This window comes from Mesocricetus auratus, unplaced genomic scaffold (genome assembly GCF_017639785.1).
Source record: "Mesocricetus auratus isolate SY011 unplaced genomic scaffold, BCM_Maur_2.0 Super-Scaffold_100003, whole genome shotgun sequence".
NCBI classification, from domain to species: Eukaryota; Metazoa; Chordata; class Mammalia; order Rodentia; family Cricetidae; genus Mesocricetus; species Mesocricetus auratus.
In genome coordinates, this window is record NW_024429188.1 from 111,141,915 (window position 1) to 111,214,003 (window position 72,089).

The 72,089-nt window shown below is 36.9% G+C and overlaps 1 long non-coding RNA gene across 1 annotated transcript; it reads right to left on the reverse strand.

Moving 5' to 3' along the window:
• Nucleotides 1-12,692: 12,692 nt before the first annotated feature.
• LOC110339374 lies at nucleotides 12,693-49,345 on the reverse strand. The gene is made up of 5 exons (XR_002381505.1): nucleotides 49,235-49,345; nucleotides 49,057-49,104; nucleotides 41,410-41,473; nucleotides 34,497-34,594; nucleotides 12,693-12,819 (listed from the first exon to the last, which is right to left on the reverse strand). It is a non-coding gene; the product is annotated as an uncharacterized LOC110339374 (long non-coding RNA).
• Nucleotides 49,346-72,089: the final 22,744 nt, after the last annotated feature.

Sequence of the window (72,089 nt, forward strand, 5' to 3'; positions counted from 1 at the left end):
TTAATATCTATTCAGTACATTTTATCTCATAATCACTTTAGCGCATAGTTAACTATATGTTTACCTATTAAAATAGGGGCTGTTGAGATGTCTCAGAGGTTAAGAGCAATGGCTCCCATCCATACAGCTGACCATGGAGTAAGAAGGAAAGCAAGATATAGAAAATAAAGAGAGGTAAAAATTCCAGTGGAAAAGTGTAGTTAAGGGATAGCTTATGTTACAAAAATTGGATATAAATAAGTCAAGCTAGGGGTTTGGCATTCAAATGTAAGAATAAGCCCCCATGTATTTATTTGGGAACCTGAGTAGCAGGCCCCCAAAGAGTAAAAAAAAAAGCACACAACAGCAGATTATCTCATAACAGCTATGCCACTATTGCGCCAATGTGTACAACTTGCTTGGAAGGTTAACTCTGCAAGACCTACACAATACCAAGCCAACCACAGTTCTGACATATATGTGGTAGATGATTGCCAACACTCACCAAGGAATTATTGGGAATGAACACTTGACAGATGTCCTAGTGATTTTTTTTTTTTTGCCAACAAAAGGTGAAGTTATCAGGGAAGGAGAACCTCAGGTGAGAAAATGCCTCTACCAAATTACCTTCAAGCAAGTCTAAGGAAATTTTTGTAATTAATAATTGATATGAAAGGGCCCAGCCAACTTAGGGAGGTACCACCCTGGACACGTGGCCTGGGTAGCATAAGAAAGCAGGTTAAGTAATTCAGGGGGAGCAAGTCAGTAAGAATCACTCTGCGTCAGTTACTACCTCCAGGTTCCGCCTGTGACTTTCTTACGTGATAAACTATAAATCATGCACTTAAATGAAAATAAAACCAGTATTCAAATAGGGACAAAAGAACTTGCAATCAAAGCATATAGAACTAATAATAAAATACGGTGACATTGTAGGATACAGCATTCATAAAAAATAATATATTCAAACAGTATCAATTAACTATTTAAAATATAGAAACTAATTGCATTTATAATCATTGTAAAAATACTTAAACTAATTTTCTGCTTATTGTACTATATTTATTGGCTAGAAAAATGAATATGATAAGATTAAATGTACCCCTAATCAAAATTGAAAACTGATATTGTTCAAGACAATAGAAAAATCATGAAAAGCAAAAAAATGCAAAATGAATTAAATGACTAAATATGAAATGAAATCTGAAAAACCCATACTGGAAATATCATATGACCTTAATTTGAGGAAATCCTTTTATATAAAATCTCAAAAATAAAAGTAACAAAAATAGGCACAGACAAATCAGAGTGCAGGAAATGAAAACCTTCAACACTGCATATTAGGCAACCAACAAAATGAAATGAAAATCTATTGAACGGTAGAAAATATTTTTAGCCTCTACATATGATTTGGTGTCCGACAACTCTACAGCAAAACAAAAAACCATTTAGAATGTAGGTGAATCAATGATTTAAAACTGTCCAATAAGGACACAAGAAAAATGAAACCATAATAAGATTACCATTCACTTGGAGGAAGTGTTGGAGTGTATATTGAGAAAACAGAACATTTATACCCTGTGGGTGCAAATATTAATTAGCATAATCATCATGGAAAATTCACATCTTGGTGCCTAGAAAGGCAAAAATTAGATCTACTACATGGTCCATCTATAACACTCTTGGGCAAATAACTCCATTAATATATATCAAATCATTATGCATGTATTTGCATGCTCATATTTGTTGCATCATTATTCTTAATAGTCAACTTAAAGAATCAGCTTATCAACAGATAATTGGGTAAAGAAAATGGATACTTATACAATGCATTATCCTTCAACCACGAAGAAGAGTTTTCACTCAGCAACAAAGATAAATTCCAAGGATATTATAGCAAATGAAATATGTCAGAAGCTGTAAGATAAATATTGTATATTTAGACACATTTGTATCATTTAAGCAACTGAATTCATGAATCAGACAGTAGTATAGTAGTTAAGAGGACCTGGGTTTGAAAGGAATCTTAAAATTCTCATCAAATTGTTCATTTCATTTAGAAAAGTAAATTATGTAACATAAAAGGTAACTATTGTTAATATGACATATTTTTGAGTATTGGTAAGATAATAAATATAAATAAGTTTCATAATTTTGAGGTGATATATATGCTCCATAATTTCATTAAATATTATATATATACAAAAATATTTAGATCACATTTTATACTATAACTTTGTAAAATTATGTTTTATAGCATACTGTGTTGCTCATCCCCATGTAAAAGCAGAAACTGGTAGGTAATAACTGGAGTACAGATAAAGTCTATAAAAATGATAGGCAAAAAGATTCAATGCTGAAACAACACATTGACTCATAGCCTGGATTCTGATTTTTATTTTTGTTTAACCACAGATTGATTGTGGGTAGTGATAATTTTATATTTTCTTTTTTTTCCTTTGATTCTCTTTTTTTTTTTATTTTCCAGTTTAAATTTAGATAAGAAACGAGGTTGCTTCACAAGTCAGTTCCAGGTCCCTCTCCCATTCCCTCCCCTCCTCCCGCGCCCTACCCCCAACCCCCCCCATTATCCCCTCATTCCCCCAGGGAGGGTGAGGCCCTCCATGGGGGTGTCCATAGTCTGTCATTTCATATAGGGCAGGGCCTAGACCCTTCCCCAAGAGTTCAGGGTGAGAGTGCACCTCACATTGTTCTATGGGAGTCCAAAGTCCATGTGTATACTTGGGGTGGGTACTGATCTGCTGTCCAAGGCTCAATAGATTCCCTAGGCCTCCTCACTGACACCCAGATTCAGGGGGTCTTGATCAGTCCCATGCTGGATTCCCAGGCATCAGTCTGGGATTCAAGAGCTAACCTTTGTCTGGTCAGCTGTTTCTGGGGGTTAAACCAGCCCAGTCTTAATCCCTTTGATCATCAGTCCTCCCTCTCTGTTACTGGCTTTCTTGAGTTCAGCTCAGTACTTAACCAAGGGAGTCTGCCTCTTCTTCGATCAGCCACTAAATGAAGTTTCTGTTTCCCAGACTCTCTGGCCATAGGATTGTAGGCTGGCACTCCCCAGATCTATGTCTAAAATCCATATATGAGAGAGTACATGCCATTTTTCTCTTTTTGTGACTGGGTTGCCTCACTCAGGATGGTTTCTTCTAGTGTCATCCATTTGCCTGCGAATCTCATGATTCCATTGTTTTTTTCTGCTGAATAGTACTCCATTGTGTAGATGTACCACATTTTCTCTATCCACTCTTCGGGTGAGGGACATCTGGGTTGCTTCCAAGTTCTGGCTATTACAAATAAAGCTGCTATGAACATAGTGGAACAGACATCTTTGTTGTATGAATGGGCATCTTTTGGATATATGCCTAAGAGTGGAGTTGCTGGGTCTTGTGGTAGGTTTATTCCCATTTTTCTGAGGAATCTCCATACTGATTTCCAAAGTAGCTGAAGCAGTTGCACTCCCACAAGCAATGGAGGAGTGTCCCCTCTCTCCACATCCTCTCCAGCATAAATTGTCATTAGTGTTTTTGATTTTAGCCATTCTTAGAGGAGTAAGATGGTATCTCAGAGTTGTTTTGATTTGCATTTCCCGGATGGCTAAGGATGTTGAGCACTTTCTCAAGTGCCTCTCAGCCATTTTAGACTCCTCTATTGAAAACTCTCTATTTAGTTCTGCAGCCCACTTTTTAATAGGGTCCTTTGGTGTTTTGGAGACTTGCTTCTTGAGTTCTTTGTAAATTTTGGAGATCAACCCTCTGTCAGATTTGGGATTAGTGAATATTTTTTCCCATTCTGTGGGCTGTCTTTTTGTCTTGCTGACTGTGTCCTTTGCCTTACAGAAGCTTCTCAGTTTCAGTAGGTCCCATTTATTAATTGTTGATCTCACTGTCTGTGCTACTGGTGTTATGCTCAGGAAGCTGTCTCCTGTACCAGTTCGTTCAAGGGTACCACCCACTTTCTCTTCTAAGAGACTCAGTGTGGCTGGATTTATGTTGAGGTCTTTGATCCATTTGGACTTAAGTTTTGTGCATGGCGATAAACATGGATCGATCCGCATTCTTCTACATGCCAGTCTCCAATTATGCCAGCACCATTTGTTGAAGATGCTTTCTTTATTCCATTGTATATTTTTAGCTTCTTTGTCAAAGATCAGATGTTCGTACGTGTGTGGGTTAATACCGGGTTTTCAATTCGATTCCATTGGTCTACCTGTCTATTTTTGTGCCAATACCAAGCTGTTTTCAGGACTATAGCTCTGTAATAGATCTTGAGGTCAGGGATGGTGATGCCTCCGGAGGTTGCCTTGTTGAACAGGGTTGTTTTGGCTATCCTGGGTCTTTTGTTTTTCCATACAAAATTGATTATTGTTCTTTCAAGGTCTGTGAAGAATTGTGCTGGGATGTTAATGGGGATTGTATTGAATCTGTAGATTGCTTTTGGCAGGATTGCCAGTTTTACTACATTGATCCTACCTATCCAAGAGCATGGGAGATCTTTCCATTTTCTGAGGGCTTCTTTAATTTCTTTCTTTAAAGATTCAAAGTTCTTATGATACAGGTATTTCACTTGTTTGGTTAGCGTTACCCCAAGGTATTTTATGTTGTTTGTGGCAATTTTAAAGGGTGATGTTTCTCTGATTTCTCTCTCAGCCCTTTTATCATCTGTATATAATAGGGCTACTGATTTTCTTGAGTTGATCTTGTAGCCTGCCACTTTGCTGAAAGTGTTAATCAGCTGTAAGAGTTCCCTGGTAGAGTTCTTTGGGTCATTGATGTAAACTATCATATCTTCTGCAAACAGTGAAAGTTTGACCTCTTCCTTCCCAATTTGTATCCCCTTGATCCCCCTTTGTTGTCGTATGGCAATAGCTAGAACTTCAAGTACCATGTTGAAAAGGTATGGAGAGAGTGGACAGCCTTGTTTTGTTCCTGATTTTAGAGGAATTGCGTTGAGTTTCTGTCCATTTAGTTTGATGTTGGCTGTTGGTTTACTGTATATAGCTTTTATTATGTTTAAGTATGTCCCTGTTATCCCAGATCTCTCCAAGACCTTTATCATGAAGGGGTGTTGGATTTTGTCAAAGGTTTTTTCAGCATCTAGTGAGATGATCATGTGATTTTTGTTTTTCAGCTTGTTTATATGGTGGATTACATTGATGGATTTTCGTATGTTGTACCATCCCTGCATCCCTGGGATGAAACCTACTTGATCGTGGTGAATGATTGTTTTGATGTGTTCTTGGATCCGATTTGCCAGTATTTTATTGAGTATTTTTGCATCAATGTTCATGAGGGATATTGCTCTGAAGTTCTCTTTCTTAGTTGTATCTTTGTGTGGCTTGGGGATCAAGGTTATTGAAGCCTCATAGAATGAGTTTGGCAAAGACCCTTCTGCTTCTATTGTGTGGAACACTTTGAGAAGAATTGGTATAAGCTGTTCTTTGAATTTCTGGTAGAATTCTGCACTGAGGCCTTCTGGACCTGGACTTTTTTTGGTTGGGAGACTTTTGATGACAGCTTCTATTTCCATAGGGGTTATAGGTCTATTTAAGTTGCTTATCTGTTCTTGATTTACTTTTGACAAATGATAGCTATCCAGGAAGTCATCCATTTCCTTTTAATTTTCGAATTTTGTTGAGTACGGGTTTTCAAAGTATGACCTAATGATTCTCTGGATTTCCTCAGAGTCTGTTGTTATGTCCCCCTTTTCCTTTCTGATTTTGTTAATTTGCGTGTTCACTCTCTGCTGTTTGGTAAGTTTGGACAAAGGTTTGTCCATCTTGTTGGTTTTCTCAAAGAACCAACTCTTCGTTGCATTGATTCTTTGTATTGTTTTCCTGGTTTCTACTTTGTTGATTTCAGCCCTCAATTTGATGATTTCCTGGCCTCTACTCCTCCTGGGGGAGTTTGCTTCTTTGTGTTCTAGAGCTTTCAGCTGTGATGTTAATTCTCTGGTATAACTGTTCTCCAGTTTCTTCATGTGAGCACCTAGTGCTATGAACTTCCCCCGTAGCACTGTTTTCAAAGTGTCCCATAGGTTTGGGTATGTTGTGTCTTCATTCTCATTGGATTCGAGGAAGTCTTTAATTTCTTTTTTTATTTCCTCTTTGACCCAGGGATGGTGCAGTTGAGCATTATTCAATTTCCATGAGTTTGTAGGTTTTCTGCAATTTGTGTTGTTGTTGAATTCTAATTTTAAAGCATGGTGGTCTGATAAGATGCATGGAGTTATTCCAATTTTTTTGTAGCTGCTGAGGTTTGATATGTTGCCAAGTATGTGGTCGATTTTTGAGAAGGTTCCATGTGTTGGTGAGAAGAAGATATATTCTGTTTTATGTGGATGAAATGATCTATAGATATCTGTTAATCCCAGTTGGGTCTTTACTTCTATTAGACCCTTTGCTTCTTTGTTGAGTTTCTGTCTGGTATTCCTGTCTAGTGGTGATTGTGGTGTGTTTAAATCTCCCACTATAACTGTGTGGGGCTTTAGATGAGATTTAAGTTCTAATAATGTTTCTTTAACGAATGTGGATGCCTTTGTATTTGGGGCATAGATGTTCAGGATAGATACTTCATCTTGGTGGGTTTCACCTGTGATGAGTATGTAATAACCTCCTTCATCTCTTTTGATTGATTTCATTTTAAAGTCTAGTTTGTTAGATATTAGGATTGCTACCCCTGCTTGTTTCTTGGGTCCATTTGATTGAAAAATTTTTTCCCAACCTTTAACTCTCAGGTAATGTCTGTCTTTGAGGGTGAGGTGTGTTTCTTGTATGCAGCAGAAGGAAGGGTTCTGTCTTCGAATCCATTCTGCTAGTCTGTGTCTTTTTATGGGTGAGTTAAGGCCAATAATATTGAGGGATATTAATGACCATTGATTGCTCATCCTTCTTCGATTTGCGATGGTTGTTGTTGGTGGAATTATGTGTGGAATTTCACCCCTTTGTTCTTTTGGCTGTTGGTAGAGAGGGATTCTCTAATGCTTATGTGTTTCTGGTTGTAGTTAGCTTCCTTGGGTTGGAGTTTTCCTTCCAAAATTTTCTGTAGGGCTGGGTTAGTGGACACATATTGCTTGAATCTAGTTTTGTCATGGAATATCTTGTTTTCTCCGTCTATAGTGATTGAGAGCTTTGCCGGGTATAGTAGTCTGGGCTGGCATCCATGGTCTCTTAGTGTAGGTAGAATATCTATCCAGGACCTTCTGGCTTTCAGAGTTTCCATGGAGAAATCAGGTGTAATTCTGATAGGTCTGCCTTTATATGCTACTTGACCTTTTTCCTTAGCTGCTCTTAATATTCTTTCTTTATTCTGTATGTTTGGGGTCTTGATTATTATGTGGCGAGGGGATTTTTTTTTGTTGTCCACTCTATTTGGTGTTCTGTAGGCTTCTTGTACCTTCATTGGCATGTCTTTCTTAAGGTTGGGAAAGTTTTCTTCTGTGATTTTGTTGAATATGCCTTCTGCCCCTTTGAGGTGAATTTCTTCTCCTTCTTCTATACCTATTATTCTTAGGTTTGGTCTTTTCATGGTGTCCCATATTTCCTGGATGTTTTGTGTTAAGGATTTGTTGGATTTAAGGTTTTCTTTGGTTGATAAATCCATTTCTCCTAGTGTATCTTCAACACTTGAGATTCTCTCTTCCATCTCTTCTATTCTGTTGGTAATGCTTGTATTGGTAGTGCCTGACTGTTTGTCCAGCTTTTCTATTTTCTGCCTTTCTTCAGATTGTGTTTTTTTTTAATGTCTCTATTTCAGTTTTCAACCCTTGCAGTGTTTGCATTGCTTCTTTTAATTTTCTGTTTATCTTTTCATCCGTTTGTTGCCTTTTATGAATTTTTTGGTTTGTTCTTTCTTCCATTTCTTGCATTTTTTGGTTTGCTTTTTGTTCCATTTCTCGCATTTTGTGCTTTGTTTCTTCTTCCATTTCCTGCCTTTTTTGGTTTGTTTCTTCTTCCATTTTTTCATTTTTTGCTTTGTTTTTTCTACCATTTCTTGCATTTTTTGCTTTGTTTCTTCTTCCATTTCCTACCGTTTTTGGTATGTTTCTTCTTCCAATTCTTGCATTTTTGCTTTGTTTTTTCTTCCATTTCTTGCATTTTTTGTTTCATTTCTTCTTCCATTTCCTGCCTTTTTTGGTTTGTTTTTTCTTCCAATTCTTGCATTTTTTGGTTTGTTTTTTCTTCCATTTCTTGCATTTTTTGGTTTGTTTTTTCTTCCATTTCTTTGAGGGATTTTCCTATATCCTCTTTTAAGGCCTCTATCATTTTCATGAAAGTGCTTTTAAGGTCATTCTCTTCTGCTTCGTTCGCATTGGAATGTTGGGGTCTTGCTGGTGTGGAGTCTCTAGAATCTGGCTGTGTCATATTTGTTTTTCTGTTGCTGACTGTGTTTTTGTATTGTCTCTTTCCCGTCTCTTCTTCTAGTGGGTGCAGAAAGAGCCCCTTACTGGTCTGGGGACCAGAGTTCCCTTTTGGTGGGTGCTAGCAAGTCCAATAATCTGGTGGTTCTTCTATTCCTTTTCCAAATGCTGGTCCCGTGGGTGGAGAAGAAGAACAGGAATCTGGGGCGCTTAGCCTCCTACCTGGTCCCCTGGACCCTATGCTGGGTCCTGTTGTACCTGATCCGGAACAGCTACTCCCCTGGACTCCCAGCCTCCTCTCGTTTCCTGGTCTCGTTGGTGGGAGAGAAGATCTGGAGTCTGGGGTGCTTGGCTCCTGCCGGGATTGGGAGCTCTGTGCAGTTCCCAGGCGATCTGCAGGCACTGGAACACAGGCCAGGAAGCCGGCCTGTTTACCTGATGCTGCCGGAGGAACAGCTGCTTCCCTCTAATTTTGTATTTTCTAATAGCATGACTTTGTGTGTGTGTAATGATCCAGTCAATTTAAAGGAAGCTTGGTGTGTTGGAATCCTTTTAGGTTGTAATTATAAATTGCTTTGAAAGGTGAGTCTTAGTAGCAGCCAAAAATCAGGAATTAGAGGAAACACAGATTCAAATCAGTAAGAGAAAAGAAAATAAACAATACTTAGAATGGCCCAGCCAATAACACCAAATCGTGCTTTTATCATTTCATTCTCTTTTAATAAAATCATGTATGTATGTATCTTTATGAAGTAAACATTTGAATAGAGTGGTAACACAACCGTACATGGCTCAATAAGACAGAAAAGAGGATTACATGCTCTTCTATCAGTGTGAAGCAGAAGGGACTTTTATATCTAACCTTTATTTACCTATGAAATTAACCACATGGATGAGGAATATTCAAATTAATTTAGATTTCCTTCTAATGTTGTTATTTATTCTGCCTACTTAATTGAAAATTTTTATATCAAGTATAAATATTGATGCTTTCTAGAATAATATTATGTGTTTTGATCTGTTCTGTGTGTATATTCAAGCTGGATTTTAGCTACTAAAGCAGTTAACGTTTGAAAATATTCATAAATAAAAAATAATAAATTCAGAGACTTACTTTAGTGCCTGACTACGGAACTGAATACTAAGACTGTTAGCCAGCAAAAATAGTAAAATCGTAGTACCATACACATACATTGTCTTTGAAATTCAACAAAGGTAGCTCAATGTAATGCTTGACTTTTTACGTTACTTCAGAAAGCATACAGTGTTGAGAGAAGCTATTTCTTTTGCTAGCCGCTTTGGTTTATCCCCCGCCAGTCACCTGGGCTCTGCCACGCCAGCCTGGTTCTAGAGCCGCATCAGTCCCAAATAAACACACAGGAGGCTATATTCATTATGAAGCTGTTGGCCTTGTTTGTCCCTTACTGGCTAGCTCTGCCTTAAGTAATTACCCCATAATTGTTAATCTAAGTATGTCTCTTACCGGAGAGTAGTTCCCGGCTTCCTACCCCATGCGGTTACATCTCGAACCCTTGTCTTTCTCCTTCCCACAATCCTCCTGGACTCCTAGTCCCTCCTATCTAGATTCCCTATTGGCCAGACAGTCTTTATTGACAAATAACAGGCAAATAACAGCACTTCCCCAACATCTCCTCTTTTTTGTTTAAACAAAAAGAAAGGTCTTAACTTTAACATAGTCAAATTATATACAACAGAACAGTTATCAAGTAAGAATACAGTTACAATATTTTGTCTATCAACATTCAGCAAGATTTAAAGAAAATATCATCTATCTCATTCTTGTGAGTCCAAAGTCCTATATGTAGCTTATCTTTTATCATAACTAAGGAAAACTATAATTATAACTATCTGTCTTCAACTCCATCAAAGACCACAGAAGAATAATATAAAAACACTAGGATTGACAAAGATATCTTACTGCCTGGACAGTCACCCGAAGTTTCTCTGTAATGTTGGGGCATCCATCTTCAGCCCATAGGCCACAATGTGTCTGGAACACTTCTCAGCAAAGCAGGAAATTTCAAACTGTCCATCTGCGTTGGCAGTCTGTCAGTCATTTTTCTTTGTCCTGCAGAAAGTCTCGTAGACTCTTCATGAAGCAGGAACCCTGTAAGACTGAGTTCAGTAGTCACTTTCCTGTAGGTCCTGCATGTCCAGATGATACAACAACAGTCAAACAATCTAGGCAAGAGCAGTTTCTTGCCCAAATGGCTAATCTTGCCATGTTGAAAGCAAACTTTATAATGAGTTTCTTCGATGCCCATCTTCCTCTCAGACGTAATTGGTGCTGCCAGGAGCAGACATTGTCAAGAAAAACCCTAAACCATTTTAAATGCCATGTTCTGAAGGTCTTTGAGAGGTTTGAAGACTGTCCATCTCAAATATATTTCTGTATATCTAGAAAACCTAACTTATGTAACTATAAATTCTATTATAAGTAACTATCTATAGTCTGTATTCAATTATGCATTACGTTGTAAAAGATCAGTATAAGCACAATACTTAATCAAGAGGAGAAATATACACATCACAAAATTGACCTTGATTTTGTCTCAATAAATGAAAAACAATACCCATACCATAATTCCCCTTTTTACCATTAAAAAAGATTGGCTGTGATCACTAGCCAATTATAAACAATCCCATTTAAATGAAAACAAAGATTTATAACCAAGATGGGAATTGGGACGTCGCTCATTCCAAACTGCTTCCTGCTGGAAGGGGGCGCTGTTTATACCATGGGGATCATGACAAAACTCAGAAACCTGTATAAGTCCATATTTTCGGGGTCTGTAAGACTGCATCATCTTCGCTGTTTTGATTGTTGGAACACCTGGTCCACTGCTTCCGGGGGTCTTGGTTCGTCAAACCACAAAAGCCTGGAAGGAATCCTTAGCTTTTCATTTTCTGTAGAAACATAAATAAAAACTCCTTTTCCGAGTAACATATCCTTATGCTTAAATTTTGAAGTCAAGGTATTTTCAAAAGATATAAGTTGTATTAATTTAGCAGCATTTATAATCAAGTGTACTTTAGTAGCAGTTCCTTCCTGAGCAAGCAAAAAACTGAAAAACACAATAGCGTACAGTATCCAGACTCTCTGTGTATTTTCCATCTTTACGTGGCTTATTTATTTATCTATTATTACTTTATTTATTTTTCTTTGAGACAGGATTTCTCTTTGGAAATCTGCCTGCCTCTGCCTCTGGAGTAAATCCTACCGGCGTGCGCCACCACAACGCTGGCTTTTGTATTTATATACCACTTTGTCGTTTCATTTTCTCTCTCAATCTCACGTATATTTTTGAACACACTGTAAACCTTTAGAGGCTTTCCTTTATCCAAGTCTGACTTTACTGTAAATCTTTATGTTTTTCTGGCCACGTGTCTTATCTGTAAAACCGCGGCTGTTTTAAACTGCCGTTTCAAGATGGCGGGCGTAAGCGTGACTCCAGCTTACCGCCTCAGTCCATGCTGACCTCCAGCAAAAGCTGCCACTTCCAGCTGTACGTACACACCTTTCAATCGTTAGCAGAGTCTCTTAAAACAACCTTGCTGGTTTTTTTTCTTTTTCTTTTTCTTTTTATGCCGAGTCAGGAAGACTCCGGTAAGCGAGCCACGTGAATCTCGGCTTGTCACTAGCAAAACAGAGCCCACCTGAGAAAAATGCTGCTACCAAAATCTATGCTTCTCTCTGTTCTTCTGTTTCTAAAATTCCTTTAAAACTTTTGTTGTTTTGCGTGGAAATTCAATCCCACTTCTGACACCATTCTGTTAAGAGAAGCTATTTCTTTTGCTAGCCGCTTTGGTTTATCCCCCGCCAGTCACCTGGGCTCTGCCACGCCAGCCTGGTTCTAGAGCCGCATCAGTCTCAAATAAACACACAGGAGGCTATATTCATTATGAAGCTGTTGGCCTTGTTTGTCCCTTACTGGCTAGCTCTGCCTTACGTAATTACCCCATAATTGTTAATCTAAGTATGTCTCTTACCGGAGAGTAGTTCCCGGCTTCCTACCCCATGCGGTTACATCTCGAACCCTTGTCTTTCTCCTTCCCACAATCCTCCTGGACTCCTAGTCCCTCCTATCTAGATTCCCTATTGGCCAGACAGTCTTTATTGACAAATAACAGGCAAATAACAGCACTTCCCCAACAATACAGTAGTGGAAAAATAGGGGCTCTTTGGTTTTCATATATGTTTCATTAGTAGCTAAGAACAATTACATGACCCCTGCCTGCCTTAGTTTTTTCACAAGGAAAATGAGGGTAACAGTTACAACTACATAGTTATGCTGAAGTTTGGATCTAATGTATTTTAACATGCCTGGTAGAGTACTTTATACCATCTCCTTGTTGCTTATTTGAAAGTTCAGTCTTTAGGATGCATATCAACTCTTCAAGAAACATTCTTTTTTGTCTTCTTCCAATAATTCTGTACTAATCTTCCTGAAATGATATGAAACAATGGATATCTTCCTAATTTCACAAATAAATTTAAGAGCATGGTATATGAAAGTGGGAACACTATCCTCTGTACCTCTCTAAACAATTTTGAATTGTGCTTGATTTATCCTGTCCTTGAGTATGATATAGAACAAATTATTCTCAACATTCCTAATGCTATGAACCTACACTGTTGTTCATGCTTTGGTGACCCCTAACAATAAAATTATTTGTGTTGCTGCTTCATGACTGCAATTTTGCTGCTGTTTTGGATTATAATGTAAATACGTATGCTTTCTGATGATCTTAAATGATTCCTGTGAAAAGATAGTTTGAGAGTATCTACAAAGATTGCTATTGCTTTGTTTCTTTCTTCTAAATAACTTCACATTCATATTATCTGGTTTCTGTACTTACCAACTAGCTTTTGTTCTCTTTATGAAACTATTTTGAAATTTAGCAACACAGCTTGCCAATTGATCTTCTGATGATCCTTTTTACTAGATATTTACAAATAAATATCATTTATTATTGATGTCTTTGTCAAAATTTTGAAAGAGAAAATTGACTTATGAAAATATTTATATTAATATTAATGTATTGTATCATAGTGGATAAAACAGCTGGACAAGCTATTGTGTTGTTGAAAACTGTTACTGTCAAGAAATACATGTGTCTAAGGAGTAGAGAGATGGTTCAATGGTTAAGAGCATTTGCTGTTTTCCCATAGGAACCAGGTTTGACTGTCAGCATATGCATGGTGGTCCAAAATTATCTGTAATTCTATTGACTGAGTATCTGATGCTCACTTCTGGTCTCTGTGAGCACCAGGCATACATGTGATGTACAGACATATATGTGGGCAAAGACCCATGCAGGTAATTTTTATAAAAGAAATGTGTCTTGTAAATTGTGTTGGTCATCTTCTTTTACTCCTAAAACAATCTTTTATGTTTTTCTTTGTTTTTTTTTTGAGACAGGGTTTCTCTGCATTGTTTTGGAGTCTGTCCTGGAACTTGCTCTGTAGACCAGGCTGGCCTCGAATTCACAAAAGATCCACCTGCCTCTGTTTCTCGAGTGCTGGGATTAAAGGTGTGTGCCACCAACACCCGGCTTAAAAATCTTCTATGTTATTAGTAAATAATTGTATTTTCTTGTTCACTCTCTTAGTAAAAGTCTTATCAGTATATTTCTGGTTTTGTTCTTAGGTTGTATTTTAAAATCTTAAAATATGATTAGAAGATAACTGTATCAGTTTTCATTTGTTGTTTTTTATTTAGGCAAAAATATCCACAGATATAAAAAACTGGTATCTTTTATCACTCAATAGGAGGTAATGGTGTATTTAACTAAGAGCAGTCAGTGGAGGTAGATTATTTAGAACACTCTGCTTCCTGTGTGCCCTCTACCCAATACCTGTGTGTGGATAAAATGTCATTGCCAGTTTCCTGCTCCAGCCACCATGTTGTCTTTCCCACCAGGAGACTCTGTCTTTCTAGAATCATGAGCAAAATTAAACTCTTTTAAAGTTGCTTTGAGTCATGATAGTAATAAAAAATGACTAATACAAATATTAGCATTGAGAGTGGGGTTGTTGCTTTGATGAATGTGCCCATAAAATATTTTTTGTTTTTGTTTTTGTTTCTTTGTTTGCCTGCTTCTTTGTTTTTGTTAAGAGTGTGAGTCTTTGTTCCAAAGTGATTGAATGCTATAAGCATTTATTAATTGGAGCCTAAAAAACAGTAGTGATTAAAATAAAGCAGAGAGTAGAACTTTCCAAGGGGAACAATGATTTTATTAACAACTGGGCTAGAGGCCATTCCTGTGATGTTTGGGCAAGTAGTTTTGTTGCATTCTGCCCATATGCTGAGAACTTGCCTGAGGATGAATTAAAAACTAATGACGCAATTCTTGGGTGGAGAAAATTTTAAAACAGAATAAAGTCAAGTCAGTGACATGATTATTTCTGATTACTACATTATAGAAGTTTAAAATGGGAGATTTTTAAGATGCAAAGAGCACTAGGAAGCTTAATGTTGCAACCAAGATATGTACTAAAAAGGAGGCTACAATTGTTAAGGAGATGAATGCCATTAAAGAAAAGCCTTTGATTCTGTAATAGAAAGAAAGAAATGCGACTTCAGGGCAAGATACCACTCAGATAAAGCTGTAATTTTTAAAAGAAAGTAGCCTAAAGGGTTTCTTGTACCTAAAAAGGATCTTATAAACAAAAGCTGCTGCTAATGTGGTCCAAAGAAGTAAGGGTCTCATCTTAGCCTGGCAGCTAACCTTATAGTGTCATCTACATGGCAATACCTTTGAGAGTATGACAGATACAAGATTGGGGCAGCTTTAGGTTTTCCTGTGGTGGTTTAGGAAAGATGCTAAGGTCAAATAAAGCACAGTAGGGTCAGAATCCTAGGAAAGAGGATTTGAAAGGCCATCGTACAAAGCTGTATAGGTGAAGCCTATGTTGTGATAGAGACCCCAACATGTTGGAGATACCAGAGCCATGAAATGTTTGCCAGAAAGAGCTGTATACAGGCAGTGGAACAAGCACAGAGAAAGTTGTATGTTCCAGGCAGCAAAGAGTGATACCTGACATGGGATACCTGACATGGAACTATATCATTTACTGTTTGTCATTCTAGGTTTCAGTCTTCATTTGGCCCAGTATTTCCTTGCTGTGACCACATTCTTCCCTTTTCGACTGATAATGTAGATTCTATTCTGAAAGTGTGTATACAATTTGCATTTTATTTGTATGGGGAGTTTCATAAAATCTCAGAGAAGACTTTGGAATTATGAACACTGTTGAGAGTTCTAAAAACTATGAGAACTTTTGAAGTTGAACTGAGTACATTCTATGTCATGAGATGGTAGTTGGCATATGGGAACCATGGGGCTAAATGTGATGGTCTTAATGAGAAAGGTCCTTCAGAAGATCATGTATTTGAATACTTGTTACACAGTTAGTGGTATTGTTTTAAGTATTGTTGAGGAGGTGGTGCCTTGCTGGAGGCAGTATATAAATGAGGATCGGCTTTGAGGGTTTATAGCCTTACTTCACTTCCTGAAGTCTCATTTTCTCTTACCAGCATGTAAATATAATGTAATCTGTTCCACTTCCTGACATTGCTTCTATGTTATACATTATCTGACATGAAGACGCTAGCCCTCTGAAAATATAAATTAAAATAAATTCTTCTTAAGTTACTTTTTGCATGGTTTTATATCACAGCAATGGAAAAGTAAACAAGAAGACATTCTATCCAAAGACACACCTTTTTCTAATTATGCTAATAGTCATCCATTTAATTTCTCTCTTCCATTGTTCTGTTTACTACATGGCCTTTCTTTCAAATCTCAAAAAGGTTTCAACTGCAAGTATTATTTACTTTCCATGGAGACAATGTGGAAAAGGCTCAGTGACATCTTTATACTTGGGAAACTAATCTGTACTGAGTCAAAGAATGAAAACTAAATTCTTGCTACATCAAAAACATGATTTATCAGCACACTTTCGTGATCATTAAATTCACCTTCCAAAAATGTCTTTGGATCTATTGCTTCCTATATGTCCTTTATAAGGTAGCAGATGTTATCTTCATGGAACATCAAGCATTAAATTACAAATTATTAAATGTAGTTAAGTGTCCTCTAAAGTAACAGAGTCTGACTTTTCCCAAACTCATCTTTCTCTGACTCTCTTGGCTTCCTAGTTCTCTGGAACAGCCATAATTTTCTACTGAAGAAGAATCCGCACAGAGCCTGGATGACTCCATTTTTCAACCTGGTGAATTTATTCTCTCAATGAGCCAAAGAAATTAGACTGTTATAACTTTCAACCAGTGTAGAGTAGTAATAAAAGTCAAGAAACTTAGTATCGCTGAAATATGTTATCTCCGTGTACTTTGTAAATCATTAGTGATGATTTCAAGTATTCTGGCTCTCTCTTTTACTATGATATACTTTCTTGCCTGCTCTTAAATAAGAATTACCATGTGGTTTGCTTTGGCCAATGAAATGAATTGTTTGTGAAAATGAGACATGATAAAAAGTAATGTGCATGCATGTCAATTCCAGGTGGGAGCTCTGAAAATCAATGTGTAAGTTATTATTCTTTCACTCTTTTGCCTCAATGAAGTTGGGAACACATGCTTAGATAAAGCATAAATAACACTGGAAACATGAATGACTTCAAGTAGCAGAAGCCCCTGCTAAATGGTATCTTTGACATAGACTGAGTCTTTACAATCAAAGTTTTAATGTGGTAGGGCACTGGTTATTTCTGTTTGTTTGTTTTTTAACACACAATAACTTGCTTCTCTTAATAAGTTAATTTATTCATTCCTCAAAATATTTAAAATTTATGGGGAAGATCTCTTGGAAAGTGGGAGTTGTGTACATGATTATTCTAAGAAAAAGGAAGAGGAAGATAGATGAGAAGAGGACCTGAATGGTTTTAGAAGTAAAATGAGCACAATAGTTGAGAAAATATTTATCTGGCTGTCTCAATTTTTTAACAGTGTGTCATATCTAGTGGGGAGAAGCCCTAAACTAATACCAGGTTTTTTCTGAAAGCAAAATGTGTGTGTGTGTGTGTGTGTGTGTGTGTGTGCATTTTACAGGGAGTTCAAAGCTAAATTGGTATAAGTTTGGGTATGGATCTAACCTTTAAGAAGTTGATATATTAAAAAGTATGTGATAATACAAAGTTAAATATAAGAGTCACAAAAGAGTTATCTTTGTAACATGAAGACAAATCATTAGAAAGGAAAGTTCAGAATGACATTGAACTGAATCTATAAAGCATGATCTGAAGAAATAGAGAATGATGCTATAATGTGCAAAAATATCAAAACTAAAATCATAGATTTGAATATTTGAAGTGCATACAGGAATAGCAGATGGTTAAATGTACATAAAGCAGTAGATGTGGAAAATATAAGAGTAGAAAAGGTTGGTTTGGGTCAGATTATGAAAATCTAGTAGGCCTGTATACAGCCAAAGATTTCATTCTTTCATCAGTGCTAATCTACGTCAGGCAACTAAGCAGGCTCTTGGATTAGAACTGTGGGTTCAACATTACTCACAGTATTTTCTTCAATATGAAATATTTCAAAAATTAATATTTCAATATCAGGCTTAAAACTGGGATTGGCTAGATTATGATTACAGGACTCACTACGAAATACTCTACCACTGGAAGACACAACTGCTAAAAATTAGTATTTCCTCAACTTCACTAGCCAAAGAATTACCTAGTATACTGCTTTTTTTAAGAAAAATTTCTGGACAGCTCAAGGCCAATATGATAACCTATATTTTAAGCATTCTTTCTAGATGATTGCTATGATCAGGAAAGTTTAAGGAACACTGGTCTTACTGAATACAACACTGGTTGGATAAGAATATAAAATTTGACACTGTTCCAGGCCCCAAACCCCAGTGAGCCCAGCTTCAGGTGAGATTGGGTCTCCGGCAGGGACACCCCTCATCCCCTGCCCAACACCCATCCCCTCGATCTTCTGGGGCTGCTCCTGGCATCCAGAAGACCCGCCCACAAAGGAAAGACATCAGCCCTTCTAGGCCCCAACCTCCATCAACCCCAGCTTCAGCTTAAGCTTCAGTGTCAGCATCCCCAGCTTCAGCTTCAGGAAGGAAGGAGACCGGTGGAGACGGAAAGACCCCACCAGCACCCGCTGGAAGAAAAGATGGGAAGAAGACAGAATAAGAACTCACTCAGCAATAGAAAGACCAACATGACTCCACCAGAATCTAGAGAACCAACACCAGCAAGACCTGAAAAGTATTACACAGATGAAGCAGAGGTGACAGACCTTGAAAATTATTTTATGAAGATGATAGAGACCCTCAAAGAAGAAACGAGGAAATCCCTTAAAGAAATAGAAGAAAAAAAAAACAAAAAAATCCATTCAATGGGGGAAAAATTCAAGAAATAAACAAATCTCTCAAAGAATCTAAAGAGCACTAAGAAAAAACAACCAAACGAAGGAAACAACTCAAACAGTTGAAGGATTGAAAGCTGAAATAGAAACGATAAAGAAAACAAAGAACGAGGGGATGCTGGAAATAGAAAAGCTGGATAAATGATCAGGAACTGCAGATGCGAGTATCACCGATAGAATACAAGAGATAGAAGAGAGAATCTCAGATGTTGAAGACTCATTAGAGAACATAGAGTCGTCAATCAAAGAAAATCTCAAAACCAACAAATCCCTAACACAAAATTTCCAGGAAATATGGGACACCGTGAAGAAGCCAAACCTAAGAATAAGAGGTACAGAAGAAGGCGAAGAAATACAACTCAAAGGTACAGAAAACATACTCAACAAAATCATAGAAGAAAATTTCCCTAACCTAAAGAAAGATATGCCTATGAAAATACAAGACTCTTACAGAACACCAAATAGGCTGGACCAGAAAAAGAAGTCAACTCGCCATATAATAATCAAAACATCAAACCTACAGAAAAAAAGAGAAAATATTAAGAGCAGCTAAAGAAAAAGGCCAAGTAACATTACACCTGACTTCTCAGTGGAAACAATGAAAGCCAGAAGATCCTGGATAGATGTCCTACAAACGCTAAGGGAACAAGGATGCCAGCCCAGACTACTATATCCAGCAAAGCTTTTAATTACCATAGATGGAGAAAACAAAATATTCCATCACAAAGCCAGATTTAAACAATACGTATCCATGAATCCAGCTCTACAGAAAGTGCTAGAAGGAAAACCTATATCCAAGGAAGATAACTACACTCACAAAGACACAGGCAATATATATTCACTAACCCCACATCTGACAGATGGCTAATCTCCAAAATTTACAAAAAACTCAAGAAGCAAGTCTCCAAATCACCAAAGGATCCAATTAAAAGGTAGGGTATAGAACTAAATAGAAAATTCCCAATAGAGGAGGCCAAAATGGCCAAGAGACACTTAAGAAAGTGCTCAACATCCTTAGCCATCAGGCAAATGCAAATCAAAACAACTTTGAGATACCATCTTACTCCTGTCAGAATGGCTAAAATCAAAAACACTGAAGACAATTTACGCTTGAGAGGATGTGGAGAGAGGGGAACACTCCTCCACTGCTGGTGGGAGTGACAACTGGGACAGCCACTTTGGAAAGCAATATGGAGATTCCGCAGGAAAATGGGAATCAATCTACCACAAGACCCAGCAATTCCACTCTTAGGCATATATCCGAATGAGGCAAATTCATACAACAAGGATGTCTGCTCCACTATGTCAATAGCAGCATTATTTGTAATATCCAGAACCTGGAAGCAACCTAGATGCCCCTCAACTGAAGAGTGGATAGAGAAAATGTGGTACATTTACACAATGGAGTATTACTGAGCAGAAAAAACAATGGAATCTTGAAACCATCCTGAGTGAGGTAACCCAGTCGCAAAAAGACAAACACGGTATGTACTCACTCATATATGGATTTTAGACGTGGATCAGGATAGTGCCAGCCTGCACTTCCACTGATAGAGAGTCTGGGAAACAGGAAAGAACCTAAAGGATATGCATAGTACCCAAGAGAAGAGGAATGAGGCAAGATCCTCTGAACAGATGGGGAACATGGTGAAGGGTAGGGGGGGAGTGGGAGCTGGGAAGAAGAGAGGAGGATAAGAGGAAGAGAGAGTAGGTCATGGGGGAACAGGAAGGTTGAGTAGGGGGGGTAAGATAGGGGGAAGAGGGAATCATAGGTTAGAAGACAGATCAGGCACCATTGTGAGCTTTAGTGATCTAAAGGGATGACACCAATTGGTAAGCTAAGCAATAGTGGAGGGACCACCTCGAATGTCCATTCCTGATAATGAACTTGATGTCTATAACCATCAGGGAGCATTCATCCAGTGACTGATGGAAGCAGAGGCAAACACCCCCAGTTAAACACTGAACTGAACCCAAGGAACCCAGTGACCGAGAGAGAGGAGCAATGAGCAAATTGGCAAAGAATGGGCTGGCAAAACCAGCAGAGACAGCTGATCTGAACAGGGGAGAGCTCTTGGACCCCAGACCAACAGCGGGGAGGCCAGCATGGGACAGATCCGGACCCCCAAATGTGAGTGTCAGTGAGGAGGCCTGGGCAACCTATGGGGCCCTGAGCAGTGGATCAGTGTTTATCCCTGGAATACAAACAGATATTGTGTGCCCATAGCACATAGAGGGATGCTCTCTCAGCCTGGATTCTTAGGGGAGTGCCTGGACCCTACACTGAGTGAAATGACAGACTCTATATATCCTCTATGTGGAAGGAATTGGCAATAGGGTGGGAGGCTGAGGGGGGATGGAGGGTGCGGGAGGAGGGAAGGGAGAGGGAACTGGGATTGACATGTAAAACAAGCTATCTAAAATTAAAATAAAAATAAAAATATTTGGCACATATACATTTATTCTTTTATTAAAAATAAAATATCAATGGAATGTCTTCTGTGCCTGTCTTTGGGCTACACGAGTGTAGCAAGACAAAGGCACTGCTTTCCCGAAGCTTACTTCCTAAGAGAAAGTGAAATGAGGAATTATACAATCAATTCTTTACAATTATATGTAATGCTATAGAGAATTTTAATGTGCTATGAAGTTGCTTAATGTTGAGTGCTGACTTCCTTAGAATTGCCTTGAGGTCATATAAAGAGGTAAAATTTAAGCTGTATTTGAATAGATATGTTAGATTAAGAAAAAGTTAATTCTAAGAAAAGGAAAGATCATTGGCATCTGCCTAGAATGAGAGAGTGCAGAAAATTTTTCAAGAATCCCATTGAAACTTAGCTACAGAAAAGGAGTTAAACAGACCACATGAGCTATAGCTCACACTGGTGACACTCTGATATATGGCAAATCTAAGTATGTGCCAACAAGACAGGACTCAGCTTGGCAAAAGTCCCAGATTAGACTTCCGAGCTCTCTCAGCTTTGTGACCTTTCCCATGAAACTGATATGCCTCAATACCAGGAGAACAATATTCTATTATTTCCTCACATTTCTCACTGGAGCAGTGTAGCATAATGGAGAAATACACACTTTAAAGCCAAAGGACAAATTAAATCTAGCTCTATGATTCAGTAAATACATGGTTACAGTTATTTAATTTCTTTGAGCTTTAGTTTCTTTACCTGTGCGATGAATAAGAGTATGTAAATGATAGAATTGCTTGATGAGTCACTGAGATAATGCATGTGAGTTTCATAGACAAGAACTTAAATCTACACAGGACTGTATTTTAATCTTTTTTCCATAATTTATCTCTATCTGATATTGCGGGAGGATGATTTAATCTTCTGAGCTTCAATTTCTCAATCTGCAAAATAATAGCACATACAATTTAGAGATGATATGCACAATTTCATTCAGTTTTTGACATATGGATTCTATTTTATGAATGATAACTATGAATAGCAGTATCTATTGTTAATATAACATTCTGTCTCTGATATGTTCAGACAATTTTCGAGTATATTAGCCAAAAAGTCTGAGCCAAGAATAAGGAGTCCTTGAGCAAGTAATTTTCTTCTCAAAACTTATCTCTCATGAGTAATAATACTCGTTCAAACTATCTATAGTGACCATATTTCTATATTATTGATTACTGGACATTTGTCTTTCTTCCTTAAAGAACTATCTATTCTAGTTTTTGCCTATTTAAAAATATTTTTGTTATTTTATTATGTCATATCTATGGATGTTTTGTCTGCATGTGTGTCTGTTCAGCATCTTTGTGAAATGACCTCTGATGTCAAAAGAGTATCAGATCCCTTGGGACTGGAGTTGCAGATGGCTGTAAGCCTCTATGTGTGTAGTGAGGATCAAACCCAGGGTCTCTGGAAGGACAATAAGTGTTCTTAATCACTGAGTAACTGCTCCAGACCTAGGGTTTCCCAATTTTAAAACAGGTTGTGTTTTATTACTTGTCTGTTTGTTTTTGAGACAGAAACTCCAGTAGCACATGCTGGGAAAAAACTAACTATGTAGTTGGAGAGTATCTTGACTACCTGATCTTGCTCTATTCTCCACCTCCCACAATTTTTGATTACAAGAATACACACCATACCTAGGAAATCAGGATATGCTAATTGCAGTGGCATGGGAGTTTATGATAAAGAGTCAATATTTAACTATGTAGTTACAAGCATAATTTTTAATCACTATGGTTGCTTTCTCTCCTGTACTGCTTTTGGTCTGACTTGTATAATTTCACTTTTTTATCTGTGATTTTATGTCATGTCCAAAAAATTAAATGTCAAATACTGTATCCTGAAGATTTTACTGAAATTTAACTAAAATTCAGCATTTACATATTATAAATACTAATGAGTTGCCTATGATGTTTTGATACATATATACATATATAAATTCAATAATGTTTAAATTAAATTAAGTTTACCTCTCTTCATTTTATGGTGAAAAAGACCCAATCATCTTTTATGTAGCATTTTAAAATATGCAGTATTCAACTGTTATCTACACTCACTTTAGTGTGTATAAACACACCAGAACTTCTTGCTCTTATCTATCTTCTGTTAAGAATGTGTTATAGCTTCCAGTTCAGTATTTATGTCTTCAAACCATTTTCAGTCAATTATTAAAGTTGATACAAGATATGGGAAATCTTCAACTTTTTCTTTTGTTTTTACATGTTGATGTCTAATTGTTCTTACATTGTTTTTGAAAATACATGTCCTTTCCCCATTATGTAATTTTGACAATGTTGTGGAAGATCATTTCACTAAGATTAAACTGGAGCTATAGACTGCTTTGAGGAGTAGGTACATTCTAAAATTAATTCATCCAGTATATAAACACAGGAAGCTTTTGCATTCTGTTGAATCTTGTTTGGTTTCTATTAGTAATGTTTACTGGTTTTAAATGTCCATTTATATTTCTTCTTATATTTTGTTCTTTGAATAGGGACATATCTCAGTTTTCAAGCACTTGTTGTATAAGTAAGAATCTAAGTTAAACTCCTAAAATCCACATTAAAAAGCAGGTAATTGCAATCCCAGAACTGGGGAAGCATAAAGAGGAGTGTCTATGAGATTTGCTGGTCAGCCAGCCTGGCCTAATCAGTAAATTCCAATAAAAAAACTGTCTCCAGACAGTTGTGCACTGCCATGTGTGAGCTGAGAGCTGAACATAGGCCCTGTGGAAGAGCAGCCAATGCTCTTAACCACCCACTGCCATGTGTGAGCTGAGAGCTGAACATAGGCCCTGTGGAAGAGCAGCCAATGCTATTAACCACTGTGTCATAGGTTTAAAGAGAAATCTGGCACTAGGGAAATGTTCTGAGATCTACAAGGATTACCCCAGTGAAGCTTCTAAGCAATAGTAGAGAGACTGCCCTTCCTCTATAATGAGACTGATGACTACCTTATATGCCATACTGGAGCCTTCATCCAGTAGCTGATGGAAGCAGAAGCAAACACCCACAGCTAAACACTGAGCTAAATTCTGGAATCCAGTTGTAGAGAGGGAGAAGTGATGAGCAAAGGGGTCAAGACCATGCTGGGGAAATCCACAGAAGTAGCTGACCTGAACAAGGGGAGCTCGTGGACCCCAGACTGACAGCTAGGAAACCAGCATAGGGCCGAACTAGACCCCCTGAGTGTGGGTGTCAGTTGGGAGGCCTGGACAGTCTACGGGGCCTCTGGCAGTGGATCCAGTATTTATCCCTAGTGTGTGAATGGACTTTGGGAGCCCATTTCACATAGAAGGATACTCTCTCATCCTAGATACACTGGGCAGAGCCTAGGTCCTGCACCAAATGATGCGAAAAACTTTGATGACTCCTCATGGTAGGCCTCACCCTTACTATGGAACAGAAGAGAGATGGAATGGGGGTGGTGAGGTACCTGGGATGACAGGACGGAGAGGGAACTGGTATTGATATATAAAATAAGAGTGTTTCTAATTTAAATAAAGAAAAAACTGTCTCAAAAGACAAGGTGGATGGCTCTGTAGGAATGACCCCTGAGGTTGTGTTCTGACTTCCACATGCATGTGCACACACATGTAGGCTCAGTCACACACACAGAACATACCCATATGAACATATCTCACATATAATTTATCCTTTTAAAATTTTTTATTGTTGAGATTATAATTGTATAGTTTCTACCTTACCTTTTTTTTCCTCCAAAGCCTCCCAAATATATCTATTGCTCTTTTTCAATTTCATGGCCTCTAAATTGCTACACACATGTAACATGTAGTCTTCCTGCCAGATGCTTAGGTCCTGCTGCTGCTTTAGTCCCTAAATAACACACAGGACACTATATTAATTATGAAGCTGTCGGCCTTTTGCTTGGTTTCTTATCAGCTATTTCTAACTTAATTATTTAACCCATAATTATTAATATATATTTTTATCAGGACTTATCTTTATGAGGACCTGAGTGTCCGTTTCTCCCAGGAGATTGCATGGTGATGTCTCTCTTCACTACATTTCCCAGAATACTCCTAGACTCCTAGTATTACCTAACTTGCTTCCCTATTTGCCAACAATGCTTTATTTATACCAATCAAACATATACACAGAAGGACTTCCCCTATCAATGCATATGTATATAAATATATCCCCAATATATATTATACTATCCTAACATTATGCTATATTCGTAAATATGATGATTACTCTGTAATCTATTATAATTGGGATTTAAATTTTATTTTCATTTCATAATAGTCAATATACAGAAAAATGTAAGGAATTTTTCTATATTGAGTTTATATCTTAAAACATTATGGAAATCATTTCCCTATTTGTTGTGTGGGCAATAAGTTAGGTGTATCGTATGTGTGTGTGTGTGTGTGTGTGTGTGTGTGTGTTTGTATGTGTGTGCTGTAGATATATGGAGTTTGTATGTGTGTGGAATATATGTGAATATGAAGATACACGCATCCATTTGTAAGTGTATGGAACCTGGAGGAAGACAATGGTTTTCTTCTATCATTCCCACATTTTCCCTTGAACTGAAACCTTTCATTGAACTATGAGATTATTGCTTTAGTTAGGCTAAGATGCCAATGAGCCCCCAGAATCAAACTGCCTCTGCTTGTAGCAATGAGATTATAAGCATGCGCAACCATGCTAGATTTATACATGGGTACATAAAATTTAAATTCAGGGCTTTGTGCCTATATAATAAGCTCCCATACCCATGGGGCTATATCCTTAGTCCGTATACTTGTATTTTTGATAAAGAAGGAAAAATTCAGAGGCTAAAATATGAAAGAAGGAAGAAAATTTTATAACTTTCAAGTTATTTTGAACAATTTTAGAGTATGACTGATACTAAAGTCATATCTTACTTGAAAATAAATTTCAAAGCCATTTACAATGGTAAGTTCTCAGATATCTGTATATTATCTTTCAATAAGTTCACCCATCAAAGTTTCTTTACTTCTAATGTTAGAAATAAGAATGTTTGCCACAAACTGAGGGATTGCTGGAAATAGAAAAGCTGGGTAAATGATAACAAGCATAACCAACAGAATACAAGAGATGGAAGGAATCTCAGGAACTGAAGATAAACTAGAGGAAATGATTCATCAAAAAAAGAAAATCTTAAATCCAATAAAACCAAAACACAAAATATCCAAGAAATATGGGACACTGTAAAAAGACCAGACCTGAGAATAATAGGTATAGAAGAAGGCGAAGGATTCCAGCTCAAAAGCTCAGAAAACATATTCAACAAAATCATAGAAGAAAGCTTTCCCAACATGAAAAAGGTCATCCCTATGAAAGTACAAGAAGCTTACCAAACACCAAATAGACTGGACCAAAAAAGGGCCCTTGGCACATAATAATCAAAAAAAGAAACATGCAAAATAAAAAATAATATTAACAACATCATAGGAAATAGGCCAAGTAACATATAAAGGCACACCTATCAGAAATACACCTGATGTCTCCATGGAAACTCTGAAAGCCAGAAGGTCCAGGATAAATATTCTGCAAATGCTAAGAGACCACGAATGCCAGCCCAGACTACTATACACAGCAAAACTCTAAACCACTATAGATAAAGAAAACAAGATATTCCATGACAAAATCAGATTTACACAATACATATCCACAAATCCAGTCTTACAGAAAGATAGAAAATTACACTTTACCATAAGCCAAAAAAGGGGAAAAACTCACATACAATACCACCACCATAAACAAATCCAAAACAAACAAGAATCAACAATCAATGGTCACTAATATCCCTAAATATCAATGATCTTAACTCACCTATAAAAAAAACACAGGCTAACAGAATGGATACAAAGACAGGATCCATTCTTTTGCTGCATATAAGCAACACACCTCACCTTCAGAGACAGATGTTACCTCAGAGTGAAGGAATGTGAAAGGATTTTCCAATCAAATAGCCCTAAGAACAAGCTGGTGTAGCTATCCTAATATCTGACAAATTAGACTTCAAACTAAAATCAATTAAAAGAGATCAAGAAGGTCATTTCATATTCACCACGGAAAAAAAAATCCATCAAGAAAAGTCTCAATTCTCAACATCTATGCCCCAAATACAAAGGCAACCACATTCATTAAAGAAACATTACTAAAACTAAAATCACACATTAAACCCCACACATTTATAGTGGGAGACTTCAACACCACTTTCTCACCACTGAACAGGACTACAAGACAAAACCTTAACAAAGAAATAAAGAAACTAACAGAAGTTATGACCCAATTGGGTTTAACAAACACCTACAGAACATTCCATCCAAACACATGGAATCTTCTTTAACATCAGCCACATACTTGGCAATAAAGCAAACATCAACAGATTAAAGAAATTGAAATAACCCCCTGTATCTTATCAGACTACCACGGCATAAAATTAGAATTCAGCATCAAAAAAAGTTTCAGAAAACATACAAAATCATGGAAATTGAACAATGCTCAACTACATCACTTCTGGGTAAAGGAAGAAATAAATAAACAAATCAAATCCTTCCTAGAATTCAATAAAAATAAATGCACAACATAGCCAAACTTATGGGGCACTTTGAAAGGAGGGTTAGGGGGAAAGTTCATAGCACTAAGTACCCACATGAAAAAACTGGAGAATTAACACAGTACCTGAAAGCTCTAGAACAAAAATAAGCAAATTCAACCTGGAAGAGTAGACGCCAGGAAAAAAATCAAATTGACAGCTGAAATCAATAAAGTAGAAACAAAGAAAACAATATAAAGAATCAATGAAACAAAGAGTTGGTTCTTTGAAAAAATCAGCAAGATAGACAAAACTTCATCCAGCCTAACCAAAAGGCAGAGACAGAACATACAAATTAACAAAATCAGAAATGAAAAGAGGGGCATAACAACAGACACTGAGGAAATACGGAGAATCATCAGGTCATACTTTGAAAACCTGTACTCCACAAAATTCGAAAATTTAAAGGAAATGGACAATTTCCTAGATAGATATAACTTACCAAAATTAAATCAATGACAGATAAGCAATTTAAATAGACCTATAACCCCTAATGAAGTAGAGACAGTCATCAAAAGTCTCTCAACCAAAAAAAGCTCAGGACCAGATGGTTTCAGTGCAGAATTCTACCAGAAATTCAAAGAAGAGCTAATATCAATACTCCTCAAATTTTTCAACACAATAGAAACTGAAGTATCATCACAAAACTCTTTTTATGAGACTACAATTACCTTGGTACCCAAACCATACTAACACACAACTAAAATAGAGAACTACAAACTAATTTCCCTCATGAACATTGATGCAAAAATATTCAACAAAATACTGGCAAATCAAAACCAAGAACACATCAGAAAAATCTACCATGATTAAGTAGGCTTCATTCAAGGGATGCAGGGATGTTTTAACATATGAAAATCCATCAATGAAATCCACCACATAAATAATCTGAAAGAGAATAACCACATAATCTTATCACTAGATGCTGAAAAAGTCTTTGACAAAATTCAACACCTCTTCATGATAAAGGTCTTGGAGAGTTCAGGAATATCAGAAACATACCTAAATATAACAAAGCCAACATAGAGCAAACCGACAGCCAACATCAAAATAAATGGAGAGAAACTCAAGGTGATTCCTCTAAAATCAGGAACAAGACAAGGCTGTCAACTCTCTCCATATCTCTTCAATACTGTACTTGAAGTTCTTGCTAGAGCGATAAGATAATAAAAGGAGATCAAGGGGATACAAATTGGAAAGCAAGAAGTCAAACTGTCAGTATTTGCAGATGATATGTTAGCTTGCATGAGTGCCCTGTAAAACTCTACCTGAGAACTCCTTCAGCTGATAATCACCTTCAGCAAAGTGGTACAAATAAAAGATTAACCAAAAAAAAATAAACAGTAGTCCTACTATATACAGACAATAATGGGGCAGAGATAGAAATCAGAGAAACATCACCCTTTAAAATAGCCACAAACAACATAAAATATATTGGGGTACCTCTTGCCAAACAGGTGAAAGACCTGTATGACATGAACTTTGAGTCTTTAAAGACAGAAATTAAAGAAGTTACACAAAATGGAAAGATCCCCCATGCTCTTGGATAGGTAGGATCAACACAGTAAAAATGCCAATCTTACCAAAAGCAATCTACAGTTTCAAAGTAATTCCTATCAAAATCCCAGCACAATTCTTCACAGACAGTGAAAGGACAATATTCAACTTCATATGGAAAAACAAAAGACCTAAGATAGCATCACCACCCCTGACTTGATGCTGTACTACAGAGTTATAGTAATGAAAACAGACTGGTAGACCAATGGAATAAAATTGAAGACCCTGATATTAACCCACACATGTATGAACATCTGATCTCTGATAAAGAAGCTAAAATTATGCAGTGGAAAAATGAAAGAATTTTCAACATATGGTGCTGGCATAATAGGATACTGACATGTAGACTATTTCAGATAGATCAATATCTATCACCATGCACATACATGCTGTATGCAGCATTCTTAACTGTATCTTTGAAATGCTATCCTGTCATTCATATTTAAGTTTACATATGAAGCAAAATCTGTAATCAGCTAATTTAAAGTAGCCAATCAGTCATCCTACTTTATCTTTACCACATTTATTTATCAACATCTCCCACACTATAAATGGAAACTTGAAAAGGGAGTAAAAAGAAACACTTTCAAAGAGAGTATATTGAAGGAAATGCTAATTATGCCCAATTTTTACTAAAAAGTCTGAGGCATCTATTCTACTAGTGATTCTTAACCTCCAGCATACTTTAGAATCCCCTAGAGGGCTTGTTAAAAAGCACAGATGCTAAGTTTCAACCTCAGAGATTCTGGCTCAGTCATCCTAGGCTAAGGTTATGAATTTGCATTCCTCACTACTGCGCAAATAATGCTAGTTGTTTTTAAGGCCATTCTCTTCTGCTTCATTTGCATTTTTAATGTTGAAGTCTTGTTAGTGTGGGGTCTCTATAATCTGGTGGTGTCCTATTTGTTTTTCTTTTGCTGAGTGTGTTTTGTTTTTTCTCTTTCCCATCTCTTCTTCTAGTGGGTCCAGAAAGAGCCTTTTACTGTTTTCGTGGTTAGGAGACCAGAGTTCCTTTTCGGTAGGTGCAAGCAAGTCCAATACTCTGGTAGTTCTACTATTCCTCCTCCTTGTTCTTATCCCATGGGTGGAGAAGAAGCCCAGGAATCTGGGGCTCAGAGAGAACAAAGTAGGAACTCAAGAACCTGGTTCCTCGGGAGGTGTTACAAGTCCACTGCCTTCCCCCTCCCCTGCCCTTTCTTCCTCCTGTTTGCTTTCCTTCTCTCCCTCCCTCCTTCTCTCACCTTCTTGGCCAGTGGGAAGGAAGGATTTTTCTACTTGCCATGAGATACTGCTTCTTCCAAAGCCATGGCCCCAACCACACATTTTATTCTTTTAAGTTGACTATCACAGGTATTTTATCGTAGTCATAGAAAGGTAACAGGGTCAGCAAAGTCTTAGTTACAGTCTTGTACTCAAGATGCTTTGTTACATTTATCACATAATTGAGCTGCAAAAATCTCATAACTTTCACTCTCTAGTTGTTTTCTTCATATTACCTTATTTTATTTTCTTTGAGGTAACCAGAGTCTAATATCCCACTGGTTGCTTATTTCTTTTGTTGTCTAGCTTCTTCCCTGGAACATAGACCCTAGCGTCTGTGCATCTTGCAGAAATCATGGCACATGGCTTGTACTCAGTAAAAACACTAAATGTGTCTGCATAGATTCCTACATATACATAGGATCTCAAGTATTAGTAGCACTGGTAAACAAAATAAAAGTATCAGGCAGAATTAATCATCATCCTTGTGTTAGGCACATAAGCTAAGCATTTTCCACTAATGATCTAGTATAGTATTCTAGAACATTATAGAAATGTTTAATATGTACTCATAGTATACAAAAGAAGAATCAATGCTTTAAGTTCATAACCAGGTGATAGACTTTGGGTAACTTCACAGGCTCACAGCATATTACATCCATGATTCTCTGTTGAGTACTGAAGGATCAATGCTCCAAACGAACATCTCATGTGGCTCCAAAAGCATCCAGAGGTCAGAATCTCCAATGCTGAGGTGGTGCTGAAGACTTCTTTGGTGAATTGAATAAAAATAGGTTCATATGTTTGAATGATTTGTCCTAGTTGGTAGAATGATTTAAGAAGGATTAGGCCGGGCGGTGGTGGCGCACGCCTTTAATCCCAGCACTCGGGAGGCAGAGGCAGGCGGATCTCTGTGAGTTCGAGGCCAGTGTGGTTTACAAAGTGAGTTCCATCCCAGCCAGGGCTACACAGAGAAATTCTGTCTTGAAAAAAAAACAATCAAGCAAACAAACAAACAAAAATAACTGAGCTCAGAAAAAATAAACTCAACTCTTTCAGGAAATGATACTGTAAAATCAGGATGATGACAATTTATAGGAATTATCCTTAAAGAAAATGTGGTATTTGCTCATAAGAGCACAGTTGCTAGCAAACACCTCATGTATAAGAACTTAGGGGTCATCCTATAAAAAGAGTTGGTGAGATGTTGCACCCTGCAGATAGCCCTCCTCCCATACCCTAACTCACCTTGCCTAATACTAAATTAAAAACTGTTTTGCAAATGTGTAGGAGGAAGTCTGTATGCCGCCATTAACCATGTGACTTACTAGAGGCGCATACAGATGAGGTAATAAAAGAGCGGTTTACCACGCCGCTAACCACACCCACTTTAGGCATGACTAAAGACGTATACGGCCGGACGTAAAGACATATACGTACGTAGGCGGTGAACTACGTCACTAGCCAGGCCCACTTTTGGGCATGGCTAGGGAGCGTTATGGGGGAAGGCATAAAAGACAGCACACAGGAAGTCTCGCTCTCTTTTCCCGGAGTTCGGCTTCCGGTTCGGCAGCGGAAAACCTCTTGGCTCATCTGGGTTACTTGTTTGGTATCTTGTGAGTAATTTCTACAATAAATACTTAGTTTTACTTTCAGTAAGTGTGTGTCGCTTATCGTTACAGTGTCATTTGGAGCTACACAAATGATTTACTCTTCAAAGTGAAATGTTTGGATAACTGGTTCATCCTTACAATAGTAAAAACTTAAAAATAATTGCGTGGCTTCTTGTATAAAGGATATTCAGGAATTAAAGACATGGCTCAGTTAACATGGTGTTTTCCTATCAAGAATGAAGTACAATTTCTAGTAACACATAAACTAAGCATGGTGGAATATGCCTGTAATTCCAGTACTATGGAGGTGATGACAAGAGGATCAGATGTTTATGTCACTATGTAGCGAGTTGGAGGACAATTTGAAATATAGAGACATTGTCTTTAAAAGTAAAAATAATTTTAAAAGGATATTTAGGAATGCTCCAAACAATATTTGAATGCATACTTTGATAAAAAGATACCATTTTTATCTGTATTTTTCTCAGGTAGATGCCTATTAAAATGCTTTTAGAATAACATTATCATGTTTGAATTTCTACATGAAGCTACAACGACAGAGTTCAGCTACAGTTTTTGAAGAATGTAGGCAGTAAATAATCTATAGACTATATTTATTAGAATTATACAGAAAACTGCATTGATATGTTAGAATAAAGGTACATAATAAGTAGTAAATAAAATTTTTACATAATTTTTAACTAAGTAAAACATTTTCAAAATGTTCTGAATATGAGACAGGGGTAAATATGGGGGAGGTGGTGGGAGAAGCTGGGAGGAGTGGAGTGGAAGGGGCAAACTGTGGTTGGAGTGCATTGTATGAGAGAAGAATCTATTTTCAATAAAAATTTTAATTAAATAAAGCTGTTATTGACTCAAGTCTAATTTCTCTACTACTGTTATTAATATCTCAGTGAAAGGTGATGTTCTGATCAGATGACAGAAAAAATTACTTTGAATATAGACATTAACAAAAAGTGATAAGACATTACAGTGTTCTTCTGTAAAATGGGGGTAAAAGGTAATTCTACCAACGGGCACAACTTAGAGCAGTACATTTAGTAGGTAACTAAGTCTGGAAATAATATGTTAGTTAGAAAATTAAAAACATGGAAAATTTTGGAAGAGTTATGTAGCTGAATGTTTCTATAAAAGAAGTAGGAGGGCAAAGGGAAAGAGGAGGGGAGGAGAAGGACAGTGATGACAAAGATAAGAGGAAGATATTTGTATTGTCACCAAACACTGTGCTCTTAGCAGAGGAGGGTGTTAAAATTAATCGAACAAGATGGTTTGTTCTGTAGCTATCATTGAGAATTTTTTTCAGATACTTCTGTCTAGTGAACTAGTAAGTTCACAAATAAGAAGACTTTTGTGTGAGTTTGGAGAATAAAGGTACAGAAACAGTAATGGTATTACAAATGGGCTCAGAAACAGACTGCCACTCACCAAAGCTAACTTGACCATGGCCAATTCTAGGTGTCAATTCTTTTATTAGGAGAAGTCAATGCTGAATAATTTCTCAGGGTTCTCCATCAGTCATGTGGTATTAAGTTGGTGTATTTGAATTGCATATGGACCATAGACAGGCTAATGCTTTGTTCTTTCTGAAATAGACAAGTTACTCTGAAATTCAATTTGATGAAGACAATGAATTCTGTCCATCCTATCACCTTTGGACTTAATGAAATATTTTCATGCTTAAGTTTGAGTTATATTTAACTAAAGCAATTTTGTACACAAATGAGGTAAATGAATTATTAAGATTACCAGGGCTTTGTGATATACCAAGCATATTTTTGATACAAGATTCTGATTCCTTCTTACAGAGTATGGTATTAGCAGTCGACAGTGACTCAAGTTGGGCCAATTAGATTCAGTTTTACAGAAAGCAGTCTCTGGTGAATCTGGAATTGTCACATGTAACCTGTCATCTCATACTCTGAAAATGTTGAAATACTGATAGTGTTTTGAAAAATAAAACTGCTATACAGTAAAAGGTATGAAAGTGAGACACAAAAGGTAACTTTTCAGGAACAGAGATAACAAGCAAAAGACAAAATCTTACTGATATCTTGATTTCAGAATTCAGTCCCTCATTACCTGGAGACCTTGAGATATTTCATTTGCTGTATTTATCTTTCTATTGCTGTGACAAAACACCATGACAAAGAAAATTTATAAAAGGATATGTTAATTTAACTTACAGTTTCAGAGGAGTTGAGTCCATGACCACAGAGCAGAGGCATTGCAGCAGAAATAAGGGTTCACATTTCAAGCAAGCAAGACGCCAAAAGAAGGAACACTGAAAAAGGTTTGAGTCTTTTGAAATGTCAAAGTTCATCCCAGGGACATACCTCCTCCAACAAGGCTTCATCTCCTAATCTTTCTCAGATACTTCTACTAACTGGTGCCCAAGTATTCAAACATATGAGCCTAAGTGGGGTACTATGAAATCTACCACATTTGCTGTTTCACTTTTCTTTACTTGTTTTGTTTTGTTTCACCTGATTTGAACTTGGATTAGAGCTTTACGAAAGCAGCTCTCTACCATCATGCTATATCCCCAGTTGAATTTTCTTGTTTAAAGCTGTTTTGTTTTATTTAATTTTTATGAGACAAGATGACATTGAACTTCATCAGTTCCCAGCATCGACATGGTGGGTAACAACTGTCTGTATCTCCAGTTTAGTGGATTCAATGATCTCTTCTGATCTCTGAGTGCAACAGGCATGCACATAGTGCACACATATATAAACAAAACACAAAATAAATAAAGCCTAAAAACAAAAATATATGAGATTCTCCTGCCACAATCTCCTGAAATTACAGGCCTGAACAAACAGCTCTATCTGAAATTTTTAGATTAGTTATATTTCATTGCTTAAATAAGATAAAGATTTATTTTGATGATCAATCTCTTTAGAAAAGTCACCCATATTTTCCAAAAAATAATGAGACAGGTTTTATTATTATAACATAGCAGCATTTTGCTATGGCATTAATGCTTTAAGTCAATGTGTTTGTCACTCTTTTTTTTTCTTTATTATTTGAACATTGAGAATAAAAGTCATGGTGTTTCAGATTTGCTTCATAAAGTTATTTCCATATAGAAGAAAGAGGTAATTCCAGAGATTTATGACAGTAACTAGAAAAGCAGGGTATATGAACTTGGTTCTAATGTATCAGTAGGTGTTTGCCAAAAAGTAAAATGATTTGCTATTTTATTGAAGGAAAGAACGTGCTTTATGTTATCCTTTCAGACTCTCCATTAAGTTGGGTATTCTAATGTCTGACTTTTGTGTATGCTAAGAAAAAGGAAGGAGGACAAAACATATGTTCACTTATGTATATCATTCCTATTTCTCATTGTTGTCACAACCTTTTATAGCTAAAAAGAATACACAGGTCGAGGGTACTTGAATCAGATGTACTCAAACTTTTCAAAGAATTTAGAAAAAATGCATAGAAGTTAACATCTGAGCATGTCAACCTAAGGCATAGATATAGCTCTTGATATCCTGAGCACTGATGTTCCATTCACAAGCAAGATAGTAAATGATCTCTAAATAGCCCATGAACCATACTATAACCCCTTGGGGAAGCTTACAATCTTGTAAGCTTACAAGCTTACAATTGCTGACTTACAATCTTCTTGAATACATTTGTTCTGTCTTGTGGACCTCACTCATGGAAAGGTCATTTAAAGATGCTAGTTTGCAGGTGCTCCATTTTTAATAAGCAGGTCTATCTAACTAGTGAATTCCTGAAAAAACAGGCAGGCTTAAACAACTTTACCAGGAGTACTTTTACATTTCAGATTGCATCATTAAATTTTTTCTCTGTGTTTTCTGAAAACAAGGAAAAAGATACAGATATTACCTCAAATAGAAAAAGTCCTTTGCCTTACAGAAGCTTCTCAGTTTCAGGAGGGCCCATTTATTAATTGTTGATCTCACTGTCTGTGCTACTGGTGTTATGTTCAGGAAGCTGTCTCCTGTACCAGTTCGTTCAAAGGTACCACCCATTCTCTTCTAAGAGGTTCAGTGTGGCTGGATTTATGTTGAGGTCTTTGATCCATTTGGACTTAGTTTTGTGCATGGCGATAAACATGGATCGATCCGCATTCTTCTACATGCCAGCCTCCAGTTATGCCAGCACCATTTGTTGAAGATGCTTTCTTTATTCCATTGTATATTTTTAGCTTCTTTGTCAAAGATCAGATGTTCATATGTGTGTGGGTTAATACCAGGGTTTCAATTCAATTCCATTGGTCTACCTGTCTATTTTTGTGCCAATACCAAGCTGTTTTCAGGACTATAGCTCTATAATAGAGCTTGAGGTCAGGGATGGTGATGCCTCCGGACGTTGCCTTGTTGAACATGGTTGTTTTGGCTATCCTGGGTCTTTTATTTTTCCATACAAAATTGATTATTGTTCTTTCAAGGTCTGTGAAGAATTGTGCTGGGATTTTAATGGGGATTGCATTGAATCTGTAGATTGCTTTTGGAAGGATTGCCATTTTTACTACATTGATCCTACCTATCCAAGAGCATGGGAGATCTTTCCATTTTCTGAAGGCTTCTTTAATTTCTTTCTTTAGAGATTCAAAGTTCTTGCGATACCTGAGATTCGCAGGCAAATGGATGACACTAGAAGAAACCATCCTGAGTGAGGTAACCCAGACACAAAAAGAGAAACATAGCATAGTGTACTCTCTCATATATGGATTTTAGACATAGATCTGGGGAGTGCCAGCCTACAATCGCATGGCCAGAGAGTCTGGGAAACAGAAACTTCATTTAGTGGCTGATCGAAGAAGAGGCAGACTCCCTTGGTTAAGTACTGAGCTGAACTCAAGAAAGCCATTAACAGAGAGGGAGGACTGATGATCAAAGGGATTAAGACTGGGCTGGTTTAACCCCCAGAAACAGCTGACCTGACAAAGGTTAACTCTTGAATCCCAGGCATCAGCCTGGGAATCCAGCATGGGACTGATCAAGACCCCCTGAATGTGTCAGTGAGGAGGCCTAGGTGATCTATTGAGCCTTGGGCAGCAGATCAGTACCCATCCCGAGTATACACACGGACTTTGGACTCCCATCTAACAATGTGAGGTGCACTCTCACCCTGAACTCTTTGGGAAGGGTCTAGGCCCTGTACTATATGAAATGACAGACTATGGATACCCCCATGGAGGGCCTCACCCTCCCTGGGGAAATGAGGGGATAATGGGGGATTGGGGAGAGGGCACGGGAGGAGGGGAGGGAAAGGGAGAGGGACCTGGAACTGACTTGTGAAGCAACCTTTTTTCTTATCTAAATTTAAACTGAAAAATAAAAAAAAGAAAAAGAAATTTAAAAAAAGAAAAAAAAAGTCACAGTTTGATAGAAAATATTTTAGATACATTGATACCTACTCTAGTGTTATTATATTCATGAAAATGCCATGTATATAAAAATAAAAGAGTCACCACACTTATAAAAACTTAGACAAGATTTTCTTAAATATGCATTTTAACATTTACCTTTACCACAGATGCGACTATGCTGGTTATATATCTACATGCACTTCATTTGTTCAAATAGTGTGTAAAAGGATAGAGCTGAGACAAATTTCTCGAGTCATTCTAATCACCATTAGGGCCTGTAGTTATCAGTTTCATCCCGAAAATGAATGGTCTTCTCTCTCCTAATTAGACTGCAGTAGATTGTAGACTGACACATATTTGCACCAGAATGCAATATCAAAAGGATCTCACTGCAAAAAGCACATCCCTTTTTCACTGGAGGTGTAAGATCAGTTGCTGTCTAGATCTATTTTACCTCTATGTATTTACTCCAAAAGTATTCACCAGGTTACAATCATTGAGTTTCACTAATATTTGCTGTTCCCTGGGCAAACAAATAGAATACCACAACTAAAATAAACTCTCTTTTCCACAGAGACTACAATTCAAAAACACAGTAGGTGCTTACCACCTCAGATAGTAGCAAATCTTATGTATATATGTACCGGTGGGGTCATTTGTTTTGTTTTGTTTTGTTTATTTCAACCAGACATAAAATAAAGTTTTTGGGAAGAGGTAACCTCAACTAAAGAATCATCTCTACCATATTTGCTGTGAGGCATTTTCTTAATTAATGATTAAAATGTGAGGGCCCAGCTCACTGTGGGAAGTTCCACCCATGGGCAACTTCTTTGCATTGGAATATCTGAATTGTTGGATCACTATCCTTGTACTTTTGGACTAATATTGAATAAAATAAGGGACACCAGTACATCAACACTTTGATATTATGGCAAACAATCAACTGAAATGGATACTGAGTTACCAACAGGTGAGCATGTTACAAAATGTGTTTATGCTGACCAAGCGGATACTAGACCTTCCAGGTGGGATGGCTCTAGATAGCAAACGATTCTGTATATGACATAGGCAGTATATTATTTAGATTTCATTATTAACTGTCTATTTTTAGAATTTTCCATTTAAACTTCTTGGACTATGTTGTTAATACATAATTGGAATGAGGAGAAACTGAAACTTAAACTAATTAAGGGTGGTTACTGCACAGTGTTCAAATTACATGACATATTATTGGAATGTTAAAAGGTAGTACCTTAATCCTGACTTTGAGGTGGAGATAGTACTTTTATATAATAAATACAGATGCTAAACATCAACCTGGTAACATAGATATACTACCATAAATGAATCTATTAGTTATTTCACATTTAACATACTTTTATTAAGAAGCTTTCTATGTCATGCGCTTCATTAAGTTATAAAAATTACATGTGTGTTGGGGGTAGATATGATCAAAGTACATTGCATACATGTCCAAAATTCTCAAAGAGTAAGCAAGGAGTATTAAAATATACATAGTCCTGGAACATAGATACTTTGGAGAGAAGAATTAATGTGTCAATGATTGTATCAGACAACAGAACTAAAAGATACTAAAACATGTTAGAAATACACATCAGATTTTGAGAAAACATAGAATAAAGTGTCCTTAGTCCTCTCCAGGAGGAACAGGAGAGTTTAATAATGGAAGGGGGCTGGAGAGATGGCTCAGAGGTTAAGAGCACTGACTGCTCTTCCAGAGGTCTTGAGTTCAATTCCCAGCAACCACATGGTGGCTCACAACCATCTACAATTCAATCTGGTGTATATGTAATAAATAAATAAATCTTTAAAAAATGGAAGTAGCACATAACTGGAACCTGGACAATTATAATTTACAAACATTTTTATTTATGTTTATCCTAGGAAGAGAGAAAATATAGCAAATATATAGGAAATTTGCAGACCCTAGAATGTTAGTAGGGAAGCAATCATCTGGTAAATTTGGAGCATGCGTTACTAGGAAGAATTAAATAAAAGGTAAATATTAAGAAAAAGATGTAGGGGGCATGAATGGAGTTGGAAGAAGTAGATTTGGGACATGGGAGAGAAAAAGAGGAAGGGAGAAAGTGGTATAATTATATTTTACTTAAAATATATAAAACAGATATTCTCAGGAAGAAGATATTTTTAGATTATAATATCCTTGAATTATAAGATTCCAAATTTTACAAAAAGTATGTGTTTTAGGATAGTATAAGAGAGGAAGATATGAAGTGGTATAAAATCATGAGATCCAGCAAATTTGTCTCTATGTCTAAATTTTCTCTGCACTTGAAATAAGGACTACTGCTATTCTGATACTTAAATGGTATTTGTATGATTAATAATAAAGGTGGGCTATTTAAAATGTTATGTTTTAACTATTTAAATTATTTTAAACAATTTTCAGTTCATGATATCAGAATCTGAATAATTTGTAGAAGTATGAATGTGGTATTAAAGAAATGTGAAGACTAGTTAGGATGATATTGTTATAATTCAACTAGGAAATATTTAGACATGAAAAAGGAGTAGAAATAAAAATGATCCCCACTCTTGGACAGGAAGAAGCAAAGGAAGTATAAAGGTATACAAGACACCTGAAATATTTTTATGCACACTTAGGAGTGTTGCAAAAACCAAAACAAAAGGTGCAAACGGGTATTCTATGTTTGTCTGCACTTGAAAGAAATGTTGACATTGTCAGAAAATATGTAAATTCCTTTCCAAGCTTGTATTGTATAATATGCCATTAGCATGTTATTGGTTAGCTCTTGCTATCAGGTCCTCTTTACAACATGTAGCCTCACTTGATATACTTTCCCTTTTGTTTGTATTTACTTGAATCTTGCCAACAGAAGGTTGAGACCTTGTGAACAGATGGTTGAGTCTGGGACAAGGTAGTCACTTGGCTAGCTATCTGTCTCCTGATTAAACACACACCTATGCTAATCTACCTCTACTTGTTGAAGAAATGCTACCCTATCTTGTTACCATCTCAACCTGTAAATACTTTATATCCTGGGGAGTAGTTGGAAATAATTGCTGGAAATAATACATCATTTAATCACTTTCTATCTGAAGAAAAAAAATAACAGAGTTTTAAACACTGCTTATTCTCTACTGAAGACTAAATTCATTCATGCTAATACATATTTAGATTAAGATATAACAGAAAATAATGTGGTGATAATGAAACTAGATATAGACTAATCCACTAAAATATTCATAAATGCTAATTCTAGCTAACAGAACATCTATTTCTCTATTGTTTCTTTTGCTAGTTTTTTTCAGACTAAAGATTGCTAATAGATATGAAAATGAATACTCATCATTATAACCAATAGGAACTATGAACTTTATAAACACATAAATAATATTGAAAATGCTATCAAAAGCAGTAGAAAAAAACATCATTTCTGATTTTAGAGGAAAATTCAAATGATGCTTAACCTAGCAATACTTACATAATCAACACTTAATGAGCTGCAATATGCATCACTCCTCTTAATTTCCAGCAGGTATTAAAAGTTCATAAAATTATGTTATTTTAAGCAAGAAAAATCTCATAACTATTACAGAGAGGCAAAACTTACCATAATAAGATTTTCCCCCTTCCTGACATTCTAAATACCTATAATTTTAGTCACTGAGACCCTGTGTAAAGTTTTACTAGCATAAAGCTGAAGTGCCTTATTATCTTTGCTATTTATAGTGCACAGATTCACCTGATATCTGGGTCTCTGGCATCCTTGTTTTCAAAGCCAGTATCACGAGTGCAGGGACAACATCCTGTATAAACAGAATATATAATTGGCCTTTGATTAAGTAAAGAGCATAGCTAAATTTATTCATGTCAAAATCACTATTTTAAAGTTAAAGGGAAATTGATACACAATAGATAAATCAAACTTATAATGGAATTTCAAAATATATGGTTAGAATTTGTGTATACAAAGGTCTACACATTTTCATTTAATTCCTTCACTACATGTGACCCAAATGGGTCTTGGAATGCCTTGGCAAAAGCTGAACTTGGGGAAACAATATGTGTATTGATCTTGGTACCCCCAGCACCTAGTTAAATTCCTGCTTTATAGAGGAGGCTGAACAGATTTCAAAATGTGGAATACGTGTTTATATATTCTATGGTAAGTGCATCTACTTGTAAAAAATAAGAGTTTAAAGCTTTTGGGGATTGAAGATGCAGGTCTGTGGTAGAGTACTTGTACAAGACTGAAAGATAAATCCCCAGCACAACAAGTATACATTCTAAAGTGTATTTATTTTTACTCATTTCATAATAAAGTAAAAAGAGCATAACTCATGCTTCCCAGATGTAAATCATTCCTAGTTGACCTATTGGTTGTTTGCCACAATCTTTGTTAAACATTACTACCGAACTAACATCATTGCTGAATTATCCCTTAATTTTCATTTAAATGAATTTTGGCTCCTTTTGAAACATAATGTCCATGAAATTAGAAATATTATACTTTATATTTTATCACACATAAAAGTAATAACTTTAAAAATTAAAATGTTCTTGCATCTTATGTACCTAATATACATGTGCATTCATTCATATGTCCTTCAATTTGTTTTACCAGTGATTTAAATCTCATAGACCTTTCATTTTCTTGTTTAAATGTATACATAAATTATCTTGTTGTTCTTAGATGTGGAATTGTTTCTTCATTTCCAAAGCTAATTGTTAGAATGCAAAAAGTTAATTATTACTTTATTAATTAATTATAATTAGCCAGGAATGCTAATTATTTTCAAGTTTTATCACATACAAAATTAATTGAAAATGGATCAGACAACTAAAGTCACTGATCAAAATCGCTAAAAAACAGGTTGGCACATTGATGTATTTTCATGATACTTAAAGGAAACCAGTAATAATCTCATATGATAAAAAATTTTTCTACAAAAAAAGAAGAAAATCAACATCTAGTGAGATGGCCATGTGATTTTTGCTTTTCAGCTTGATTACATGGTAGATTAAATTGATGTATTTTCGTATGTTATACCATGCCTTCATCCCTGGGATAAAACCTACTTGATCATGGTGGATGATTTTTCTGATGTGTTCTTGGATCCAATTTGCCAGTATTTTACTGACTATTTCTGTAACAATGTTCATGAGGGATATTGGTCTGAAGTTCATTTTCTTAGTTGTGTCTTTTTTGTGGCTTGGGGATCAAGGTTATTGAAACCTCGTAAAAAGAATTTGACAATGACCCTTCTGCTTCTATTGTATGGAATATTTTGAGGAGAATTGGTATAAGTCATTCTTTGAATTTCTGTTAGAATTCTACACTGAGGCCATCTGGGCCTGGGCTTTTTTGGCTTGGGAGACTTTTGGTAACTGCCTCTATTTCCTTAAGAGTTATAGGTCTATTTCAATTGTTCATATGTTCTTAATTTAATTTTTGCAAGTGGTATCTATCCAGAAAATTGTCCATTTTCTTTAAATCTTTGAATTTTGTGGAGTACAGGTTTTCAAAATATGACCTGATGATTCTCTGGATTTCCTTGGAGTCCATTGTTATTCCCCCCTTTTCATTTCTGATTTTGTTAATTTGCATGTTCACACTCTGGCATTTGGTAAGTATGGATAAAGGTTTGATTATCTTGTTGATTTTCTCAAAGAACCAACTCTTTGTTACATTGATTCTTTGTATTGTTTTCCTAGTTTCTACTTGATTGATTTCAGCCATCAATTTGGTTTTTCCCTGGCATCTGCTCCTCTGAGATGAGTTTGCTTCTTTATGTTCTAGAGCTTTCAGTTGTACTGTTAATTATCTAGTGTAACCATTCTCCATTTTCTTCATGCTATGAGCTTTCCTCTTAGCACTGCTTTCAAAATGTCCCATAAGTTTGTGTACGTTATGTCTTCATTTTCATTGACTTCTAGGTAGGCTTTAATTTCTTTGACACAGGAATGGTGCAATTGGCCATTATTTAATTTCCATGATGTTGTAGGGTTTCTACAATTGGTGTTGATATTGAATTCTAACCTTAAATTATGGTGGGCAGATAAGATACATGGAGTTATTCCACTTTTAAAAAAAACCATTCATGACAAAGGTCTTGGAAAGATCTGGGATAACAGGAACATACCTAAACATAAAAAAGCTATATACAGCAAACCAACAGCCAACATCAAACTAAATGGAGAGAAACTCAACGCGATTCCTCTAAAATCAGGAACAAGATGAGGCTGTCCCCTCTCTTAATATCTCTTCAATATTGCACTTGAAATTCTAGCTAGAGCAATAAGACAACAATAGGAGATCAAGGGGATACAAATTGGAAAGGAAGAGGTCAAACTTTCACTATTTGCAGATGATATGATTGTTTACATAAGTGACCCAAAAATCTCTACCAGAGAACTCTTGCAGCTGATAAATACCTTCAGCAAAGTGGCAGGACACAAGATCAACTGAAAAAAAATCAGTAGCCCTACTATATACAGAGATAAAAGGGCTTAGAAATAAATCAAAGAAACACCTCCCTTTACAATTGCCACAAACAACAAAAAATACCTTGGAGTAATGCTAACCAAACAAGCAATCTACAGATTCAATGCAATCCCCATCAAAATCCCAGCACAATTCTTCACGGACCTTGAAAGAACAATTCTCAACTTTATATGGAAAAGCAAAAGACCCAGGATAGCCAAAACAACCCTGTTAAACAAATCAATGTCTGGAGGCATCATCATCCCTGACTTCAAGCTCTACTATACAGCTATAGTCCTGAAGTCAGCTTGGTATTGGCACAAAAATAGACAGGTAGACCAATGGAATCCAATTGAAGACCCCAATATTAACCCATATGTGTAGGAACACCTGACCTTTGACAAAGAAGCTAAAATTATACAATACAAAAATCCAGCCACACTGAACCTCTTAGAAGAGAAATTGGGAGGTATCCTTGAACAAATTGGTACAGGAGACTGCTTCCTGAACATAACACAAGTAGAACAGACACTGAGATTGACAATTAATAAATGGGACTTCATGAAACTGAGAAGATTCTGTAAGGCAAAGGACACAGTCAATAAGACAAAAAGGCAGCCCAAAGAATGGGAAAAGATATTCACTAACCACACATCTGACAGAGGGCTGATCTCCAAAATTTACAAAGAAGTCAAGAAGCACGTCTCCAAAGTACCAAAGGATCCAATTAAAAAGTGGGGTACAGAACTAAATAGAGGAGTGTAAAATGGATGAGAGACACTTAAGAAAGTGATCAATATCCCTAGCCATCAGAGAAATGCAAATCAAAACAACTCTGAGATACCAACTTACTCCTGTCAGAATGGCTAACATCAAAAACACCAAAGACAATTTATGCTGGAGAGGATATAGACAAAGGGCAACACACCTCCACTGCTGGTGGGAGTGCCAACCCGTTAAGCCACTTTGAAAATCAGTATGGAGATTCCTCAGGAAAATGGGAATCAGTCTACCACAAGACCCAGCAATTCCACTTTTAGGCATATATCCAAAAGATGCCCATTCATACAACCAGGATGTCTGTTCCACTGTGTTCATAGCAGCATTATTTGTAATAGCTAGTACCTGGAATCAACCTAGATGCACCCCCAAATGAAGAGTGGATAGAGAAAATGTGGTATTTACACAATGTTGTACTACTGAGCAGAAAACAAAAACAATGGAATTTTGGAATTTGCAGGCAAATGAAATGCACTAGAAGAAACCATCCTGGATGAGGTAACCCAGTCACAAAAAGGCAAACAAGGTATGAACTCACTCATATATGGATTTTAGACATGGATCAGGGGAGTACCAGCCTACAATCCCAGTGCCAGAGAGTCTGGGAAACAGGAAGAACTCTAAGAGAAATATGCATAGTACCCAGAGAAGAGGAATGAGGCAAGATTTTCTGAGCAGATTGGGAACATGTGGTGATGGGAGGGAGCTGGGAAAAAGAGAGGGAGAGAAAAGGAGGGGAGAGGAGGACATGGGAGAGCAGGAAGTTTGAGTCAGTGGAAGAATAGAGGAGAGCAGGATGAGAGACACCATAATAGAGGGAGTCATGGTAGGTTTGAGGAGAGATCTGGCACTAGTGAGATTCCCAGAGATCTATAAGGATAGCACCAACTGGCAAACTGATCAATAGTGAAGAGACTGCATCAAAAGCCCCTCCCTGATAATGAGCTTAATGACTACCTTATATGCCATCCTAGAACCTTCATCCAGTGACAGACAGAAGCAGAGGCAGACACCCACAGCTAAACACTTAATGAACTCCTGGAACCCAGTGACAGATAGGGAGGAGTGATGAGCAATGGGGTAAAGACCGGGCTGTTGAAACCCACAGAGACAGCTGAACTGAACAAGGGGAGAGCTCTTGGACTCCAGACTGATGGCTGGAGGCCAGCATGGGACTGATCCAGACCCTCTGAATGTGGGTGTCACTGAGGAGGCCCAGGCAATCTATGGGGCCTTGGGTAGTAGATTTATCCCTGGCATATAAATGGACTTAGGGTGCCCATCCCATAATGAGGATACCCACAGGGACAGCGGACCTGACCTAGTAGGAGCTCACTGACTCCAGACTGACACCTTGGTTACCTGCATGGGACCGAATAGGGCCCTCTGAATGTGGGGGACAGTTGTGTGGCTTGGGCAGTCTCTGAGGTCACTGGCAGTAGGACCAGGATTTATCCCTAGTGTTTGAACTAGCTTTTTTGAGCCAACTGTCTTTGCAGGGATACATTGCTCTGTCTAGATATAGGGGGCAGAGCCTTGGTGCTGCCTCAAAGAGATGCACCAGACTTCATTCACTCCCTACAGAAAGCCTCACCCTCTCTGAGGAATGGATGGGGTGAAATTAGGGGAAGGTGGGGAAAGCTGGAGGAGGATTGGGAGAGGGAACTAGGATTGGTATATACAATGAAAAAAGATTGTTTTAAAATGAAAAAAATCATGTATTAAAAAAAACTTGTTCTTATATTTTTGGTTGTGAGCCTAGCCTTTAATGGCTGAGCTATCCATCCCAGCACTTGGGAGGCAGAGGCAGGCGGATCTCTGTGAGTTCGAGGCCAGCCTGGTCTGCAGAGCGAGTTCCAGGACAGCTTCCAAAACAGTACAGAGAAACCCTGTCTCAAAAAAATTGTTCTTAAAAAATTCAAAAAATCAGAAAAAGGGAAACATTTGTATGTTTTTCAAAGGAAAAGTACATTTGAATAGACATTATAAAAACTCCATAGACCATGACCTGCAGAATCAACTAAGCAGGGCTCATAGGGGCTCACAGAGACGGAAGTGAACATCAGGGAGCCTGCATGGAACTCACCTAGGTCCTCTACATATATGTTATGGTAGGATTGCTGGGTGTTCTTGCCTGATCTTGGAACCCTTTTCCTCCTAGTGGGTTGCTTTGTCTACCCTTGATATGAGGGTAAGTACCTGGTCTTATTGTAACTTTTACCAGTGAATCTGAGGCAGACAGAAGGTATGGAGGAGCAACTGGGGAAAGTAGAGGGAGGGAAATTTGTAGTCAGGATGTAATATATGAGAGAATATTTAACTGCCATAGAAGTTTTTCAAAAGCCTAAAACTAAAATGACACATAATCTACCAGTCCTTCTCCAGGGTCTTATATCCAAAAGGACTGAAATAACTGTGCTGAAAAAAAGTCATCACTTTTGTGTTATATCAATGGATCAATATATGAGGACAAATTGACACATATCAAGAAAATAAAATAGTATTCATTCTTATAAAGACAAAGGTAATGCTGCCATGTGCCAAAGCATGGAGAAATGAAAATCACTATGCTCAAGAAAGAAGCTTGGCACAGAAAGAAACTACTACACAAATTCACCTGCATATTGAGTCTAAACATACATGGTTAAATTATAGTGCCAAAGTGAATTAACGATACTTGAGGATGTAAAGGAGGAGAAGAGAGAGACTGGAAAATCATGGGAGAAAGGGTACAAAGTTTAAAATTTATATGGCAAAAAAATGTTGAGACCTATTACGCAGCAAGTGATGATAGTCAATAATAACGTATCATGTATTTCAAATAGAAAAGAGTAAAGTTAAGTGTCTCATCACAAAAATGAATAAGCAAGGTAGAAGTTATGTTAACTAGTTCTGGCTGGAAAGTTCAATAAATTAAATTATTTGCACATATACTCGGACACAAGTAGAAATTTATGTGCTTACAATTTATCCCTAAAGAGATGTGTTTTCACCGTACTTCCATGTTCCTACAGAATGTGCTCTATCACTTGATAAATATGGTAAAAATTGGCTAGAACATTTTCTTCTTCCGGAGTTTACAGTTATAGCCCCTGTTTTAAGTTTTTAGAGTGCATTACTTGAAGTATTTTCTAAAACATATGATATTGAACTTTCTTAAAATGAAAATCTGGACAATCACAGACTAAAGTAGAACAAGAATCATTTAAGGCCAAGAGAGAGAGAAAATTAAACCAGGACATCAGATGCAATGACTATAGTTTGGCAATTAACTGGGCACAAAGGTATCTGGTAATGAATATGCAAAGAGGGAAATATAGTGTATCTGTATCAGCCATTAGGTTATAAGGCACTGAGAAGTAAAGAACACAATGTTTTCAACTGTGGATCTACCAATTGCATGTTATACATGGTTTGTCCAATGAAATATTAATGAAAGTACCATCTCTACTGCTGAGAAAAAACTACAAGGGACACCATGCTACATATGGCTATTTTCATTCTCCCTCTGACCTTAGACTGTTCATTCAGTTTTGTTCTCAAAAGGAAAATACAGAGTAGCCTTGTATTTTACCAATCAAAGTAAGAATGATGCAAGAACAATAAACTTGCATTACTGGAAGCTACTGAAACCTAAGAATAATGATACATTACTTATTGCATAGTTAGGTAAATGTTGACTTATTTGCAAAATTTGCTAGAAAGAAACCTTCCAAGATTTTATGAATTTACTCTCATGAGCTTGTTTTCTGCCATCATATTCTATGGAAAATAGCTTACATCTTATATCTATAATTCAAAAGTGAACGGCACTATTGGGAGATGTGACCTTGTTGGAAAAAGTGTATCACTGTGGAGACAAGCATTGGGGTCTCTTTTTCTCAAGCTCCCCTCATTGTGACTCTCAGTTAACTTCCTGTTACCTGTAAGACATAGCACTCTCAGCTCCAGCACTATATCTGTGTTTACACCACCAAGCTCCCTGTCATGATGATAATGGACTGAACCTCAGAAACTGTAAGCCGCCCCCTCAATTAAATGTTTTCCTTTATAGGAGTTGCCACGGTCACAGTGTCTCTTCACAGCAATAGAAATCCTAATTAAGACAGAAAGACAAGATTTTACCTTCCAGGTGAAACTGAAGAAGTTTTTTCTTTAATGAAACTTAGTCACCTAGGGAAAAAATATTTGATGTTTATGAGCCATAAACATAAATGAGAACTGCTAGCAAAACAAACAAACAAAACAAAAACACAGAAATAGATCTAATTAGATGTCTCAACTGATAAAGGTGCTTGTTTACCACTTAATCCTGTATCCCATAGTAAAAGGAGAGAAGTGAGTGAGTTCCACAAGTTGTCTTCAGACCTCCTCACATACACTATGGATGCATGCGCTTACATGCACACAAACACACACACCACAATATCTGTAATACAAATGGAAAAATTTTAAATCAGATAAATATGAATAAATCCCAGAGCTTTTCTGTTCCTTAATTCTTACATAGGAATAACCAAAAATAAAGGTATTAGTAGAGACATGCGGGGAAACTATGATGTAGAAGTGAAACCTCACTATCCAAGTGGAATACCAAAAAGTAATACCAAAAGAAAAAGAGGGTGCTTTGGATTAACGCAGGGCTTCACAAATGCTACGCAAGTGTACTGGAGATACATTCCCCACACATTTCTGTCTTATCTCAGTGGTAGAGGGTTGGCATACCACATACAAGCCCCTGGGTTGATTCCTAGCATTATAACACACTCACATTTTCTGAACCATTAGAAAGTAAACAGCATATACTACAACAATTTTCTCCAGATGTCTCAGCCTGTATTTCTCAAGGATAGAAATAATCTAATAGTTCACATAAAGACATTAACATTAAGACCAAACAACATCTCTTTTAGAATCCATGTTCCAATGGAATCTATTAGTGTGATATTTTGTTTTAAAGCATTTTATTTCTTCAAAAAAGAGTTAAGTCACCCTGTCTTCATAATCTGGAAATGTCATTTATGATATGCATTGTGAGTTATGTAAATGCTTTGCTAAAATCTTGTTTTCACAAAAACGTAGATTTGTAGATAAACCAGTATAAGCTGTAGTTTTCCTACTATACCCCCCTTAGGTCCATTCACAGTCCTGGACATAAAGCATGATCTTGGGGTGCTTCACTTAGTAGCAGTGAGGCCCATTCTTGTCCTTACATGCTCTTAACCTACCTAAGTGGTCCTCTTTGCCCTGGGCACAATCGGTAAACATCTCAGGCTTCTTGTCTGAAATTCTGTGATGAACAGCTTATTCCAATTTAGAGGTAGTCTTAGAAATGAGAACAAGATTTGTTTTTCTCCTAATCAATTGATAGGATAAAATCTAAGATCATGAGTTAAAAAATGATGAGAAAATTCTGAAGTCATTGGACACAGGCTTTCCCAACATATGTTATCTTAGGATTTATTTAATATATCTTGTAGAAAAAATAATAATGCAATTAGGATCAATTTGGCCCATAACAGGCTCTAGCTATTCTTAAGGGGAACATCTAAATAAATTACTTTTCAATTGAAAATAACATTGGATTGGGAAGTACCATTAGATACTCAAAGATGAATACACTAAGGAGTTAATTTGACCAAAGAATCATATGATGTCACAGACATAACCAAGGAGAAAATGTCTTCATCTTGAAATACATTAATATGCCTGTCAGACAGTCTGATTAAAATGACTTATCAGAGAATATTTTTATCCAAAAATGGAAGTCATGCAGTGAGTGGTATGTGGAGCATGGTCATTTTTGCTGATTCAAATGACATGGAGTTTCCTACAGATGAGATTGTAGAAGGTCTACCACACTGAGGAAATTCTTTTAAAATTGTGGGCATGGTACATGCCTTTAATCCCATCACTGGGAAGGTAGAGGCAGGCAGATTTTTGTGCGTTTGAAGCCAATCTGGTCTACAGAGTGAGTTCCAGTACATCAGGGTTATTACACAGAAAAACCCTATACTCCCTCCCCACCAAAAAACAAAAAGACATGCTACAAAACAACTTCAAGATGAACCAAGGTTACATAGTGAGACCCTGCCTTAAAATAAATAAATATGGCTACAAAAAGAGAAAACTGTGGCTCCCATCCCAGCAGGAGCCAATGCCCCCTAACATCCTAGTCTCATTCTCCACCCACAGGAAGAGGGAAACCAGGAGCCTAGGGATGGCTACTGCGACTCCCATACCAGCAGGAGACAATGCATCCCAGCATCCTAATCCATTTCTCCAAAAATGGGACAAGGAAGAGGAGAGCTACCAGAGTATTGGACTTGCTTGTACCCACTAAAAGTGAATCCTAGTCCTGTACCCACCAGGAGAGGAAGAGGCTCATTCTGCACCCACTGGAAGAAGGGATGGGAAAGAGATGATATAAAAACACACTCAGCAACAGAAAAACAAATATGACACCACCAGAGTCTAGAGACTCTATACCAGCAAATTCGAACATTCCGATGCAAATGAAGCAGAAGACAATGACCTTAAAAACAACTTCATGAAAACAACAGAGGTCTTCAAAGAGGATACAAGAAAATCCCTTAAAGAGATGAAAGAAAAAACAAACCAAAAAAATGCAAAAACTGGAGGAAAAGACAAAGCAAAAATTGCAAGGAACAATTCAAACACTTCGAGGGTTGAAAGCTGGAAAAGAGACGATGAAAAAACACAGTCTAAAATAATGCTGGAAATAGAAAAGCTGGGCAAATGGTCAGGAACTACAGATGCAACAATAAACAAAAGAATACAAGAGATGGAAGACAGAGCCTCTGGTGTTGAGATACACTAGGGGAAATAGATTCATCAACCAAAGAAAATTTTAAGTCCAACAAATCTCTAACAGAAAATATCCTAGAAATGTAGGACACCATGAAAAGACCAAACCTAAGACTAATAGGTATAGAAGAAGAGGAAAAAACCCACCTCAAAGGGTCAGAAAACATATTCAACAAAATCATAAAAGAAAACTTTCCCAACCTGAAGAAATGCATGCCAACGAAGCTTACAGAACACCAATTAGAGTGGACCACAAAACCTCCCCTCTCCCCATAATAATCAAGAACCCAAACATACAGAATAAAGAAAGAATATTAAGAGCAGCTAAGGAAAAGGCCAAGTAACATATGAATTACACCTGACTTCTCCATGGAAACTCTGAAAGCCAGAAGGTCCTGGATAGATATTCTATCATCACTAAGGGACCACAGATGCCAGCTCAGACTACTATACCCAGGAAATCTTTCAATCACTATAGATGGAGAAAACAAGATATTCCATAACAAAACTAGATTTAAACAATGCATACTCACTAATCCAACCCTACAGAAAGTTCTGGAAGGAAAACTCCAACCCAAGGAAGTTAACTACAACCAGAAAAATATAGGCAATAGATAATTAAACTTTACCAACAGTCAAAAGAAAAATAGGGCAGAAATGCACATACAATTTCGAACAACAACAACCATTCCAAAACACACAAGAATGAGCAATCAATAGTCATGAATATCCCTCAATATTAATGGTCTTAACTTTCCCATAAAAAGAAAAAGGCTAACAGAATGGATTTGAAGACAGAATCAATCCTTCTGCTGCATATAAGAAATACACCTCAGTTTCAAAGACAGACGTTGCCTCAGAGTTAAGGGTTGAGAAAAGATTTTTCAATCAAATGGATCCAAGAAATAAGCGTGGGTGGCAATCCTGATATCTAACAGATTAGACTTTAAACTAAAAATCAATCAGAAGAGATGAAGGAGGTCACTTCATACTCATCACAGGAGAAATCCACAAAGATGAAGTCTCAATTCTGAACATCAATGCACCACAAACAAAAGTATGCATGTACGTAAAAGAAACATTACTAAAACTCAAATAACATATTAAACCTCACAAACTTATAGTGGGAGATTTCAACACCACACTCTCACCACTAGACAGGACTACCAGACAGAAACTTGACAAAGAAACAAAGGAACTAATAGAAGTTATGACTCAATTGGGTTTAACAGATATCTATAGAACATCCCATTCAAACACAAAAGAGTATACCTTCTTCTCAGAGCCACATGGAACCTTCTCAAAACTCAATCACATGCTTGGCAACATAGCAAACCTCAACAGGTACAAAAATTGGAATACTTCATGTATATTTTCAGAACACCTTACTTTAAAGTCAGAATTCAACAACAACACAAATTGCAGAAACAGTACAAACTCAAGGAAATTGAATAATGTGAAATTGCACCATTCCTGGGTCAAAGAACAATTAAAAAACAAAATTAAAGACTTCATAGAATTCAATGAGAAGGAAGATATAACATACCCAACCGTTATGGGATACTCAGAAAGCAGTGCTAAGGGGAAAGTTCATATAACTAAGTGCCCACATGAAGAAACTGGAAAATATCACACTAGAGAATTAACAACACAACTGAAAGCTCTAGAACATAAAGAAGCAAACTCACCCTGAGGGAGTAGATGTGAGGAAACAATCAAATTGAGGGCTGAAATCAATCAAGTAGAAACTAGAAAAAACAATACAAAGAATCAATGTAAGGAAGGGTTGGTTCTTTGAGTAAATCAAAAAGATAAATAAACCTTTATCCAAGCTTACCAAATGGCAGACTGTGAACATGCAAATTAACAAAATCAGAAACGAAAAGGGGAACATAACAACAGACACTGAGGAAATCCAGAGAATCATCAGGTCATACTCTCAAAACCTGTACTCCACAAAATTCGAAAATTTAAAGGAAATGGACGACTTCCTGATAGCTATCACTTGCCAAAATTAAATCAAGAACAGATAAGCAATTTAAATAGACCTATAACCCCTAGGGAAATAGAAGCAGTCATCAAAAATCTCCCAACCAAAATGAGCACAGGGTCAGATGGCCTCAGTGTAGAATTCTACCAGAAATTCAAAAAACAGCTTATATAGATTCTTCTCAAAATATTCCATGCAATAGAAGCAGAAGGGTCGGTCATTGCCCAACTCTTAATGAGGCTTCAGTAACCTTGATACCCAAGCCACACAAAGATACAACTAAGAAAGAGAACATCAGATCAATATCCCTCATGAACATTGATGTAAAAATAGTCATTAAAATACTGGCAAATCAGAACCTATAACACATCAGAAAATTCACCCACCGTGATCAAGTAGGTTTCATCCCATGGATGCAGGGATGGTTCAACATACAAAAATACATCAATGCAATCCAACATATAAACAAGCTGAGAAACAAAAATCACATGACCACCTCACTAGATGCTGTAAAAGCCTTCAACAAATCCAACACCCCTTCATGATAAAATCTTGGAGAGTTCCGGGATAACAGAAACATACCTAAACAAAATAAAGATATATACAGCAAACTAACATCGAACATCAAACTAATTGGAGAGAAACTCAGTGTAATTACTCTAAAATCAGGAACAAGACATGGCAGTCCCTTCTCTCCATACCTCTTCAATATTGTACTTGGAGTTCTAGCTAGAGCAATAAGACAACAAATGGAGATCAAGGGCATACAAATTGGAAAAGATGTCAAACTTTCACTATTTGCAGATGATATGATAGTTTACATAAGTGACCAAAAAATCTCTACCCGGGAACTCCTGCATATGATAAATACCTTCAGCAAAGTGGGAGGTTACAAGACCAACTAAAAAACTCAGTAGTCCTACTATATATAGACGATAAAAGGGCTGAGAAAGAAATCAGAGAAACATCTCCCTTTACAATAGCCACAAACAATCTAAAATACTTTGGGGCAATGCTAACCAAACAAGCAATCTACAGATTCAATGCAATTCCCACCAAAATTCCAGCACAATACTTCACGGAACTTGAAAAAACCATTCTCAACTTTATATGGATAATCAAAAACCCAGGGTAACCAAAGCAACCCTGTTCAATAAAGCAATATCCAGAGGCATCACCATTCCTGACTTCAAGCTCTATTATAGAACCATAATCCTTCAAACAGCTTGGTATAGGCAAAAAATAGACTGGTAGCCCAATGGAATCCAATTGAAGACCCTGATATTAATCCATACTCGTAAGAACACCTGATCTTTGACAAAGAAGCTAAAATTATACAATAGAAAAATGAAAGCTTCTTCACCAAATGGTGCCGACATAACTGGATGCTGGCATATAGAAGAATGCAGATAGATCCATGTCTATCGCCATGCACAGACCTTAAGTCCAAATGGATCAAAGACCTCAACATAAATTCATCCACACTGAACCTCTTAGAAGAGACAGTGTGAGGTACCTTTGAACAAATTGGTATAGGAGACCACTTCCTAACAGAACACCAATAGCACAGACACTGAGACTGAGATTGACAATTAATAAAAGGGACCTCCTGAAATGGAGCAGCTTCTGTAAGGCAGAGGACACAGTCAATAAGACAAAAAGGCAGCCCACAGAATGTGAAAAGGTATTCACTAACCACACATCTGACAGTGGACTGATCTCCAAATTTTATATAGAACTCAAGAAACAAGTCTCCAAAAACACCAAAGGATCCAATTAAAAAGTGGGGTACAGAACTAAATAGAGAATTCTCAATAGAGGAGTCTAAAATGACTGAGAGATACTTAAGGAAGTGCTCAACATCAGTAGCCATCAGGGAAATGCAAATCAAAACAACTCTGAGATATCATTTGACTCCTGTCAGAATGGCTAAAATCAGAAACTCCAATTCCAATTTATCCTGGAGAGAATGTGGAGAGAGGGGATCACTTCTCTACTGCTGGTTAGAATACCAACTCGTATATCCATTTTGGAAATCAGTATGGAGCTTCCTCAGGAAAATGGGACTCAGTCTACCACAAGACCCAGCAATTCCACTCTTAGGTGTATACTCAAAAGTGGCACATTCATGCAACAAAGACATCTGCTCCATTATGTTCATAGCAGCATTATTTATAATAGCGAGAAACTTAAAGCAACCTGATGCCTCTCAACTAAAGAATGGATGGAGAAAATGTTGTACATTTATACAATGGAGTACTACTCAGCAGACAAAAACAATGGAATCTTGAAATTTGCAAGCAAATGGACAGCACTAGAAGAAACCATCCTGAGTGAGGTAACCCAGTCACAAAAAGACAAACATGGCATGTACTCACTCATATATGGATTTTAGACATGATACAGAGGATTGCCAGTCTACAATCCAACCATCAGAGAGTCTGGGAATCAGGTAGGACCCTAAGAGAGATATGCATGGTACCCCAGAAAAGGGGAATGATCCAAAATCTCCTGAGCAGTCTGGGAGCATGGAGGGAGAAGATGAGGAGCCAGGAAGAGGAGAGGGGGAAGAGGAAGATGTGAGAGGGAGGAGATGGGGGAACAGGAAGTTTGAATCATGGGAAGAATAGAGTAGAGCAGGATGAGAGATACCATAATAGAGGGTGTCATTATAGGTGTGAGGAGAGAGCTGACAGTGGTGAAATTTCCCAGCATCTACAAAGATTACACCAACTGGCAATCTAAGCAATAGTGGACAGGCTACCTTAAATGCCCATCCCTGATAGTGACCTTGATGACTACCTCATATTCCATCCTAGAATCAGTGACTGATGGAAGCAGAGGTAAACACCCACAGCTAAACACTTATCTGAACTCCTGAAACCTATTGGCAGAGTGGGAGGAGTAATGATCAAAGGGGTCAAGACTGGGCTGGTAAAATCCACAGAAACAGCTGATCTGAACAAGGGGAGCTGTTGGACTCCAGACTGATGACGGAGAGGCCAGCATGGGACTGATCCAGACCCCCTGAATGTGCGTGTCAGTCAGGAGGCCTAGGCAATCTATGGGGCCTTGTGCAGTAGATCAGTATTTATCCCTGGCATACAAATTTACAATGGGATGCTTTCTCAGACTGGACACATCAGGGCCCTGCTCTGGATGAAATGACAGACTCTGGAGATCCCCCATGGAGGGCCTCACCCTCCTTGGGGAGGGGAGTGAGGATTGGGAGGGGGCTGGGAGGTTTGGTGGATTGCAGGTGAGGCAAAAAAAGAGAAAACAATGAACAAAATAGAAATGATAAGTCTTTACCAATCAATAATGAAATTTAAATGTAGCAAATGGTAGAATGGGTGGAAAATCAAAAATTAAGGGTGTTGGAGAGATGACTCAGTAAATAAGAGTACTGACTGCGTTTCTAAATATCAGGTTCTATTCCCAGAATCCACAGAGAAGTTCACAACCACTGATAAGTCCATTCCCAGGGAACCTTACATCCTCTTCTGACTTTTGCAGGCACCAGTCACGCACATGGTATATATACATGCAGGATGAGAGACTATCCATACGTATAAAATAAATTTTTAATCAGTGTACTGAATATAAAAGACTCACTTTGCTATTAAAAATTACCACATAGAATGGAAGTAAAAGGATGCAAAGAAAGATATCTTATGAAAATGTAGACTAAAATGTACAGAGTGACTATTTGTATGTAGTAATTAAAATTTTGTCAACTTGACAAAGGCCAGAAAAATGACCCTACCAGATTAACCTGGGGGAAATCCTGTGCAACATTTTCTTAACTAACAATGGGCGTGTTTAGTCCCAGATCACTGTGGGTAGTGCCATCTCTGGGAAGCTGATCGTGAGTTGTAAAAGAAATCCAGCTGAGCAACCAATGAAGAACTACCCAGTAAGCAGCATTCCTTCATGGCGTGTACTACAGTTCCCACCTACAGATTCCTGCCTTGATTTCATCCCTGACTTCCACTTTGATATGGAAATAGGTGTAAAGTTAAATAAACTAACACTTTCCTAACCCAAGTTATTGTTAAAACGTTTTATCAGCACAATAGCAACCCTAACTAAAAAAAACTCATATCAGAATGTACATTTCTTAGTCAAAGGTATGTCAAAAAGATGTAAATCAATGGACAGTATGTAACAATTACAAATACATACCGATATAACATTTGAGCATTTAAATTTATTGAGAAAATATTAGTAGAATAAACTGAAAATTATGATACCTACAGAGAACACCAATATGAAACTTTCAATTTTAGGCAGCTTAGTCAAATATTAAATCAGTAAAGAGAAAGGTAGACTTGAGTAACAACATAGACAAAGCAAACGTAACAGAAACATACAAAGACTATCTATAGAGAAAGAATATACCCTTTTCATAGATGCATAAGGATTAGTAAACAGGGTAGATAATGATCTGGGTAAATCTAAGTCTTGGTAAATTTAAGAAGATTGAAATGATACATGTATATTTTGCAATCATAATAATATAGCACTAACAATCAACAACAGAAATAAAATGCCAACACTCACAAATATGTATAAATATAGAAACACACTTTTGATAATCTGACAGATTAGTTAAGAAATCAAAACTGAAATAACCGATTAGTTAAGATATCAAAGATGAAATAAAAATATACGGTGAGAAACAAATAATAATAGAACATAAAACTTAACAGAAACATCAAAATCTCCAGAAAAAAAATATATAGATACAAGCCTAAGAGGGATGGAGAGAACAAATTTCAAAATTCTCAAATAAGAAAGCTAATTTTGTATTTGTAGGAAAATGATGGAATTGGGAACATAATGTTAATTAAAATTAGTTAGATTCAGGACACATAGTACATGTTTTATTTCATATGAGTAACCTAGATTAAATCAAAGGACTATAAAAGACTATAAAGTGAAAGGAGAATTACCTGGAAAAAGGAAGGGAAAGCAGGAAAGAATTGGGGATAAGAAACTCTAATGAGGATTAATAGGTCAAAATACTTATATACATGTAAGAATATGCTATAACAAAATTTATTATTTTATACTATTCATACACAATAATAGATATATTTAAAATATACAAATGGATGCATATAGATTAAGATGACTGGACAAATAGAACAAAAGCCATGAGCTCAGTTGATTATGAAGATAGGTTTGCTTATCATTGTTAAGTGCTTATAAAGCACCTTAAGCTAGAACAGTTAACGAAGTTGGCATCATTCTATCAAGTAGGCACATCACACAATACATCTCCTCTAACAGATGGTTATGAATAGGGAGGAGTCTCAGTTTTACAAGGTAAATTGAACATACAAATGTATTTATATTTCCTTCCTAAGTCCTCTCATAATTATTGAATTTGTTTTGGAGTGAAATAAGAGCTATGTTGTTGCTAGAAAGATCAGAAAGGGAACAAATAATGATACTTAAGATGGTAGAGTGCAGGTGAACTAGACTTGACTGAGGAATCAAGATTCAAAACCCTAGCTCAAATATCAAAAGAAAGAATATTGCTCTTACAACAAAGAGACTCCAAGCAAATAACTCAAGAGAAAGAACAGACTATGGAGCAATAATTGTGGTAGGTATACTATAGAGTGCACTTTTTGAATAACTGAACCACTTTGTATCATTATCCTTCATTCTTCCCAAATTGCTGGTGTCCAGAGTTCAGTTTTTCAAAGTACCAAGAACTTCACTCCACATAAGGCAGGCAGAGTGCCTTGTGGTGGGGGGTCTTGGGTACAGATATTAGGTCCTAAGACAGCAGAATATGCATGCATGCATATGCAATAGCATACATACATGCATAATACATAGTGTGTATGTTTGTGTGCTTGTGTGAGTGTGAGTGTGTGTGAGTGTGTGTGTGTGTGTGTGTGTGTGTGTGTGTGTGTATGGAAGTCAATAATCAGAACTTTCCTGTGAAGGCAAATTGGCAGCTTAGGGTTAGACAAATGAGTGCCCCTAGACATCTTCTCTCTTGACATTCCTCAAAGGTGTACAAACTTCTCCAGATACAGCAGAAAAGTTTGAGGATTAAATTGGAAAGGCAAGAAGAGCCTGTGGCTATTTATAGTTTCTGGAGTGTGTGTGTGTGTGTGTGTGTGTGTGTGTGTGATATGTATGGTTGTTTACACACTCACATGTGTATGTGTATGCTTCCTCTGAATTCTCTTCATGGAGCCATAGGTTAGCATATAATCAAAAAGGTAAATTGCATAAAAGTTGCATGGTTATGTCACCTGTCAATGATTCCCTGTTTTTTCATTAATCCTTTCACACAAATAATGAAGTGTCCTATGAGCAATCCACTGGGCTAAAGGGAGAAATATCACTTCCAACAATGATTAAGCAATGGTTTAAAGATGAGCAAATTTCAATCACTAAAACTGTTTTACTAGGAACAGTCAGTTGAAAAAAGCCTCAATACATATTGGCTCATTTTTATGTTTAATGTAAATTTTTATAGAAGTCAGATGCTAGTAGAGGGTAAGTGCAATGAACAAAGATCAACCTACATATTACTCTTTGAGGCAAATGAAAGTCTGTTTAGAAAATAATGAGATTGATTTCATCTCTTCCTGGAAAAAATAATTGGTAGGGCAATTTCAAGATAGAATTACTGAACGTTGCTTTAAAAAGTACATAATATCCACAAGGTTCAAAATAGAATGTTTTACAGTGTTTTGGCACAATTTGGTCTTTTCAACTGTCATGTACCTAAACAGAAACACATTATTGTACTTTGTGGGTCATCCCTGAGCAAGGAAGATGAACCTATAGAAGAAGAGGATAAGGCAATACTGACAAGCCAGACAGATGAAATGAAAATGCACTGACATGTAAGAAGTGATATCCGAAGCAGTTTGCAGAAATTTTAACAATTAGAAGCAAAAAGAACAGCTTTGTAATAGATTTATAGAGCAAAATTTCAACTACAATAAATGTTATAAACAAACAAAATCTATACACTCTAAATGGAGGGAAAAGTTTATTATAAGACTGCCAAATTTCACAGGTACCCCCTCAAGTGTGCAAACCTGTGGTGATCCCAGTTACCTGCAAATATGGAATGGAATTAATGAAGTATTATCTGAAGGGTATAAACAGGAGAGAGAAAAAGGATTATATCTAAAACCTAGGTAAAAACGGATGTTATATAACCATTGATGTCCACATAATATCTCCAGGCACAAGGATCTTTGCTTTTGTTATACAGAAAATATAAGGTGTTTCCAAATTTTAAGGAGCCATTGAAATATTTTTTCATGCCTCATTGAGTTTGGGTAATGAGAGGAATAAACAGATAAAACTACATACATTCATGATGATCTAAGCTACAGCACAAAACTACTGTTCTGGTTGCTTGAATTAAAATCTCATTTCTGAGTTATCATATTCAAAGAAGAAATGCCAAATGCTCATTAGTTTTTCTGGAGTTCTCCAGCAAATCACTAAGAAGATATTAATTAGTGATGCCCAGAGATTTTTGCAAGTTTCCTAACATGAATGTATCTTAAACTAGGTGATGCAAGTAGTAAATGAATTTTGTCTTCACTTTGGTATTCAGTGTTTCTACAGTGTCTCCAAATTAGCTCTAATTTGGCTCTTTTTCTCAACCTACCTACTTTGATACACACTGTTTGCTTCTGATTCCATAATCATATCCCTGCCTTCTTCCTTGTCAGCAGAATTAAGGTGTTTTCAACATCCTCTGAAGACAATGTTCTTCCCCTAATGTATATTGTTCATTATTGTTGATCCCTAAGCAAAAAAATGTGGATTTCATTCAGCTTGTAAACAATTAATTTATGCATGGATAACTGATATAGTTCTGACCACTTAAGTTTATAGAGAAATCTATGGGAGGTTTCTGAGGGTAAAATGTATATATGGGTACAACATGAGAGGGGCTGAGAGGCTGACAGACAGACAAATAGACAAGTGTACTCTTATTTGGGGGATTAAATGAGCTTATACTTGTGATTTAAGAAAATGTCATATAGACAACAATTCACAGGGATAAAGTTTAATAACTGCTAGATATGGTAATCATTGCTATTATTGTTATATGATATCAGAATGGCAATGGAACCTTCAATACAGTATTATATGTATGTACTTTATTCTATTAATGTAGAAAAAACAAATACTAATGTACAACATGGAGGCACAAGGCCACAAGAAAAGTTTTGAAAAGACCAGGCAAATCCAAGAAATTGCCAACTGAGCATGTAGAAGTTGGTGAGTGTTGATGGAATATAGGTGCAAAAGTACAATAATCCTTCCAATATACCCACAGAGAAAGTTTCCTCCCCTGTCAAGATGCAAAGGGAATGATGCAGAATTTGTGTTTTTCTTTAAATAGAAGTTTCCAACCTCATCCTAACACCAAAAACAATACCTTTATCTTATGCTATGTATATGCATTATTTATTATCAATATAATAATAGAAAGACTATAAAAACTAAAAATACATAGTAATATTATATGCTAAAAAATTAAGACCTCAAATTTAATGAATCAACAGATCAATTTTCTGATAACTTGATTTACTTATTAGTAATATAATGCTTCAGAAACGCTGGTTATTCAGAAGAAAATATATTTTCTGCTAGGAAGTTTTAGACAGATGAAAAATATAAATAATAATATTTTTGGTTAATTCATATCTATTTTACAAAAATGCTACTTAATGTTGGCAAAACTCATTAGTGAGCAAAACCTTTCAGTACTATAAAATAACATGATGCTTCATCAGCCAATGACTTGAAAATTAAAGCTATATTCATCTCAGAGTTTGCAAAATTTTAAAGGTTTGTTTTTAGTTGTGTGTGTGTGTGTGTCTGTGAATGTATGCCATATTGACCTGAAGAGGATGTCAGATTCCTTGGAGCTGGAGTTATTGACATGAGTACCCAGAACCAAACTCATTTCTTCTAGAACAGTGGTTCTCAATATGTAGTTTGCAACCCCATAGGGACTCATGTCAGATATTCACATTATGATTCATAACAGTAGCAAAATGAAATTTATGAAGAAACAATGAAAATAATTTTATGGTTGGAATCACCACAAGATGAGGAACTGTATTAAAGGGTTGCAGCATTAGGAAGGTTGAAAACCACTCTTCTAGAAGAGAATAAAATGCTCTTGAGCACTGGACAGTAGATGAGACTAGATAACACCAGAAAGTATTTGAACTAACACAATTTATTATCTAGATAGTGAATATAAGGGTATTTACCTGGTACCCTATATTTTTACACAATGCTTGCTGCACAACTCTGCCTCAGCTTCCATTTCATAATATATGTAATGCAATAAATCTTTTCTAGATCAAAGATCCAAATACTTTGAAAATACAGAAGAACCAAATATTATGTGTTTATCACATAGTTTTGTTTTTCAGAAGACACAGAAATATTATTTTTACTGTCTTCCCTCATGTAGAGACCAGACGATATGATCTAATTCTGCATTATGGAATATGGTAGAAGTTACGCACATCACTTCCATGCTTGGCTCTTGAATTATCTCCTGAAATTCTAAAGGCACATTATGCCTCTTTTTCTCCAACTGCATGGGTCGATTTCATAAAACAGCCTCAGATACTGGAAGAAGCCCAACTATAAAGTTCTTGGCTAGGAATAAATTTGTCTAAGAGAACATCCTAACTAGAAACACCTACATCAGATTTTTTGCAGCTGAAAAATAAACTCTTATTAAGATCAAGTACCGTAAAATTCAGGTGGTATTGCACTGCCAAAAATGAGCATGAAAATGACTAATAAAAACATATGTACATACATTACTCAAAGCAGATTTACTGTCACAAACATTGATAGCAAATATTGAACACTAGCAAAATAGCTCTATAACCAATATCTCCCCAACCTGTACTACTTTTGTCTACTTCCCAGATACTGATAATCTACATTCTGTGCTCTACTTATATGAGTTTGAGTCTTTCATAGTCCAACATACTTCTAAGAAAAAATAAAGGTAAAGTGCTTTCACTCATGAAAACTAACATGTATTTATAACTGAATGACTAAAATAAAAAAAATGTTCTTTCCCTTTTTAGTCTTATAAATTAAGAAAATGAACAAAATTGGAGCAATTTCAAATTTGTAAACATTGTCCCTATGTTCAGTGTTATTAATTTATTTTTAAATGAGGTACAATTTATATCAAGGATTTCACTAGACATAAGTCTATAACAAACTACAAAGCTAACAAAATAAGGTCAGATATGCAAAGAAATACTTATTTTTTCCAGAAGTATTACTTTATATATAGGAATATCAGATTATTAGGGTATTTTGTGCCACATTTTCTTGATTTTTAAACACAATATTTTCCCGTTAAAGATATTTTATAAGTACTGCATTATATGGTTTAACTATTATTACAATAAAAAATTTACAAAGCAAATATATAACTCATGGAGGAAATCGTGAAAATGAACAAAAAGTCAAAGGAAGAGGAAACTTGGATTTGTTGTTACACTATCTCTACTTCTGCGCTGCTGCATACATTTGAAGACTTTACAAATTCAAATGTATGGCATGTAACACACACACACACACACACACTGTAGTGGTTAAGTTTTTGTCATTTTGTCAAGTTGATACAAACAGGAGCTACCTAGGAAGAAAGAACCTTAATAGAGAAAGCGCCTGAGTCTGTAGTCTGTTTGGAAGCCTGTGGGGCAATTCCTGATTAACAATTTATGCCTGAGTGTACAGTCCACCATGCGTGGTGCCCTCTGGGAACATAGTTTTGGGTTGTATAACAAAGCAAGCTGAGCAAGACACAAGGGACAAGTCACTAAATAACATTCCTCTATGGTCTCTGCCATGTGTAATAAAGGTCCCTTATCATTTCTAGTGGCTATTCACACTGCCTCAGAATCAGGAAGCAGAGAAAGATGAATATTGTTGCTCAGCTCAGTTCACTTCTTTTTTGTTGGCATTTGTTTTTGTTTCTGTTTTGTTTTATCATTGCACCAGACACCCTCCCATGGGAAGATGTCACCCACATCTTACTTCTATTGTAATTTTTAAAAAGCAGCTCAAGAGAGAAAGACACCATGGGACAGAGTTCAAGCAGAGGGTTTTTTTATTAAGGAAAAAGGATCTTACAAAGGAGAAAGAAAAGGGTGAGACTGGCCTCAGGGGACAAGAGCAGTAAGAGAGAGGAAAGAGGGAGAGGGAGGAGGACTATACAGAGAGAGAAGAGAAATAAAGGAGGGGGTGGGAGGTGAGCAGAACCTTTTAAAAGGGAACACAGTGAACAGGCATAAGTGGTGCCCTTACTGGCAGCAGCTGAGGGTATATCTTGTCAGAAATCCAAAGGCAGGCCAGCACAAATACCTAAATACTAACAACCTCCCCAGTTAATTTTTTTTAGAAATACTTCTTCTGTGTAATTCCAAATCCAGTCAAAACGCCAATGGCTGGGTAATGGGCTATGATGATTAAATGAGATAATTTGTAAACGTCAAAGTACAAAATAATTATTGTCATTCACTGGTACTGACTGACAATAGGTAGAGCAATAATATGCCTCTGTTTGCATGAGGGCAGGTCAGCTTTTATACTGTCTTTACACTCACAAAAATATCTCCAAATACCCCCTTAACAATTACAAAAACAAAAAAGTTATGAAGCCAATAATTGAAATTTAGTTATATTAGTGAAAAATTGACTTTCAGTAAAACATACATCTCAGGCTTCTTAAATTTTGGTAGTTTGCTGCTACAACCAGTTACAGGACTCTGCAAGTGGCCAAGAACATTGAAATGACAACAAACAGAAAACTTCAGAGAGATGTCATATTTTTCTGTCTCCTTGAACATTTCTTTCCCATCCTCCTTAATCCAAGGAGAAAGCTGGGATTAAAACAAGCCCGTTCTGCTGCTGTTTGATTATTTCAAGCAAGCTTTCTTTTTCTGTCTTTCTCAACAGAACGAAGTTAAATCCTTTTGATAGCAAAATGTCTCAATACTTGAAAGCACCAGAGCTGTGATTATGGTCTGAAAATAGCTCTGGACATAAGACAAAGATTAAAGATTCAGGTGAGTTTAGAGATGGGCTCTCCTTGGTTCTATGAAGGCTAAATCCAGGGTTACATCCAAACAGCAATTTATTATAGGGATAAGATAAGGACTCATAGCTGAGCATTTATTCTTTGTAAAAGCCTGCTTCCTTTAGAGATACCCTTCAGTCTTGGCATTCATGGTTTTACGCATCTTTCTTGGACACACACACACACACACACACACACACACACATACACGTATGCATGCACAAACTGTACTGTACTGTAAAAAGTAAATGGCAAAAATACAGAGCATGCATGTCAATCTATGCTTAATTTTTAAAAATCTAAAAAAGTACATTCCTAGACAGTGAGAAGGTAGGAAGGGCCTCAATTTTATGTACTACGGTGTGGCTAATATCCTTTGTATCATTTGGCTTTTTTGTTTGCTTACTGTTGTGGTGAAGAGTGTGAATCCAAGGGTTGCAAATGCCCTGCAAGCTTCCTACACTGAGCTGTGCCCTCTCCCTCTTCCTTTCTTCCTTCCTTTCTTTATTCTTTCATTCTCTTTTCCTTCCTTTCCTCCTTCCTTTGTTTCTTTCATCTTTTTTGCTTTACAATAAGCATGCATGTGTTACTATTATAACTTGTTCAAGAAATTAATGCCAAAGTTACTGTGTTTTATTTTTAATCATACTAACCTTAAAAGCATACAACTCTTCTTCCTAAGAATACATATTTATAGAAAAGCTGATTTGACAGAAAGACTGAAGTTTTAAGATGAAATTATATGTTAACTGGAGCTCAGAAGAAAATATATATAAATATTTTAAAATATTTTATATTTATATACTTTATATATGAATTATAGAACTGTAACTCTATGACATCCACATGGTGAATAATCTTGTATAATAAGTTATCATTGAGTATGGGTATGACTACTAAATTTGATAGGGTTTCAATCACATGGGTGTATGAATGTCTTATATTACAAAGGTCAAGGGATTTTACAGGTATAGTTAATTAAGGTCCTAAATCAACTAATTTTAATATAATTTTAATACATATATATAGCATGATAAATAAAACACACAGAGATTGATACTGTGGATTAAGCTTCAAGCTGAAGATCAGAGAAGCAAAGCAGCCAAGCCAGTAGATTTTTCCCTCTACCCAGCTGAAATGGCAATCCTACCTCCACAAAAGACTCTGAATTCATGTTTCCTCCTTATATTCCTTTCTGCACCCAGTAATATCCTCCCATCTCCACCTCTCTAGTGCTGGGATTAAAGGTATGTAATCCCAAATGCTGAGATTACTATTAGGTAAGCTGTTTCTTTTAGCACTGGGTCAATTTTGTGTAGTCAGTGTGGCCTTGAACTAACATAGATTCATCTACCTCTTAATTCTGAGTCCTAGGATCAAAGGTATGTACCACTACTGCCTAGCTCAATGGCTGCTGGGATTAAAGGTTTGTACCACCACTGCCTGCACTCTATAGCTTGAGGCTGGCTTTGCTTTATGAATCTTCAGGCAAGCTTTAATAAATCGTAAATAATATATCGCAACACATATATTTTTCTATGTGAGATTGGCTTAATCAGGCAATATCATTAAATTTAGGATTATAGTTTGGAAAGAAAAACAGCAACAAATTTTTCCTACTGACCTTCAAAGAGTGAAATACCTTGTTGTGAAAGGTGTGATGTCATATAGTATGACAGAAAAACTAGACTGAGTGCCTGTGTTTAAACTTACATGATTAATTTTTGTAAAATAACCCATGAATACAGAAGAAAATACTTAGCATAAAATGAGCCCTCAGGCTGAAATCAATAAAGTACAAACTAGGAAAGCAATACAAAGAATCAACGCAACAAAGAGTTGGTTCTTTGAGAAAATCAACAAGATAGACAAACCTTTGTCCAAACTTACCAAATAGCAGAGAGTGACCATGCAAATTAACAAAATCAGAAATGAAAAGGGGGACATAACAATGGACTCTTAGGAAATCCAGAGAATCATCAGGTCATACTTTGAAAACCTGTACTCCACAAAATTCAAAAATTTAAAGGAAATGGACGACTGCCTGGATAGCTATCACTTGCTAAAACTAAATCAAGAACAGATAAGCAATTTAAACAGACCTATAACCCCTATGGAAATAGAAGCAATCATCAAAAGTCTCCCAACCAAAAAAAGTCCAGGTCCAGATGACCTCAGTGAAGAATTCTACCAGAAATTCAAAGAACAGCTTATACCAATTCTTCTCAAAGTATTCCACACAATAGAAGCAGAAGGGTCTTTGCCAAACTCTTTCTATGAGGCTTCAATAACCTTGATCCCCAAGACACACAAAGACACAAATAAGAAAGAGAACTTCAGAGCAATATCCCTCATGAACATTGATGCAAAAATACTCAATAAAATACTGGCAAATCGGATCCAAGAACACATCAAAACAATCATTCACCACGATCAAGTAGGTTTCATCCCAGGGATACAGGGATGGTTCAACATACGAAAATCCATCAATGTAAGCCACCATATAAACAAGCTGAAAAACAAAAATCACATGATCATCTCACTAGATGCTGAAAAAGCCTTTGACAAAATCCAACACCCCTTCATGATAAAGGTCTTGGAGAGATCTGGGATAACAGGGACATATTTAAACATAATAAAAGCTATATACAGTAAACCAACAGCCAACATCAAACTAAATGGACAGAAACTCAACACAATTCCTCTAAACTCAGGAACAAAACAAGGCTGTCCACTTTCTCCATAACTTTTCAACATGGTACTTGAAGTTCTAGCTATTGCCATACGACAACAAAGGGGGATCAAGGGGATACAAATTGGGAAGGAAGAGGTCAAACTTTCACTGTTTGCAGACAATATGATAGTTTACATCAATGACCCAAAGAACTTTACCAGAGAACTCTTACAGCTGATTAACACCTTCAGCAAAGTGGCAGGCTACAAGATCAACTCAAGAAAATCAGTAGCCCTACTATATACAGATGATAAAAGGGCTGAGAAAGAAATCAGAGAAACATCACGATTTACAATTGCCACAAACAACATAAAATACCTTGGGGTAACGCTAACCAAACAAGTGAAAGACCTGTATTGCAAGAACTTTGAATCTTTAAAGAAAGAAATTAAAGAAGCCCTCAGAAAATGGAAAGATCTCCCATGCTCTTGGATAGGTAGGATCAATATAGTAAAAATGGCAATCCTGCCAAAAGCAATCTACGGATTCAATGCAATCCCCATTAAAATCCCAGCACAATTCTGCACAGACCTTGAAAGAAAAATAATCAATTTTGTATGAAAAAACAAAAGACCCAGGATAGCCAAAACAACCCTGTTCAACAAGGCAACCTCCGGAGGCATCACCATCCCTGACCTCAAGCTCTATTATAGAGCTATAGTACTGAAAACAGCTTGGTATTGGCACAAAAATAGACAGGTAGACCAATGGAATCGAACTGAAAACCCTGATATTAACCCACACACGTATGAACATCTGATCTTTGAGAAAGAAGATAAAAATATACAATGGAATAAAGAAATCGTCTTCAGCAAATGGTGCTGGCATAACTGGAGACTGGCATGTAGAAGGATGCGGATTGATCCATGTTTATCGCCATGCACAGAACTTAAATCCAAATGGATCAAAGACCTCAACATAAATCCAGCCACACTGAACCTCTTAGAAGAGAAAGTGGGTGGTACCCTTGAACGAATTGGTACAGGAGACAGCTTCCTGAACATAACACCAGTAGCACAGACAGTGAGATCAACAATTAATAAATGGGACCTACTGAAACTGAGAAGCTTCTGTAAAGCAAAGGACACAGTCAGCAAGACAAAAAGGCAGCCCACAGAATGGGAAAAAATATTCACTAATCCCACATCCGACAGAGGGTTGATCTCCAAAATTTACAAAGAACTCAAGAAGCAAGTCTCCAAAACACCAAAGGACCCTATTAAAAAGTGGGCTGCAGAACTAAATAGAGAGTTTTCAATAGAGGAGTCTAAAATGGCTGAGAGGAACTTGAGAAAGTGCTCAACATCCTTAGCCATCCGGGAAATGCAAATCAAAACAACTCTCAGATACCATCTCACTCCTGCCAGAATGGCTAAAATCAAAAACACCAATGACAATTTATGCTGGAGAGGATGTGGTGAAAGGGGGACACTCCTCCATTGCTGGTGGGAGTGCCAACTAGTTCAGCCACTTTGGAAATCAGTATGGAGATTCCTCAGAAAAATGGGAATAAACCTACCACAAGACCCAGCAACTCCACTCTTAGGCATATATCCAAAAGATGCCCATTCATACAACAAAGATGTCTGTTCCACTATGTTCATAGCTGCTTTATTTGTAATTGCCAGAACATGGAAGCAACCTAGATGTCCCTCACCTGAAGAGTGGATAGAGAAAATGTGGTACATGTACACAATGGAGTACTATTCAGCAGAAAAAAATAATGGAATCATGAGATTCGCAGGCAAATGGATGACACTAGAAGAAACCATCCTGAGTGAGGTAACCCAGTCACAAAAAGAGAAACATGGCATGTACTCTCTCATATATGGATTTTAGACATAGATCTGGGGAGTGCCAGCCTGCAATCCTATGGCCAGAGAGTCAGGGAAACAGAAACTTTATTTAGTGGCTGATCAAAGAAGAGGCAGACTCCCTTGGTTAAGTACTGAGCTGAACTCAATAAAGCCAGTAACAGAGAGGGAGGACTGATGATCAAAGGGATTAAGACTGAGCTGGTTTAACCCCCAGAAGCAGCTGACCAGACAAAGGTTAACTCTTGAATCCCAGGCATCAGCCTGGGAAGCCAGCATGGGACTGATCAAGACCCCCTGAATCTGGATGTCAGTGAGGAGGCCTAGGTAATCTATTGTGCCTTGGGCAGCAGATCAGTACCCATCCCAAGTATACACACGGACTTTGGACTCCCATAGAATAATGTGAGGCGCACTCTCACCATGAACTCTTGGGGAAGGGTCTAGGCCCTGCCCTATATGAAATGACAGACTATGGACACCCCCATATGGACATTCCCTGGGGGAATGAGGGGATAACGGGGGGGGCTTTGGGAGAGGGCATGGGAGGAGGGGAGGGAAAGGGAGAGGGACCTGGAACTGACTTGTGAAGCAACCTTGTTTCTTATCTAAATTTAAACTGAAAAAAAAATTATCCACATTAAAAAAATTATCCACATTAAAAAAAATACTGGCAAATCGGGTACAAGAACACATCAAAACAATCATTCACCACGATCAAGTAGGTTTCATCCCAGGGATGCAGGGATGGTTCAACATAGGAAAATCCATCAACGTAATCCACCATATAAACAAGCTGAAAAACAAAAATCACTTGATCATCTCACGAGATGCTGAAAAAGCCTTTGACAAAATCCAACACCCCTTCATGATAAAAGTCTTTGAGAGGTCTGGGATAACAGGGACATACTTAAACATAATAAAAGCTATATACAGTAAACCAACAGCCAATATCAAACTAAATGGACAGAAACTCAACACAATTCCTCTAAAATCAGGAACAAAACAAGGCTGTCCACTCTCTCCATAACTTTTCAACATGGTACTTGAAGTTCTAGCTATTGCCATATGACAACAAAGGGGGATCAAGGGGATACAAATTGGGAAGGAAGAGGTCAAACTTTCACTGTTTGCAGACAATATGATAGTTTACATCAATTACCCAAAGAACTTTACCAGAGAACTCTTACAGCTGATTAACACCTTCAGCAAAGTGGCAGGCTACAAGATCAACTCAAGAAAATCAGTAGCCCTACTATATACAGATGATAAAAGGGCTGAGAAAGAAATCAGAGAAACATCACCCTTTACAATTGCCACAAACAACATAAAATACCTTGGGGTAACGCTAACCAAACAAGTGAAAGACCTGTATTGCAAGAACTTTGAATCTTTAAAGAAAGAAATTAAAGAAGCCCTCAGAAAATGGAAAGATCTCCCATGCTCTTGGATAGGTAGGATCAATATAGTAAAAATGGCAATCCTGCCAAAAGAAATCTACAGATTCAATGCAATCCCCATTAACATCCCAGCACAATTCTTCACAGACCTTGAAAGAACAGTAATCAATCTTGTATGGAAAAACAAAAGACCCAGGATAGCCAAAACAACCCTGTTCAACAAGGCAACCTCGGGAGGCATCACCATCCCTTACTTCAAGCT